A 71,583-nucleotide genomic window follows, 5' to 3' on the forward strand; every position below is an offset into this window, starting at 1 on the left:
GTGAATTTCTGATCGAAGAATCCGGCTACGAAAATAATTTATCCAATATCACTATTCACAACCAAAATTGGTTACTGGTTTTCATTTTTGTTTTAAGTCGTTTTTTAGTTATATGGCAAGTATATAGAAAAATATAATACCATTTTTAACACAAAACAAAAGTACTTCAAAAATATTTTTGATGGTTTATTAATGAAACTAGTTTACTATTATAGATATTAACTACTATGTTTTTTTATAAACTTGCTTAAATTTAAAGAACTTTAATTTGGATATGTGCCACTTATTTCTGTCCCTTTGAACTAGCATGTCTTAAGAGACATATTTACGGGTGTGTCCGTGTGTGTGATACGTGTACCTGTGCGTCTGCCATATGATTAAAAAAATGATTTATGACAAGTCTAAAACACCTTACATGAAAGAGAGACTACATAGTTTCTCACCGTGTAAATGGAGTTCAGGATTGAACTTTCGTGGACTGAAATAGGCTATTTTAAATAAACCTTTTTTTTAAAACAGCAAATAAGCTACTACAGTAGAAGGAGGGCAAGAATGTTGACATCCTCGGAGAAACTAGAATCCATTTCCTATAATCAAATCGCCAAATATTCTGTCTGACCCGAGATGAGAATTGGGTTCTGGCCCAGAAATAACTTTATTGTTGTCTACTTAGCACATGGTGAATAATGTTAACCTCATCTTTACTTTGAAGAAAAAAGCATACATAAATCTCATCTCCATACATGTTGTCATGTGAACAACAAATATAATATTATTCAAACAAAATTATAATGTTGTATGTCTAGCGTAATACATTAAAATAATCTATTTTCCACTCCCATTTTCCAGCATGCGTGAGAAAATAAGTCCCGATCTTGGCCTCAGCCTGAGATCTTCAGTCTGTCCTGGATAATTGCAGTCACTGCAAAATGATCGATGCCAATTTCGAAAATTAGTAGATGTAATTAACCATAAACCATCACATCTATATGCATGTATCAAAGAAAGAAACCATAATCTTAGTTAATCCATCGAAGCTTGCAGATTACACATTCATAGTACCTCTCAGTCCAGTTGATCCGACAGTGCCGTCCAGATTGTTTCTAGCAACATTTCTGCAGGTAGATATCTTTGTTTTTTCAGTAAAAACCATTGTAGAAGAAGCACAATATTATCTGATAAATGCAATTTAATTTATCGGGTAGAACTAAAATTACTCACATCTCAGTCAAATTCCCGACAAGGACAAGGGAGAGGACTTCCAACGGCAGCGTCCCCGTCAGAGAATTCCCGTTCAGCCGCCTGTGGACAAAATACAAAAACTACTGTCATTTTTTTTACTGCAGCAACCCATTTTTACTATGATTATTCGACAGGTTTGCGTCTATACTGTAGACCTTACAAAAGATAAAATTCGGTTTACAAATATAGGGTTCCAAGACTTTTTGATGGTCAGGGTTTCAAAATTTCAGAGTACTGAGATTCTAGGAGATTTCTGCAGAAACTTGTGGTTTTACTTGTGCAAATAGAAGGTATAGTTATATCTCTGTAACTTTGAGAAGCATAATTTTTTTTTCTTTCGGCACATTTAGGAAGTATCACGTACAAGAACTTCAATGTTTTGATGTTGCCAAGAGAAGCAGGGATGGTGCCACTCAGTGAATTCTTCTGAAGCTCCAACCTGACAAGGTTCGTCAGGTTGCCGAAGGATTGTGGTATGGTGCCAGTCAGGTTGTTGCCATGCAAGTTTCTGCAGAAATATATTTTTGCAAGTTTAAAAAGAAATAGAAAGCAGATAGATGTCAAAACAATCTTTAAACAAACGGTATCAGAAAACACATGGTTGATAGTTTTTGGGATAATGGTTCAGAAAGTTGCGAGTCATACAAGTACTGAAGGTTACTCAGTCCTCCCAGCTGTGGAATCAGAGAGCCTGATAGACCTGCCGATCCCAAATCCCTGCATAAGAAACAGATATTCACAAGATTTATAGAAGTACTATCATTCAGTAGTGTATAAAAACACAAGGAGTCTAGTTTACAGCAAGACGCAGCTATAAAAAAAAAATACTTCCTCCGTCCCAAAATATAAGCAGTTTTGGATCCTGACACGGTTTACGAGATGCTACTTTGACCAATAATATATATAAAAGTAAGATGTTTTAAATAGAAAGAGTTGTATATTATGATAGTTTATTTAATGATAAATTTAGTAACATCAATTTTGCATGATTGATCTGTTTTATTTTTTGTTATTAATGGTCAAAGTTAAAAATATTTGACTTGTCACTATGCTAAAAATGCTTAAATTTTGGATTCTAATTAAGTTCTGAATCTTGAATGGAATGAACAATTCTGAATTTTTAGCTTCCATCCATGTGAAGTACTAGTACCTGAGGAGCTATTCTACTCTTTCCTAGATGAAAATTATCGTAGAGAAAAGCAAATCACAGCTCCTGATGGTTTGAAGTTTAGACCTACTGAGAATTTCTTTTTCATCTTCAGAACAAGGAAGAACAAGAGGAAAGAGCAAAGTGGCATACACACGGATGACAGAGTTGCTATTGTCGCAGGTGACGTGGACCTAAGTGCAGGGATTGACAAGGGTCGGATCCCAGCTCGCCAGCACATTGTTGATGTCCTTCAATTCCTGCCTTTGCGCGTACAGAATGTCACCTTCATATTCAGACCACAACATTGTATAGTAGCAAACATCTTCAGACAAAAAAATCAGTTAATATGTGTGATTCTAAGACAGCAAATCTAGCTGCCTGTACCTTCAGTGTTGCAGCTCACAAGTGTAGCAAAAGCAAGAAGGGCAGTGAACAGAGCTGCCGCTGCAGAATGAGCCCCCATTGCTGCAAGACCTGAGTAGTTCTTGGCACAATGAAATGGTACAGAGGCAAAGGCTCTTATATATATAGTACAATTGCAACGCAAAACCTGGAATTCTTTTCCACCAGAGACTTTGAAGTTTCTAGGTTTGGTGAAGTTTCTCTGAATTGAGATATTTTACTGTTCTTCTCAAGGTATAATTATACCTTATATTTACTCTCTGAATTGAGATATTTTACTGTTCTTATAGCCACATGAGTCCTGGAGCAGATCTATTATTCTGACCAAGTAAAACATCCTTAGCTGCAGAACCTGCCATTCAACAAACTGGTAGAAAACTACACAAAACACACGTGAAGATGGATTATTCTGTACTCCTGCGACCTCTCTTCTGTCAGTGTACAAGATCAGAATGTACAAAGTACTAGTCAGTATGTGTATTTTGTGTTTTCTACCAGTTTGTTTGTCCATATATTGGAATCGGAAAATTTGAACGGAGCTCTTCTAACTATAGTTTTGTACTCCGTTCTTAAATAATTGGCAGTGTCACTCTTCAAGTTTAAACTTTGATTGTTTGTCTTTTTTTTACAGAAAAATATAAATACTTGAAAACATATTATATTATCGAAGTATTGTAGTGTCATAAATATAATAATACAATTTTCATCATCATAATATAATCATTAAAATGTACAAAATTGCGGTCAAAGTAAGAAAGTCATAGTGTCAACAATGACAGTTATTTGAGAACGAAGGAATATGAGGTATAATTATCTTACTGCAAAAAGAGAGAGTAAGGTATAGCTATCAAATGAATCGACAGCCTTGTAAATTTATGACTTAAATGTGACAGGATGGCTGAAGTACAGTATAATTTGAAACCTCCATCATTTGGTCTTCAACTTATCAGCCATAGCTAAATTTGAATTTTAAAACTTAATCTTAGAGTTGATTTTGATGTTTTTTCATCATAGTTTATTTTCCAGCATTGGTTTTTAAGTCGCTAAGAACACATATATGAAATTTTTACCCACAAATTATTTGTTATCACTAATAAGTATTGTGGCTTATAACCAGTTGTTAGACTTAGCTTCCTTCATTTCAGTTGTTCAGTTATCATGTAGCGATTTCATCGATCCAGACATTATTAAGGTCAATTGTGAATGTAACGAACTCCCTTAGTTTCCTAAAAAAACTCCCTAAGTGGAGGAGAATAAATAGAAGGAAGAAAACAGAAAAGCTGCAATCAAACGAACAAGTTCTCTGCTATGCTCTGGAAACTCTGTTCTTCAGTATACTGTAGCAGATCCGAAATCTGTTCTTCAGTCTACTATAGCTGATCCGAAAAAGTTCAGAATTTGTGTTTGTGTTACTACCAATTCAATGGGTGAGGGTGAGCGAGTGATTTCTCTCGACATAAGACATATCTCCAACACAAGTTGTTGAAGTAAATGTAATAGGTCTGTATAATCCAGTATCCACGTAAGAGCTCTCTTTTCTAACGCAATCGTTTGCAACATCAATCAATTCAGGTAGTTAGTTATAACTTAATCACCTATATTGACCATTGTGATACCTAGGATTAATACCTCTCCTATCCTAAATGGCGTGTGTCAGTTTCTTTTGAGTGTATTTTAGGGAAATACAATTGTGAGTGCATGCATAGTGGTGTGTGTCTGCATGTTCCATGCTATCATAAAATAAAATAATCCCAGTGATTTATTCAATTTTTGGATATGATACCGCTGTTAAACAATCTTATGAGTGTGTCCACAAAGATATACGCGTTATACACTAAATTATAAGTTTTCAGATTTTTTTTTCGTAACAGTTTATATATAATAGTGTGAACAGTGTTTAACTGTGGATGAAATAAAAATTAGTATATAATATCATGCACCAACAAACAATAAACCAAAGAAATAACTAATTTTCTATGTTAGATAAGAAAAACTAGTGAATTTCCAATTGAAGAATCCAACAACCAAATTAATCTCTCTACTATCACAATTCAAAACCGAAATCGTGCTCTGTCGATCCTAACTCCTTGCTTCGGAATGCAATTAACTCTATGTTTCTCAATGTATTAATGGAGTTTCTATAACTTTTTAGGTTGCATTTTAGGAGTGCAATAATGTAAGAGGACATCCTTGTACAGATTAGTGTCCATTTGTATAACCAAATCCCCAAGTATTCTCTCTCCGGCCCAAGCCTTCCCCATTAATAGAGCTGGGTTCAGGCCAGAAAATCACTTCCACTGTTGTCTCCATAGCACATGGTGAATGATGCCAAGCTCATCTTTATTTTCAGAAATATATACACACATCTCATCTCCATAAATGGGAGTTGCCACAAAGGGGCAGAACAAATTTTATTCAAATAAAAAATACACTACTATATGTCTAGAATGAAGCATCAAATAATTGTTTCCCAACTCCCATCTCCCAAGGTGTGTGGTAAAACAAATCCTGACTCCTGATATTTGCCTCAGCCTGAGGTCTTCAGATTGTCCTGAATGATGGTAGTCACTGCAAAATGATACCAATTACTCAATTAAACTTGTAATTAACCGTAAACATCACATCTATGCTTGCATCAAAGCTGCAGATTTACATACCTCTCCACCCAGTTGATCCGACAGTGCCGTCCAAATTGTTTCCAGCAACATTTCTGCAGGTACATATTCTTTTTGCGTCAGTGTAAATAATTGTAAAAAAGAGAAATATACATAATATCTGATTAATTTAGTTTAATTGATTAAAGAAACAGTATTACGCACAGCTCAGTCAAGTTGCCGACAAGGACAAGGGAGAGGACTTCCATTGGCACTGTGCCGGTAAGTGAATTTTTGTTCAGTCGCCTGTAAAAACGAAACAGAACTAGTGTCATTTCATAATGCACCCACCAATCCTTTTTTTTATAATCAACATGTTCGCACATATGCTGCAAACTTTACCAAAAAGAAAGCAATTCAATGATTATACATTTCACAATTATATGATTCCTAGAAATTTTTTATGGCCCAAGCTTCCAATTATCAAATCACTGGGACTCTGGGAGGTATTTGCAGAAACTTGTGGCTTTGCTTGTCCAAATGTTGTAGTTATATCTAGTAAATTAGAGAAAACTTAGAATTTGCACTTTCGAGTTATCTTTCGGCAAATTTAGGAAAATTCACGTACAACAACTCCAATGTCTTGATGTTGCCGAGAGAAGCAGGGATGGTGCCACTCAATGAATTCTTCTGAAGCTCCAATTTGACAAGGCTCGTCAGGCTGCCCAAAGATTGTGGTATGGTGCCAGTCAGGTTGTTCCCATACAACCTCCTGCAGAACACAAAATTTTCAAATCCAAACAACAGACAAATTTCACCATAATCTTTGGAAAAACTTGTATCTGGCAACATCTGGACATAAACTACATACAGATTTCGCAGGGTGCTAATGGCGCCTAGCGAATCCGGTATCGCGCCAGTGAGCAGGTTGCCCTGGAGATCAAGGCTGACAAGACTGCTCAGGTTGCCCAGTGCTGCTGGTATTGATCCATTCAGCTCATTCCCATACAGTTCACTGCAGAAATCCAAATCCATTTTCAGTGACATGGCTTGTGAGCTGTACAGAAAGTTTAGTTCAAGTTCTTACAGGTACTGAAGGTAACTCAGTCCTCCCAGCTGTGGAATCAGAGGACCTGATAGACCTGCTAACCCCAAATCCCTGCACAAGAAACAAATATTCAGTACTGTAAATTCAAGAAATCTAATTCATATGGTAAGTTGGTAAGATCCGGCTTTCAATAGTTGGCACTATAAGTTTTGAATCTAGAAGGGATGAAAAAGAAAATCAGAATTTTAATTTTCATTCATGTGAAGTACTACTATCATAGGAACTACTAAAGCTTAGAAGAAAACTATCGTATACTCCGCATGGTTTGAAGCTTAGACCTATCAAGAATTTTGATCTTGAGAACAAGGAGAACAAGGAAGAACAAGGAAAGAGCAAGTGGCATACACGCGGACCACAGAGTTGTTATTGTTGCAGGTGACATGGAACCAGGTGCAGGGATTTACAAGGGTTGGATCCCAACTCTGCAGCACATTGAAGGGGTCCTTCCATGCCAGCCTTTGTGCGTACAGAATGTCACCTTCATATTTTTCAGACCACACAACAATTGCGAATTAGCATACATATTCAGAAAACAATTCACTTACTATGTTTTCATGATGATAACAAAAGTAGTTCATCTAACTGTCTGTACCTTCAGTGTTGCAGCTCACAAGTGTAGCCAAGGCAAGAAAGCCAGTGAACAGAGCTGCTGCTGCTGCTGAAGAATGAGCCCCCATTACTGAAAAACCTGAGTAGTTCCTTGGCAGTTGGCACAATGAATTGTTGCAGAGGGAAGGCTCTTTATATACAATTTGTGCAGATAAACCTGGGAATGATTTTTCTGACCAGAAACTCTGACGTTTTTTTGGTCTGGTAAAGATTTTCCGAATTGACCTGATATTTTATTCTTGCTCTAGAATAACCTACCACATGAGTACAGGAGCAGATCGATTATTTTGACCAAATAAACGTCCTTTCATGCAGAACATGCCATTGGACAATTTACTCTTAACACTGCTACATACCTCTCCTATGTCAAAGCTTACAAGTTAAGAATGTGCACAATCCTAGTCAGAATGTTTGAACGGAGATCTTCTAATTATAGTCCTATTATTACTGAAGTAGGCAAGGATTAGTCTTGATCTAGAATGGATTCCTACTGTTTAATCTGACTTCTCTTATTGAATTTCTAGCTTGTCATTATGAGTTAATGGCAACCAAAGTCCTATCTAGAAATGATGTCAGACCGTTGGTTTTGATCATGGATTGGAAAACTAATTGACAATAATACTGGGTTACCTTGTGCATTTGCATGGGCTATTGATGTTTTGCATAATGCAAATCAAGTACAATCATCTAGAACTTTAATGGCAAATACATATTTGACTTCTAAGTTTATGTAGAGAAACCATCCTAATATATCTTTCTCACTTCAAAGATAGTTCTTAGCTTGGAATCAGGATTTTTTTTGTTCAATAAAATAATTCCATAATTCTGAATTATGATTACTACGTGTGCATGACATGAATCCTTTTTTCTTAATTAAAAAAATTCAGAAATTAAAAATTCATAATACCATGTAGAAGTTGTATCTGACAGGTGTTGCAAGAACAACACAACCCCACTCTTTCCTTTTTAAGTTTCCAAATACTCCCTCCATTTCTAAATATTTGACACCGTTAACTTTTTAGCATATGTTTGACCATTCGTCTTATTCAAAAACTTTTGTGAAATATGTAAAACTATATGTATACATATAAGTATATAGTTAACAATGAATTAAATGATAGGAAAATAATTAATAATTACTTAAATTTTTTGAGCAAGACGAACGGGCAAACATATTTAAAAAAAGTCAACGGCGTCAAATATTTAGAAACGGAGGGAGTATTCACTTCTAAACAGAAATTTTCACTAGCCTGTAATTTTTATCCTTCTTTTTTACTTTCCCCCCATGTTTTGATAATAGTAACCACAATTCATCCGCTTGAAGTAGAATTAGGAGTTTGTTGCCAATCACTTTTACTCACCTTTAGACAAAATTTTAGTCACTTTTATAAATATAATTCCTTATTTGCCCATGTTAAATAAATGTTATCTCCCACACACACAAATAAACACTTTTCCTTTCCCAATATAGTATGAATGAACGACAACTAAGTTATTCAATTTGTTTCAAATACGTGTGAACAAATCTAAAATAACTTATATTTGAAAAAAAAAAACTTTTTCTCGTGCATGGTGTGTGTGTGCATGTTTTGCGCGCGCACGGGGGGGGGGGGGGGGGGGGTGGGGGCTTGTTTTAAACTTGACATCAAAGAGAGTATGTACAGTATGAGGATGACAAAATTTAGTGATCTACTCCTGCCGCTGAAATATCTAAAGCGTATCTCCTGCGTGTCCAAAAATATATATATGACTACTTTGTTTGGTTAAGACAAAGCATCGATGGACAATTGCTTTACTAATATACTATATGTTATATATGTGATACATAAGTAATTTTGAATATGAATATAATAACATCAATTTTATGTTGGCAAAAGATTTGTTTGAACAAAAAAATACGCACTATATTTTTCAATGGAGTGCTTATGCAGATCCATGCACTTTGGGGGGGAGAGAGAGACAGAGGAGATACTGAGTCACCAAAGGAGGCTGATCACACCATGCACATGAGGGGGTGCCTTCTTTTTTTTCAGAAAACTAGGGTGCCCAATATCTAGTCCCCTCTGATAATTAAATTTGTGATGTTGCTAATTGTTGACAGAATACAGTAATGTACTAGTATTTGCCACAAAGAATTTGGACATCGGTTTGAAAGTGGGAAATGTTGACCAACTCAGCAAAGGTTCTAGCAAGCATTATCAAGTCTGAAAAGTTTCCTCCATCAATAAATGCACCAGCATGTAGCGGTTTACGTGAAGGAATCGTATAACCACACCCACTGCAGCCATTGAACGAGCATGGATATACGGAAAAATATGAATTGCAAACCGGAAAGTTAACGTAGAATCGAAAAATAAACATCTGATATTTTTCGGGAGTAAAAATTTTACTTAAGATGATGTGAACAACTCTCAAACATCATTATATTTTTCCGATCATACGTACTTTCTAAGTTTTCAATACATATTTCCCTGGAGACTAGATGTCCTGGATCGTTCGCTCGCTCACGCTGATCAACAACCGTGATCTAGAACAGAAATCAAGTTCTGTTGGTACTTGTACTACAAGTCTACAACTGCACAATAGGGATCCCAAACAATATGATGTTAAGGATATTAAGGTCATTTTGAATTTTTCACAACACTTGTACACATGTTATGTACCCATTTGGTCTAATACAATGGAACAAGCTTAATCCCCAAATTTCTATCTTCTCCCCTAAAATTGACATGTGAATCATCGGTATTTTGATCCGATGGTCGACATCTGCTGATACAAGATATGTAAAAATAATAATCTTTTGCTACGGTAAATGGTAAATTCAGATCCAGATCAGAACAGGAACAATGACACAGAGAGAGCCCTTGGGCTGCAAAATTTGCCGTTCCTCTCCTTGGCTACTTTACATGAGGATTGGGGCTCTCTCCATGCGAAAAACAGAGGACTAGAAACAGGGGAACAAAAACAACAGCATGTGACCAAAATATACGCCGGAAATCCCAACTTTTTATTGACCGTGGTGGAAACCCCACCCTACTTGAAAACCTGTATAAACCATGAAATAAAATCTTCCAAAAAATTGACATTTTTTTCATGGTTTGCACGATTTTTCACCTAAGTTGGGGTTTACACCGTATATCCATGTTTTCCTCTACATGGATATGTTTCTCCCTTTCTTGGACAGGTGGGCCACAGATTCGAGCTGCAGCTGTTTTGTAACAAAAACGGGTCCAAAGTGATTAAATTTTGTAAAACTCTCATTCAGACTAAATATGGGTAACAAAGCTAGTCTGAAGTGAAATCTACTATTTAATTTGAAACCATAATAATTCTCAGTTTCACCGCATAGATGAATTTTTAGGAAATACATGATTAGTAAGTTTTGGAATAGAGGCACATGATCAGTAAAACACACAACTACTCCCTCCATTACATATTACAAGATGTTTTGGTCTCTCTATCTCTAGTCAAGATTCACTAACATTCATATGAATTTGAACACATAAATGAAGTACATACATGTATCGATGCATGAATCTATTAAAGCCCAAAATAATTTATAATGTGAAACAGAGAAAGTATATATTAGCACCATAATTTCCATTGCGCTCCTAGTCAACATTAAAATGCTAGGAGATATATGTTCAGTAATAGTACTTCAGTGAGCACAGGAGGGACCATTATTTTTTTTATTTATCCCATTTTCCAAAATGTGCCTGAAATACAAAATCTTGAACTTGGATTCCTGGATTCAACTTGCAGTTTTCGGCATGTCCTGGATAATGGTAGTAACTGCAAGAATATTGTCGATCGGTAGTTCATGTAATCAACACAACTGATTTTTTTACACGTATATAAAGAAAAAGTCAAAAGCTTCAAAATGTTTTTTTTATAAAAAATGGATTAAAACCCGGCCTCTATATTCAACATGGATGTACGCAGCCAAAAGAGCTTCAAATGATACATACCTCTCGTTCCAGATTCTCTGTCTGTGCCATCCAGATTATTATTCGCAACATTTCTGTACGAAATATTTAGTCTTGTCAGTATGAGTTAATCAGGACTGTTTCTCTGGAATTTAACTAATCAATACATGAAAAACAAGCATGTAAAACTCACAATTCAACTAGGTTGGAGACAAGAAGAGAGAGGATTTCCAACGGCACAGTGCCAGTCAGCATATTACCATTCAACCGCCTGCAAACAAATTTAAAAAGTATATATATAGTTCTGTTGATTTGAGAAGAATAACATATCAAAGTTGTATGCTTCTAGTTGAAGGTCTTCAATACTGGTTTGTAAGCTTTCATCCCCTGAATTTTTATATCACAGATTTGTGCAAAACCTAGTATATGACTATTTCCTCTAGTAAAATATTTTTTTTTAAAAAGGAAAATTTATAATCTTTTCTTATTACTTTTGGGGTGGAGGATGTAGTTTATGTAAACAAAAACTACTATTATAAGTTAAAAGTATCTTGGAGGTTCCCAATTTGGTGAAAAAATATCTCGTAATTTCTCTGTTGGCAAATTTAGGAATGAGCATATACAAGTAATTCAATGTTTTGATATTGCCCAGAGAAGCCGGAATAGAGCCACTCAATGCATTCTTGTGAAGCTCCAAATCCTCAAGGCTCATCAGATTGCCCAGTGATGGGGGTATTGCCCCTCTCAGTTTGTTCTGAGATAACCTCCTGCATATAACCATAATTCATTTTGGCAGTTCAAACAATATCCAGAAGTTTCACCGTAATCTTTCACTATTCGGTATTATAAAATTATTGTGAAATTATCATACAGATATCGCAAACGGCTCATGGCACCAAGCGAAGTTGGTATCGTGCCAGTGAGCAGGTTGCTATAAAGATCAAGGCTGACTAGATGTTCCATCTTGCCCAGTGCTGCTGGAATTGATCCATTCAGGCGATTCCCGTACAACTCACTGCAGACATGAGTTATCAATATTTTTCCAGTAATTCATCATCTGAATGCAAACTGTCATGTTCGAAGCAGAGCGAGTTATGAAGTTCTTACAGGTACTGGAGATTTTTCAGTCCACCCAATTGAGGAATCAGAGGTCCTGAGATGTCTGCATCCCCCAAATCCCTGCACAAAAGAAATCGAACAATTATGCGCACTTTGAATTGAACTGCACAAGATTTTCAGATGATAACAACTTGCTTTTTGTTATGGTATATTAAGATTTATACGGTTCTATGAACGTTTCATGAACAAAGTTCTGAAACTCAGATGAAATGTACAAACGCAACTGAACATGCTACTGATGGTGATAGCTTGTGTTTTTATATAATTTTCAGTTTTCAGAACAAGGGGGGGAAGAGAAAAGAAGGCTTTACACACGAATGACGGTGTTATCACTGTTGCACATGACGCGCATCCAACTGCAGGGATTGTGAAGGGTTGGATCCCAGGTCTGCAGCACATTGTGGGGGTCCTCCCAAGCTACCCTTTGCTTGTACAGTATGTCACCTTCAAATTTTGCCATTGAAAAATGAAAATATAGAATGCAAATTTCACAAATCAATTTCACCAAGTCGCACTTTGTAACGGTGTGTGCCTATGTGATTACACATCATATATCTTCAATTTTTGCAATTGAAAAATACATAATGCAAATTTCACAAATCAATTTCACCAAGTCGCATTTTGTAACGGTGCGGGCCTATGTGATTACACATCATATAGTTTGTGTTTACCTTCAGTGTTGCAGTTGACAAGTGTTGCAAGAGCAACAAGGCCAGTGAGGAGAACAACTGATATTTTTGCTCCTGCAAACTGAGACCCCATTGCTATGGCTAATTGAAAATGTGTTGAAACTTGAAAGCTGCTTGTAATACACTGAAATGCATTGAGAGGGAAGGCTCTTTATACAACTAGAGGAAGCAGCTAAGAAAATGGTTTCTAACCTAAATTTCAAGTCTTTTTGACCTGAAAAATCCTTTTTCTTCCACTCAGCTATGAACTTTTTTAAAGGTGGTCAAAGAAGAAACTCCATTTACTATTTTCAGCAATGTGATGAACCTTTTGGCATTTATTATTTTCATCAATTATGTTGAACCCATTGGCATCTTTTGTTTTTGGCATTGTGATGATCCTTTCTCATACTTTCAGCTTTACGCTTCGACTCTCTAATAATTATGTCTGTATGCATCTCACAAAGAACAAGCCAGTATATTCCTAGTATCAAACCCAGAAAGAAAAAAAAAGAGAGGAAAAACCAGTTTGAAGATAGCAAACAAATTTTCGATGGTATAGGCTAAGAATATAGATTATTTTCTAGGAATGTCAAAGGGTATGTCCGTATGTTCACGGAAAACAAACAACTATTTTTAAGGACAGGGTTTCCCAAACCACCGGGGTCGGGGTTACCATGCAGTAACCGTGGCAAACCGTACGAAACCGTGTAAAATTTATAAAAAATTCAAATTATTTTTTAAATTTATTTGAATTTAAGGAGATTACTGCGGTTTTGCTTTTACCGTACCCTGCGGTAAACGCGGTAACCGCTCGGTTACCGGCTGTTTTGCAAACCCTTTTTAAGGGAAGTAAAAATATGTATATTTAATTATAGAGTGATAAAATATAGAGGGGGATCTTGTTGACAATACCAAAAGAGTAAGGGTTAAAAAGATCATGCTATTTTGCACTATAATCCCTCTGGTTTTAAATATTTGATATTGTTCACTTCTGGATATATGTTTAACCATTTTGTCTTATTAAAAATTATGTAATTATCATTTATTTGGTCATGATATGTTTGATTAATCTAAGCATGAATTATATTTTTCATATTTTTCAAAAAATTTTTGAATAAGACAAATAAACGAACATATGTCCAAAACTCAACAACGTCAAACATTAAAACCAGAGGGAGTATATATACGTGAATTTAAGTATCAAATGCATGGGTTATGGCAAAATAGTCATAATTTTAAATATATATGCAAAAATGAAACTCTTAAGATATATATACGAATCTCTTAACAAACATATATATGAAGCTATTAACAAAATATATATGAAAAAAGTATACATCTACTTTCAACTGTGCACCACTTGACTAACTGCAAACATCCATGTACTGTCATTTCATATTCTATTTCAGAAGTTGTTAAAGTTTCAAATACTCCAATACCAAGCCATAGAAGGAAACCATGGAACAATTCTTTCTCCTACTACCCATTGGATTGACTCTCGACCATAAATGCTTATCTTTTGTTAGGTTAACTTCAATGGTAAAAGAAGAAGCCGGTCAGATGAACATAAACCCTCTGTCCAAAAATATAAAGCTTATTTTATCTCGTAGGATAAAACTTTGACCAACAATTACTCTACATCACTTGTGTGCTACAAAAGCATAATCATAAATACTTTTGAATATGAATCTATGGCATCAATTTTATGTTGTATGAATTATATCATATTAGAGTAATTATTGGTCAAAGTTTATTCTAGAAATACGTTTTATATTTTTGGATGGAGGAAGTACTTGTCATCTAAGCAATCAGAAAGTTTTCTATAGAAGCTTCCAATGACACATATGTCCAAGTCTTGCAGTCAATGGAGCTTTCTGGCCATTTTTTCCTGCAGGAATTTTATATTTCAAGTAGAAAAAAGGGGTTTTTTTTTTATCTATACCTAGGCACATTTATTTTGTAGATTGTTCATCGTGTATGCTTCTGTTATACTGCCGAGTACACAGTACATTGGCATTAATTAAGTAAAACTAACTTATCAAACATACTAGGCTGCGTTCATTGCTCTGACCGGGAACTTTCCCCCTTCCGCATGAAAAACAAAGCAACTCATTAGATGATTAATTAAGTATTAGCTAAAACTAACTTTAAAAATAAATTAATATGGTATTATCAAGCGACTTTCCTATAGAAATTTTTTGCAATTTTTTGCAAAAAAAAACACACTATTTAGCAGTTTGAAAAACATGTGCATGAAAAACGAGGGTATATGTTGGGAAAGCTCACTACCGAATGCAGCCTAGTATATGTCTGTTAGACAACCTTTCTTTCCTATTGTTGTCGATTTTGTTTATAATCAGTGAAAAATACTTTCAACTACACGGGAGGTACAGATTCAGATTTCTTTTGGATTGAGAATTTTGATGTGACTACAAGTACTAATGCTACTTTTAATAGAATAAGCGAGCAGAAAATCACATTGTAATAGGCATGTGTCTTACGGTAATGAATTTTGATTTTGTTTTTATATCTATTATGTCTGTTTGTACTCATACTTATTTTTATCCATTTACTTTGAAAAACATACAATGCGTTGTGAAAGGTGTCCTTCAGTTTCATTAAGTACCTTATTATTTTCTAGAAATATAGGTATCATGCAACGTTGTTATGCTACTTGCTTTGATTTTTTTTATTTAACTTGTAAGAGATCTTTTCATGTGAAGATTTCGAACAACTGTAGCAAATCCATTGTTTTTTGGTAAACAATAAAATTTATTACTTATTTCCTTTTTTTTCTTTCATTTTTCTAATTTTTCATTTTCCCCCTAGTTGGTTCGATTGCTATATATACACGTGAGTAGATGTTTCAGTAAATGATATTTTTTGGATATTAATGGTTGTAATTCTCATTACCATGCACTTCATTTTAACCCTCAACATATTTTACCACAATCTAAAATTGTACCTGATCATTTACATAAAGCATATAACGTTTGTGTTACTACAATGGAGTAGATTTCTATGGTTTTTTCAGTCATTTTCTTCGTTTTTTAGGAAGTTCGGTTTTTGAGAAATTGTCGGAAAAAAAAGAGCTTTAAAAGCCAAACTATTCCAGGCCAGGTCGGTTTCTTCGGTTCTTGGGTTAAACCGAGTGAGGGCGGAAGGGCTATGGAGGGGAGTGTGCGAGCGATTGATCGCAAGAGCTTGGTTGACAGGGGCAACTGCACGGAACATGGAGGGGTATAGCCTACTTCGGTTTATGTGATAACATCAGTTTTCTACCTTTGAACACCGAGCCAAAAGCGAAATCCTGAGCTATGCAAGAAAAAAATGGCTACCTAAATACTGCCGCATGCCAAACATAACTATAGTATAATTGTAATGTAATTAAGAGACATTTTTTGTTTGGGGGGAGGGGTGATCTTTGATCCTCTCCGGTGTAAATATTTGTTTTCTTCTTCTTAATGAAATGAATCGCAGTTCTACTGGGTTTTGAAGAACAAATTGTAATATAATTAAATTGTAACTTTTATATAACTTGTATATAACTATTAAAAATGCACATAACTTAAATAACATGTATATAGAAGTTATAATGTAGTTACGGTGTAAATACACTACAATCATATAATAGTTACAATATAGTCAAGGAAAATTTGCTACAGGGCATCGAAAAAACGTGTAATTAGCTTGTGGACACCGCAAGAACGAGAATTTGCTGTCGGGCATAAAAAAAAGGTGTAATTAGCTGGTGGACACTCGTGGCCTTATTTTATTATTTCCGATGGATTTGGAGAGAGAAACACTAGTGAGAGTACGATTTTGCCCCTGCCATCGTTTTGCTTACAGTAGACTGTGTCTGGTTCGAACCAAGACCCAGTCCAGTCTCACTCCCCCGTAGCCGTCGTGCACGGCGAGGTGATGTTGCTCTGCCTGGACTTGTACCTTGTTCAAGAGGTGACGAGCACAGAGGAGAGCAGAGTCTTCGCGAGCAGTCGCCGAAGCCACCGAATCTGACCCCAACTTGATGTCCGCGCTCGCACTGGCGGGCTGATCTGCCAAGGAGCGGGCTTTGTAGATATCCCGATTCCGACCATGTGTCGCCACCAGAGGCAGTGGTGGTAGGTGACACCAGGTTCGTGCCGCCGACGCCGCAGCTGGAGAGCGCCTAGAGAAGGGACGACAACAGGATGGTGGTGGCCTGGCTTGCGCTGTGCGCGCCTGCGAGCATGATGAGGTCGCGGGGGTGAGGTGGGCACGCCGCCTTGCGACTGGCGAGGGAGAGTGCCCGGAGTAGAAACGACGGAAACATGCTTGTACGGTACGGCGACCGGCAGCGATCGAGTCGGAGATGAAGTGGGGGGATCAGCGTCTAAGGTTTGCGGGGATGAATCGAATCCAATCCACCACGCGGTGCTCGCCTTCTCGCTCCCTCGTTGTAAGTGGAACAATGACAGGGGCAAAATCGTACTCTCACCAGTGTTTCTCTCTCCAAATCCACCGGAAATAATAAAATAAGCCCGCGAGTGTCCACCAGCTAATTACACGTTTTTTTATGCCTGACAGTAAATTCTCATTCTTGCGATGTCCACTAGCCAATTACACGTTTTTTATGCCATGTAGCAAATTTTGCCTATAGTCAAAATGTAATTACACTGCAATAATACTATAGTTACATTTGAAAATTTTTTGCCTAAAGAACTTGACAATTTTTAGCAATTCACAAAATCAAAACTCAAGAAGAAACTAACAACAACAGGAAAATGCTCTTTCGGTTTGGTTCGGTTCAAATTGCAGCTAGAGTATTAATTAGTAACAACTGCATTTGTCCGAGGTGAAAGTTTCCCTTTCATCTGAAGCATAAATTAAACTAGACATGTTTATGTGAACTAGATGTATTCATGTTTTCTCTGATTTACTTTAGAATTATTAGGAAGTTGTAGAAATGATTGATGCAGGTATGGAATAGAATAATGGAATAACCTGATCAGTAAACACAAAGTTTGAATTCCAACCTATTGCAAACTAAAGTGAACATTAAGCTAGGACATGTTCAGCACTTCAGTGAGCACATAGGGTGTCGGTTCTCTCGCTCGATTTTTCAACTCACGCACGAGCTCGAACTCCAGAGCACAATGAACAACACGAGTGATCGCGGTGCTGCTGTTTTGCTGCAGCTTTTCTGTTCTATCTCATTGCCAATTTATGGAAAAAATAAGAGGAGCCCATAGCCACGAGCTCCTGCATACATGCCATGATTGGTTCACGACGAGTGTCATCCCACACGTTCCGATCTCGGGTACACGATGTAACTTGAGGCGCGCAGCCTTGCTTCTGCGTAGAGTGCAGGCATATGCTCCACAGGGGAAACACAAAATGCCAAGGAAAAAAAAAACTCTTCAGCATATGGTAATGCGATATTATTTTATTCCTTCATTTCCAAAAATATGCCTGAAATAGTACAGAATCATGTCCCTGGACTCAGTTTGAAGTTTTCGGCATGTCATGGACTACGGTAGTAACTGCAAGAATGACAATTAGAAGTTTATGTAAGCACACATTTGGCATGTATGTATAAAGAAAATGCAAAATCTTAGAATGATACATATATACCTCTGGTTACAGATTTCCTGGTTGTGCCGTACAAATCATTGTGTGCAACGTTCCTGTATGGAAATTTAGTTTTGTCTCAGTATGTTTTTTTTTCTCTCGCGAACATGTCTCGGCATGAATTATGCCGGACACAGATGCTCTGGAATGTAATAACTCAATATGTTAATAACATGTATGCAACTCACAGTTCATCCAAGGTGGTGACAAGACGAGAAAGGATTTCCAATGGCACGGTGCCAGTCAGCATATTGTCATTCAAATCTCTGGACATAAATATAAAACATATCGTTCAGTTTATTTGAGAACAATTACACATCAAAGCTGTATACTTCAAGGTTTTTAATACAGAATTGTAACTTTATAAGCTTTCGTTCGCTTCTTAGTTCTTATACCGGAGTCTCCTCTAGTAGCATTTCTATCAACATTTATGCAACTTTATAATCTCTTTAAAGTTTTATTAGTTTTTCATTCAAACGAATATTATTTCAAGTTAAAAACATCTTGCAAGTTCTTTTTTTTTTGAGGAGGAGATATATTATAACTTATCAATGAGGAATTTAGAAATGAGCACATACAAGTAATTCAATGTTTCAATATCGCCGAGAGAAGCTGGAATAGAGCCACTCAGTGCATTATTGCCAAGCTCCAAGATCTCAAGGCTCTTCAGATTGCCCAATGATGGGGTATAGCCCCTGTCAGGTTGTTCCCAGATAACCTCCTGCATATAACCAGCATTCATTTTGGCACTTCAAACAATATCCGGATTTTACTTCAATTTCTTCACCATTCGGCATATAAAATTGTTGTAAAAAAATAGCATACAGAATTAGCAAATTGCTGATGGCGCCAAGCGAAGGTGGTATCGCGCCAGTGAGCAGGTTGTTCGAAAGATCAAGGCTCACAAGATGTTTCAGCTTCCCCAGTGTTGCTGGTATTGATCCATTTAGGCGACTCCCATACAACTGACTGCAAACATGATCTGTTAGTATTTTTCCAGCAACTCAGCATCTGAGTTCAAGCTGTCATGTCCTAAGCAAAGTGTGTTATGAAATTGTTACAGGTACTGGAGATTTTTCAGTCCTCCCAATTGAGGAATCAGAGGCCCTGAGATGAGTACATTCAACAAATCCCTGCACAAAAGAAATCGAACAATTATGTTCACTTTGAACTGCACAAGATTTACAGATAAAGTATCTCTTGGCTTTTTTTATGGCGTATTAAATTTCAGTGGTTGTATGAACATTTCATGATAAAAGCTCTGAATCTTCAACGAAAATGTACAGACGCAATTGTGCATGTGCGTGCACATGCTACTGATGCCTTCCCTTGTATTCCCTCCGTTTCAAAATGTTTGACACTGTTGACTTTTTAGCACATGTTTGACCGTTCGTCTTATTCATTTTTTTTTAAAATATGTAAAACTATATGTGTACATGAAAGTATATTTAACAATGAATCAAATGATATGAAAAAAATAAATAATTACTTAAATTTTTTGAATAAGACGAATGGTCAAACACGTACTAAAAAGTCAACGGTATCAAATATTTTGAAACGGAGGGAGTATTTCTTATCTCTTCACATTTTGACATTTATTTCAATTTTTAGAAGAGAAAGGAAGGCCTTACACACGGATAACGGAGTTATCATTGTTGCAGGTAATATGCATCTAGGTGCAGGGATTGTGAAGGGTTGGATCCCATGTTTGCAGCACATTTTCAGGGTCCTCCCAAGCTACCTTTTGCTTATACAGTATGTCACCTTCAATTTTCACCATTGAAAATAAAGAACGGAAATTTCAGAAGTTTAATACTATGTGAGCACACATCATTTAGTATGTGTGTATATATATGTACCTTCAGTGTTGCAGCTGACAAGTGTTGCAAGAGCAACAAGGCCAGTGAGGACAACAGCTGATACTTTTGCTTCTGCAAACTTAGCCCCCATTACCGTGGTTGATTGAGAATGTTTTGAAACTTTGAGAGCTGCTTGTACTACATTGAAGTGCATTGAGAGGGAAGGCTTTTATACAACTGCAAGGAACTAAGAATATGGTTTCTAACCAATATTTCAAGTCTTTTTGACCTGGTAAAGCTTTTTCTTCCACTCAAGGATAAACTTTTTCAAAGGTAGTCAACGAATAAACTATGTTTATCGCTTTCAACAATGCGATGAACCTTGTGAGATAAATATTATTTTCGGCAATTATGCTGAATCTTGTGAAACCTTTTATTTATGAGGTGTTTTACAGTGCTCTCTACTGGTGGTAGAACCAATCTAGACCATTTATGTTTTTCTAATTCAATTGATCATATCTATTTATACTACCACATCAACTCCCGATAATAGAATTTGTTTTGTTGAAAGTAGAACTCATAAATCAATGGCTGACACTACTTCTAGTTCCATAATACTGGTAAGAGAAAACTAATAGTAGAGACCACTGTAAAGGACCTCTTTATTTTTAGAATTGTGGTGATCCTTTGTGATACTTTCAGCTTTACACTCTGACGCTCCAGTGCATCTGATGAATAACAAGCCATTTTACATTCAAAATGCTCATTTGGGTCACTAATATATATGAGTTAAGTGAGTCATGTGCTCATCTAACTATCCATGTGAGCATACCGGCTATACACAAGGCCTGCCCTGCCATCTTGGATTGAAAAAAAACTCTTCTGAAAATTTTCATACCTAGCAATACAATTGAGTGGAACAAAAATATGGTAAAAATGAAAGCTGCTAGGGTTTGATAGCAACTGAGAGAGGATTGAGAACTAGAACTCATCAAAACTGGCACATGTGAAATGATTTGGTTTCACTAATTTCGTGTATTTGTCAATTGGTATGCTATGAGAAAGGGAAAATACAATGAGAGTTTCCTACACGTTTATAGATGCATTTTTTAATCCTATTTGGCATATGCCATATGTACAACGTATGCTTGTATGGATAGTTAGATTGGCAAATAACTCACTTAACTCACATTAGTGACCCAAATGTGTATTTTCATATTAGAGTAACATATATGACACATCTAAACAAGTTGGATGACCATTCATGCATTTTACACATAATCCTAGTATCAAAGAAACAAAAAGGAAAAACATGTTTAAATACGTAGGTTATGGAAGGATTTATTTTCTAGGATTAATGTCAAAACGTAGGTTAAAATAAACAACCGTTTTTAAGGGATGTAAATAATAATAATTTAATTATATAATGATAAATATAAAAGAAAAACTTGTTGAGAATACCAAAAGGGTAAGGGTTAAAAAGGCGTTGTAGATACACACTCCCTTCGGTATAGTAGTAGTAGGCATTTAGGATAAGATTAATTCGAACTTATAAAATTCCAGCCATTGAAAATTGCTCAAATGTTTAAGTTAAAAATAAAAAGAAATGGTATGCGTGGATTTGACTAAAAACTTATTAAATTTTATAAACTTATTATAATATAAAATTGATGTTTGTAATTTTAAAAGTTTGACCAAATCTTATCCTAAACATCAAATATTTATGATTGGAGGGAGTGCGAATTCAAATACATGGGTTATGCCATAAGAGAAATTAATCATAATTTTAAATTAAAAAAATATAATAAAATATAAAACTCTTAAGAAAATTATGTGTCAACTTTCAACTGCACGTCACCTGACTAAAGGTGTGTTTAGTTCACGTTAAAATTAAAAATTTGGTTGAAATTGGAACGATGTGACGGAAAAATTAAAAGTTTGTGTGTAGAAAAGTTTTGATGTGATGGAAAAGTTGAAAGTTTGAAGAAAAAGTTTAGAACTAAACTCGGCCTAACTGCAAACATGCTTGCACTATCCTTGATGGTGTAAAGTTTCAAACACAATCCAAACCATGGCTGAAAACCATTAAACAATTCTGCCTCCTACCACCCATTGGACTTGACTCTAGGGCAGTCAATGCTTATCCTTAGTTAGGTTAACTTCAATGGTAAAACAAGAAGCCGGCCAGAAGAACGTTCTTGCCATCCAAGCAATCACAAAGTTTTCTACGTAAGCTTCCAACGGCACGTGTGTCCAAGTCTCGCAGTCAATGGAGGAGCATTGTGGCAAATTTTTTTCTAGCAGAAATTTTATATTTCAAGTAGAAAAAAAGTATTTTTGTTTATCTAGACCTAGACTTTTCTCATCTATATTGTCAAAAGAACCTTTTATAATAGTTAATGATGTTCCTTAGGCTAAGCAGGAGAGATTGTTCATGATGGATTCGTCTGTTATACTACAGACTACGACAGTAGAATGGCATTGTAGTTAAGTAAAATTAACTAATCAAACATATTGTACTCCCTTCTTTTTTTAATGTTGAACACTGTTGACTTCTATACACATGCTTTGATCATCCTATTTAAAAAGTTTGTGCAAATATGTACAAATATAAGTCATGCTTAAAGTATTTATAATGTTAAAACAAATTACAACAAAAATAAATTATAATTACGTTTTTTTTTTGAAAAGATGAATGATAAAACTAATGTCTAAAAGTTAACGACATCAAATATTAAATACTGTAGGCTTGAGGGAGTATATCTGTTATAGCAGCAAGAAGATGAAAAATAAGAAACACCCTTCTTTCCTATTATTGTTGATTCTGTTTATAATCAGTGATAGATACTTTCAACTACACAGAAGGTACATATTCTGATTTCTTTTTGGCTCAATGCCATATGCTGAATCCAAACACTTCTGAATTGAGCATTCCGATGTCTTTGCTAGTACTAATGCTACTTTTCATGGTACAATGAAATGAAGCGTTTTGGATGTCTGAAGTATCATTTTGTTTCCACTTCGTCTTCATCATCCAGATGCTCCTTGAGGCTCTGAATCTGAGGCTGGCTATCAACATTATCCCAGATTGAATCAGTGCTAGGCAGTTCATACCCTTCGGGTCTCAGCGACAGCGCAAATTCCGGTAGATCTGGTAAGGATTGAAGTGCACTGCTCCAGGAAATAAGAGTTTGAGTATGATCATAATAAAGATGAGGAACAGATTGTTCAAGCATGTTCTTGAGCCAAATCCAAAGAAAATTATCATATCAACAAACACGAAAAAGCATTTCGCTTCAATTTCCAGCTTTTGAATCATTTTCATGGAATTTCTCTTGAGATCAGAGTATTACCTGTTATTGTCTTGTTCAAAAAGATATCCATACATTTGGAATCTCTTGCACGCAGCATCTGGGATTTTCTTGTGCATATTCCTCATGATACCCCAAGGAGGAGGTACCCTGAATTCAGTTCAGAAACAAAATTCCTATCACCGCATATTCCGATTAACATCACACATAAAAATAAATTCTTCTTAGAGAAAATTCAGACCTTGTGATGGGGTTGGCCAAACAGAAGCTCAAACAAGCCCTCTTGCTATCTGCAACTAGATCATCAGCTGCAGAGAGGCAGCACACTGCACTGATGTGGCTGCTGGCTTCATTGCCCTTGTCAAGAACAAGGCCATGGTAGTAGTACGCTACTGCCTGGTGACAAGATGCAACATTTGAGTTAAATATGAGAATTCAATGTCTTTTGTTGCAGACTTCATGGAGCTGTGTCTGTTTGTTTTGTTCAGGCAACCTTGGCTTCCATGCATTTCCACTTCAGAAACAGCAGGAGCTTCTTCCCGAACGAGTCACTCGTGTCGCATCCCGATAAGCAATAGTGAGCCTGAAAATAGTGAGATATATCAGAAAATTCACAGACAATGTTCAGTATGCATGATCAGATATAGTTCTGAAATAAAAAAGTTGCATTACCTGTGAGAAATAACTGACTAGCTCACAGGCTAGCCTCCTCTTTACTGACAGAGTTGCCTTCTCACACTCTGAAGCCAATCCAAGCTGTATTTCTACACACTGTTTTCATAGTGGAGATAAACATAAAGAAATGCATGCCTCGAAATTTAATTATAGTTTCTTCAAAATAAAATTTTATTCATAGGATTTATATAAAGGAGACATTTTACTACCTGAGCCAATGCTTGAATTGAAATGGCCTCAAGCATACCTTCCTGAAAATAACTAGGAAAACTTTTCCTGCAATAGTACAAATCCATAAAGGGATTGATAAAAGGTGATATATAGTCAAGGATTTGTGTATTTCAGGTTTCAGGCATACTTGACTTGTGCTGGTATCTGTACAAGTATACGGTGCACGCAGTAATCTAAACATCCTGATGCCCTGAGCAATGAATCGACGACATCCTTCTTTGCATCTACAGAAATAAATCAGTCAATGTTTCATTTTTCATCAATATCACTAAATTTAGTAAGTAATGTATTCTTCAAGTGATAGAATTTTCTTGTATAGATATCAAAATGCATTCTATAATATTGTTCAGACAATTCAACTATGTTACATTTAAGATTAAAAACTAAGCACATATCACCAATGTATGAATATTCATAAAAATTATAGAGATATTTACAGCAAAAAGATGAACAGACCTTCTGATACCTTCCTTTCACCTCCAACTTGACCGTTCTTCGGAATAAGTATCAGGTTGGCTTCAAACAATGCAAGCATCGCCATCATGTGGATGACTGACAGAACTTCATACCATGCACTTGAAAGACAACACTCCTGAATTCAAAATATCATCTTTCAATAAAGCAATGAAAAGCATCAGACCACTGGAATTACAGTTGGCGCTTATCCAGAATACTCACTTGGTCATCATCCAAGGTCCTCCATCTGAATTCCACCGATGATTCAAGACGGCTTTCTGTTGAAATCATAACAATTTCACTGTCAACATCAAGCTTGATCCTGAAATTAACACAAATTTTAGGAAGCAAAAGACCAGACCTTTCATTGTTAAGCCAAGAACAACTGGCAAGTACTCCTCAAGGGCATGCTGTAACTCTGAAACATCCGAAACATCCGCGCAATCTTCATATGTAGTCAGCAACCGAACACAACAAAATCAAAGAAAAATTGTCAGTATCCTAGCATTACAAAATGTTCAGAATCCAGTAGCCAGAGAGGCAGTGACATACAGATATCTTCAGAGAGCGCGACAACGCGGTCTCTGAACTTTGAGAGGCGGTCGACGAGCTCCTTGGATACTAGTCCTTTGAGTGGATGGGCAACATCACTGTCCACCGGAATGCGAATTGTCGGCACGAATACGGCAACCTCCTGTATGACGCTCCGGCGCTTCTTCCCCTTCCCTCCTACCTTGCATTTCTTAGGGATTGATGCACCACACCCCATCTCTGTAAGTGATGAAGATGGTTGGATCACCAATCATCCTTTTGCAGAGAAAAAGCAGAGATCAGATATCATAGCAGCTTGCAATTTACTTGTAGAAAATAAAAATTGGTTGTTCATCTCTGGCAAGAGATTTACCAGACAAAATATCTAGAAGCAACATATGAAACTAGTAACTAACACTAACATTAATGTGCAGATAACTGGATCAATGAAGTGAAAGCTATTGGCCTCTGAATCAGAGATCCAAGAAGTGATCAACAAATGCTGGATCTTGACACTAGCAGAGGGGAACCAGAACATAACACACCAAAAAAAAAAACCCAAGAATGTGAGCATTTGGCATACTAGTTTTTTGTTCTAACTAAATTAATGATACAAATTTAACCATCTGATTAGTTATCCAGATGGGGCATCAGCATGCTCTGAATCTCCACACATACATACACGCAACTCTGAAGCTCTGAAACCAATAATGCATCAACTCAACAGATGCAGGCAACAGTACACACACACACACAGATGGGCATACAGATCAGCAAACCAATAATCAACACATCCAAGAACCACCAAGAACTCAACCAATCATACTAATCCCCACACACTTACAATCTGAGCAAGGCTGGAGCCCCACACAGAGGCAGCAGAAGCAAAGCAGCCAGGAGACCTGAAACCTGAAGAAGAGACAGATGTGTGTGTGTGTGTGTTTGTTTTGACCCTGCACATCGAAACAAAAAGGGTCACTGGACCAGGCTTTATACTTGGCGAAACAAGCGGCAAAGCGAGGAGGAGACGCAACGCAAGATGGCACTGAAAACTGAAGCTTTTGTTCAGATCACACTGCAACTCTCCAAGAAAGAGAGAGAGAGAGAGATCTTGGCGTGTAGATACCGAGGAGGAGGAGGAGGAGGAGGAGGGGGCGAGGATCACATGGCGAGGAGCACATCACAAGTGGAAGATTAAGAGGGGTGTACTGACAGGAACTAAAGTATGATGGTCACCGTCGTGGGTGCATGGGTGCCAGTGCAATTAACTGCTGATATTATTTTATGCTCAGGAATCATGCTCGGATGAAGAAAAATATACTCCCTGGAGTAACAGAAAAGAGTGATCGATCTCTGAAAGTTTCCCTGGAGTTTAGGGTTGACGTGGAGTTCTACCTGACACAAGAATTCAGCATGGTTAAATATATAGGTTTGTTCGTTTTAGTGTGAGACATGCATGGTTAGTTTATTCGTGGTTAATTCTCAAAAAATAAATATTCATGGTTAAATAGGTTTTACTCATTTCACGCTTCGTCAAAGACGTGTTTCTCACTATCTTCGTCAAAGATGGTTAAATAGGCACATTGGCACGTTTGGTGTGAAAAAGAGAAATTGTGTTATCTGTTGCAAGGCAGTAAATAAAATTGGAGTATTCATTTACAGGAAAGAAAATTGTAATTTCAGCCATCAAACTGTCTACAGTATTCATTTGGATATAATAAATTATTTTTTTTAAAAAAAAAAGATATAGCCTTCGGTCTCTTTACCAACTAAGGATGCACACGACCAACAACAGGATTTGAATCATAGTAGATGGAGTCAATGGTGCTTTGTGATATACTCCATAATTAAATGGTAGTTGTAGTACTTCCATTTCAAATTATTGTAGAAATATTATAATTATGCAATGCTTTCTGGAATACATTATTTGTTTTGAGGACATAGTACTCAATGTTTCTTGAAATTAGTCCTAGATAAAATCTGTTTTGGAAACCACACCCTTGCACCAAATCTTGATCAAAGGAGTATAAATTCTTCAGTACACAACTTTTGATCAAAAAAGGAAGAAAAGAATAATACATAAATGCACCCAAGTGAAAATGTTGTCGGAAATCCCACATGAATCCCACGTGTCCGCCTCATTTTCCTTTATGCCTTGTCAAGGGAGATGTTTAATTTTACTTGTCATGCCATAAATCGGGTTAAAAATCCAAAAGAGTTAATCTAATTAACCTAAGATCCATGCAAGCAATTGTTGTACATTGAATTTGATATACATTATTTTTCGAAACACAGTGTAGACGCGGATGCTCATATAAACACATGTGCACCTTACCCCTATAAGTATCTCGAAGACTGGGGAGACCGTCATATATATGTCTTAAGATTCAAAAATAAAAATCATCACAGGCGCCTTGTTGATCATATCGCTTATCACTAAAATAATACTAATTAGTCATAAATGCAAGCACCTATGTCAATTTAGAACTTAACTAATCTGGGTAGACAGGTTCCAATGTAATCAATCAGTTGAATGTTAAGCTCACTTCGTAATTTAATTAGTAGCAATTAATTTTCTTATGTGTAAAGCTATTATATATATCTATATATATGCGTGGGTGGTAGGCTGGTAGCTATATATCTTGCGTCTGGCATAAAAGTAGTGAGAAGATGTGGCATGAAACACTTGTGTTGTCAGGGCCTTTTTTTGGGACAATATTTTACACATGGGGTTGTGAATGAACGAAAGTGTAAAGTGAAAAGGCATATGTGCATGACCAATGGGGTTTATAAGGATTCCATTCACGGGTGGAGAAACCATCTTTGGTTGGTCCATCAGATTTCACAATAGTCCCGGTTGTATTAAAAACCAGGACTAAAAATATCTTTAGTCCTGATTTAAAAGCTCCAGGGTACTTTTCAATCTTTACTACCGATTGGTAAGATGTTACCAACCGGGAGTAAAAGATCTATTTGTAGTCCCAGTTGATAACACCAACCGGAAAAAAAGATCGCCATATGCTTTACTCCTGGTTGGTGTTACCAACCGGGACTAAAGATCTATTTGTAGTCCCGGTCGGTAACACCAACCGGGAAAAAAAGATCGACGCGAGATTGGAGAGGCGTGCGCGATCGGATCGAGGTATCTTCTCTTCTCCGTTAACTCCTCTCCTCCTCTTCTCAACCTTATCTCCTCCTCTCCTTTAACTCCTCTCCTCCTCTCCTCAACCTTATCTATTCCTCTCCTTATCTATTCCTCTCCTTCTCCTCTCTAGTGCAGCGGCAGGGCGCGGAGGGCCGGCAGCTGGCGGCCTCGCGGTGGCGGGGCGTGGAGGGCTGGCCGGCCGGCACGGCGCACGGCGAGGCGGCGGCCTGCGCCAACGTTTTTTTCTTTCTTTTTTTTTGGGAGAACTTGTGATTCGGATCTGAGATTGGTGTGTGATGTATTTGATTTGTGTGTGATGTGAATATGTGATGAATTTTGTAGAAGTTGTGATGTAATTTTTTTTAAGATTTTGTGATGTATTTGAGATGATCGATTTGTGGATTTGGAGGCAATTTGAGGATGATTGATTTGGGATTTTGGGGATGGGATGGGGTGAAATCAATATATTAAAAACAATGAAGAAAATAAAAGAATAAAGAAGCAACCGGATCTAGTCTCTTTAGTCGGGACTAAAAATGCTTTATCGTTACCAACCGGGACTAAAAATGTATTTTTACTCCCGGTTATTTCACCCGGTACTAAAGATAGCGATCTTTAATCCCGGCTTCGTAGTCCCGGTTAGAAAGCCGAGACTATATAGGGGTTACAAACCGGGAGTAAAAAGCACTTCTCCACCAGTGATATGTACATATTCCCAATAGAAAAGGGTGGAAATTATCCAAAAAGATAGAAAATGTTGGATGTTGACAAACAAGATCAACAATATGATACCATGCATATTGTTTACAAATCTCCTAGTCCAGTTGAAAACCACTTGGAGAAAAGCTATCTTTCCAAAACATAGAAAACAAGAGCAACACGGTTACACAAACGTTTGCTCATGACATGCATCCATGTGCATGCCCCAACTAGGGTCATTATTTGAAAGTACACTGCTCTTTGGTTCTTTCAGGAGAAATTAAAGATATTATCTTTGACCTAGTTCCTCCTGATTAACCAGAAACAACTATGACTAGGTCCTATTCAGGGTGTTAGCAATATTTATTTAAGATTTTGTTTCATTCCTGTATGAATGCAGCATTCACACATTATATCAGCCGTTGGATGTGTGGCATTAAACGATTAGGACCACACTTTTTCCATTGAAGTTTCTACCACTTTTTTAAAGGAAAATTAAAGTGATTTCTTCTGCCAATGGAAGGTGGTTGGCAAGTGGATCACACATGCAAAACTATCACCAGATAGCTTAGCTAACTACTCCCCATGATGCAACCATCAGTAGATCAGATATGTGGGGCTACTAGCTTAGATATGCAACTTGCATAGTGCAGTTACAGCTTTACTTGTCTAGAAGCCAGCCATGAACATGAACTGTACTAGTATATGCTCTACTTGCTTGCATATATAGAAAAAATACAATAAAATAAAACCTGGCTTCCTTATGTAATTAAGGACCACTGCCACATGACTGATCATGTATGCTTGCAGGCTTGGTGGTCAGTAAAATATTAACAATTTAGAGTTTTAGAATGTACCCAAAAAAAATAGGAACCATTATTGTGAACATTCATCAGGCTGAATGGCTGATCATTGCTGATACTCCTACAAACTGATGTGCTTAATGCTCCAAGAAATCACTCTTCCTATATAACTCTGCCAATAATTGTGCTTTGCGCGTTTCTGATGACGCAGCAGTAGTCGAGTTATCCATTAATTATCTAGAAAAAAACTCTGCTTGATTAGCATCCAGTATGGAAGGATGAAGAAATTAATCTATATATATGGTACTTTAAAATAAACAGTAGTGGGGCGATGGTAAATCTGCCACCATGCACCCCTAACTAGCTCCCTACTTTTGTGAATTAAAGAACGTAGAATATGAGTTCAAAGTGCCCACTTATCAGTTGAGAGGATATGAATGAATTAAGAGAAGATATATATAGAAAGTGGTAAAAAATGGGTTAAAATTTTCTGTTAAATATCCGTTTTAATGTATGGGCAATATGCTAGTATGCAGAAAATTAAAAATTCCAGTGCAAGGATGGAGAGAGGTGAGATAGATCAGCAGCGTAAGTTCTAAGTCAGGGTAGATATACAATTACTAGTATATATTATATAGCACTTGTTAATTAATCAGTTGCTGCATTTTCTGAAGCAAGCATGCATGCATCCATTCCACAGAGGAATGTAGGTTCCCAAGCCGTTCTTGCATCGATCGGCTTAATAGCGTGATATCACTGCGTGCATCACAATTCGATATGATCTTAATTCTTTAATTACGTCCTCAAGTTGACATCAACATATATTATTAAAACTTAGCAACAAAGTTGCAGTGATAAATATTTATATTTTTGCGTGCATGGATGCATCATATATACATGCATTATGTACCCCATGTTGAGATTATAGGCATATAATGATTTAATCTATTCCATAAATAAATCATGACATTACAGATGAAAACTAGCATGAACGCATCATTAGATCTACACATGTAAACTACACAGTATAACATGAACAGATCAAATATGCGCAACATATTGAACACGTACCGAGGTGACGGAAAGACCGGCTGCTTGGTCGAAACTTTTCGCAGGCGTCTACGAAGGCACGAAACACGCGAGCGAAGAGGAAGACGAGCCGTCGCGAACGAACAGGGAGCAGTCGCGCGAAGCGCTTCCCAAAAACCTTATTGCCGTCTTCTCCCGGTGCAGGACGTCGAAGACAGAGGTTCCGGAGACCTGCTCTCTCGATCGCCGGTGCACGCCGGCGAGCGAGATGGAGTAGTCTACGAGCGACGGCGCAGTACAGAGTAGGAGGCAAACCCTAGATTGATTTCGCGTGTGTTGCGTGAAGACAGCGGGTCGATTTATATAGAGAAGGGTCGCTTGATCAGGGCGCCCGCACGATCTCTACTGCGCGTAACCGAACCGGATAAGTCGTGCGTAACTTATCCGGACTCCATGCCGTTTGCACGCACCGGATTTTTCGGAACGTTTCCAAAACAAAAACGAATCCGAATTTGCAGCAAAACAAAACTGCAAAAGGAGGCTGCATCTGCGCAAGGGTGAGGAGCCAATTTTTCGAACCATTCGACGCGTACGTCGTGCACGCGCGCCGCCGGCCCGGCGAGGCGAGGCGAGCGAGCGCGCGCGTGTGTTTCCCCTCTTCTCTCCACCACACATGCTTCAAATGGCTAGGAAGGCATCCTCCCTTTTAAGGAGGTCCCCTTCTCCTAGAATAAGCAAGGTGGTACTAAACTCCACATGCATGCCATCCCATGAGGTGGGCTTTTGTGATTTTCCAAAGAATTAATCTTCGAGTGGGCTAAGGCCCATTCATTAATTCCAACAATCCCCCACCAAATCTCAAAATCCCACTGAGATTTGCCTTTTCCAATATACTGTTTATATACCAACGATTCGATGGAGACCGATTAAGGTTGAACATCCACCTAGAACTCCAAGCTACACTTACTCACAACTTGAACAATGGACTACGCCTTGAATTGCAAGTCTTGTGCAAGCAAGTTTCACTCAAAGTCTTATCTGGTACTAGACCGTCTGTAGACTACCCCTCGGTTGGAGCGTATAAGTCATACTCCTAGGTCTTTAGTAAGCTTCCTAGAAGATTCACCCAAAATCTTCATAGACTGCGACCAACAGTCAAGCTCACAAAGGTGAGTTCTTTCAAGAATGTTCTGCAGGACAACATCTTCGCTAATTAAAGCCAACAGAACTCATTAAGGCATAGCCAACCTGCCTTGCAGCTCACGAGAGTACATGCATCTTCACTTGGAGAAGGTATATATTGGTACTCTCCTCTAGTTTACTAATGATTTGTTCTTCCCAGGATCTAATTCACGGGATCTCCGATCACATAGACTGGGTTACCACCATAGTATAACTCACATAGGTCTCAAACCCATCTCCTTCGATGCATTGTCTATCACAATTCGTGATAGTCCCTTCGTGAAGGGATCTGCCAGGTTTCTCGCTGTTTGGATGTAATCCAACGTTATAACTCCGGAGTTTCTTAATTTCCTGACAGATTTCAATCGTCTTTTCACATGTCTAGACGATTTCATATTATCCTTAGAACTATTCACTTTGACAATTACCGTTTGATTGTCACAGTTCATAAGGATAGCCGGCACCGGTTTTTCAACAATAGGCAGATCCATTAGTAGATCACGCAGCCATTCTGCCTCAACAGTAGCAGTATCTAGTGCCGTCAGCTCTGCTTCCATGGTTGACCTCGTCAAAATGGTCTGTTTGCAAGACCTCCATGAAACAGCACCACCACCTAGTGTGAAGATATATCCACTAGTGGCTTTGATCTCATCCACATCAGAGATCCAGTTAGAATCACTATAACCCTCCAGTACCGCAGGATACCCATTATAGTGAAGTCCCAATTCCACAGTACCTTTCAGATAGCGCATTACTCGCTCAAGCGCACGCCAGTGATCATCTCCCGGATTAGAGGTAAATCGGCTCAACTTGCTCACAGCAAAGGAGATATCAGGCCTAGTTGCACTAGCTAGGTACATCAACGAGCCAATAATTTGGGAGTATTCCAGTTGATTCCTAGCAATTCTCTTGTTCTTGCGAAGCAACAAGCTAGGATCATAAGGTGTTGGAGAAGGCTTACTATCAATATAGCCAAAGCGATTCAAAATCTTCTCCACATAATGGGACTGCAAGAGTGTAATCCCATTCTCACCTCTAATTAGCTTAATGTTTAAGATAACATCAGCTACTCCCAAATCCTTCATATCAAAATTTTGAGACAAGAATGATTTAACCTCATTTATCACATCAAGGTTTGTCCCAAATATCAGTATGTCGTCAACATACAAGCACAAAATAACTCCCTCACCCCCACCATGGCGATAGTACACACATTTATCTGCCTCATTGACTGCAAAGCCTGCAGATGTCAATGTTTTGTCAAATTTCTCGTGCCATTGTTTAGGAGCTTGTTTCAGACCATACAAAGACTTCAACAATTTGCACACTTTGCCTTCTTGACCTTCAACTACAAACCCATCAGGTTGATCCATATAGATCTCCTCATCCAGCTCTCCATTAAGAAAAGCTGTCTTAACGTCCATTTGATGAACGAGAAGACCATGTGAGGCTGCTAGGGAAAGTAGCACACGAATTGTGGTCAATCTAGCAACAGGTGAGTAAGTGTCAAAGAAATCTTCGCCTTCTTTCTGAGTATAGCCCTTAGCAACAAGCCGAGCCTTGTACTTTTCAATAGTACCGTCAGGCCTAAGCTTCTTCTTGAACACCCACTTGCACCCCACAGGTTTACACCCATAGGGTCGCTCTGTCACCTCCCAAGTCCCGTTAGCGATAATGGAATCCATTTCACTACGGACAGCCTCCTTCCAGTAGTCTGCATCAGGAGATGCATATGCTTCTGAAATTGACTTAGGAGTGTCATCCACGAGGTACACAGTGAAATCATCACCAAAAGACTTAGCCGTCCTTTGTCTCTTACTCCTTCGAGGAGCTTCACTGACATCCTCCTCAGAGACATGTTCATGTGTATGTTCAGTTTGTTCTGGTGGTGTGATTGAACTGGGAATTATTTCAGAGGGTTGGTTCGAACCACTATATGTATCCTTCATTGGGAAAGAGCTCTCAAAGAAGGTAGCATCACGAGACTCCATATTGTACCAACATGCATGTCCTGTACCTCGGATTTAACTATTAAAAATCTATAGGCAATGCTATGATGAGCATATCCCAGAAAGACACAGTCCACAGTCTTAGGTCCAAGTTTGCGCTTCTTCGTTATTGGTACATTGACTTTCGCCAAGCACCCCCATGTGCGCAAATAAGAAAGTGATGGTTTTCTCCCAATCCATATCTCATATGGTGTTTTGTCCTTATTTCTGTTAGGAACTCTGTTTAACACATGATTTGAGGTCAACAATGCCTCCCCCCACCATGCCTTAGGCAGTCCCGCGGTGTCCAACATGGCATTCACCAAGTCAGTCAGTGTGCGGTTCTTCCTTTCAGCAATCCCATTAGACTCGGGAGAATAGGGAGGCGTCCTCTCATGTATGATGCCATGTTCCTCACAGAATAAGTCAAACTCGTTCGAGAAAAACTCTCCACCACGATCAGACCTAAGCCTTTTTATCTTTCTGTCAAGTTGATTTTCAACTTCTGCCTTATAAGTTTTAAAATAGTCTAGAGCCTCGTCTTTCGTTTTCAACAAGTACACATAGCAAAATCTAGTAGCATCATCAATCAACGTCATGAAATATCGTTTTCCACCCTTCGTCAACACCCCATTCATTTCACAAAGATCTGAATGTAGGAGTTCTAGTGGTGCCAAGTTTCTCTCCTCGGCAGCCTTGTGAGGCTTGCGAGGTTGCTTTGATTGCACACAACTATGGCACTTAGAACCTTTGACAACGGAAAACTTAGGAATTAAACACATGCTGGAAAGCCGAGACATCAAGCCAAAATTAATATGACATAAACGTGAGTGCCAAACATTAGCCTCATCATCCACACTGCCACAAATATGGTTCACAGACTTAGTGCAGAAATCAGAAAGGGAAAAGCGGAACAGGCCTCCGCACTCATAACCTTTACCAATAAAATATCCATGTTTAGACACGACTACTTTATTAGACTCAAAAACCAACTTAAATCCATCTCTAGTCAGACGGGAGCCACTAACAAGATTCCTGTCGATAGAAGGGACATGCTGCACGTTCTTCAGCTGCACGATCTTTCCCGAAGTAAACTTCAGATCTACCGTGCCAACACCATGAACAGAAGCATGTGACCCATTCCCCATTAGGACGGTGGAACCCCGTGCGACCTGATAAGAAGAAAACAATGAGATGTCAGCACAAACATGTACATTGGCCCCAGTGTCAACCCACCAATTAGTAGACTGATTAACTGAAAAAACAGTAGGTAAATTACCATACCCGCTTCCATCTCCAGTGTTGCCAATAGTCACATTAGCAGACTTAGAAGTCTGCCCTGCAGGTGCCTTCATCCCCTTGCGCTGTGGACACTTCCTAGCCAGATGACCAACTTGACCACACACAAAGCAAGTCCTCTCATCCTGATTAGGATTGTTGTTGTTCTTCTTCTGCTTCTTGAAGTTGGTGGTCTGCTGAGCTTTGTATTTCCCCTTGCTCTTGTTCTGGGCCTTGTGCACAACATTGGCACTAGACTGCCCACCATCGCCCTTAGACGCGGCATCCTTTTCCCGAGCTTTCTCCTCAACATCAAGAGATGCTATCAACCCCTCAACAGAGTATTCCTGTCTCTTGTGTTTGAGTGCAGTACCGAAACTTCTCCAAGATGGAGGTAATTTCGCAATAATGCACCCGGCCACAAATTTGTCGGGTAAGACACACTTAAGGAGTTCGAGTTCCTTAGCCATGGTTTGTATCTCATGAGCCTGTTCGACTACAGAACGGTTGTCAGCCATCTTGTAGTCATGAAACTGCTCCATGATATATAGATCATTGCTAGCATCAGTAGCACCGAATTTAGTATTCAGTGCATCCCACAACTCCTTAGCGTCGGTCATATGCATATACACCTCGACCAGACGATCGCCAAGAACGCTAAGAATGCATCCCACAAAGAGAGTAGTGGCTTCCTCGAATTGCTTCTGCTGTTCAGCAGTAAGAATTCCTTCAGGTTTGCCAGTACTCACCCAGAAGCATTTCATAGCTGTCAGCCACAGAGTGACCCTGATCTGCCATCTCTTAAAATGCACACCGGTGAATTTATCCGGCCTCAGTGCATCGGCAAAACCAGCCATAGTAAAATCACAGTGCCTATAATAAGGTTTTTGGATTGTTGAGATTATAGGCATATAATGATTTAATCTATTCCATAAATAAATCATGACATTACAGATGAAAACTAGCATGAACGCATCATTAGATCTACACATGTAAACTACACAGTATAACATGAACAGATCAAATATGCGCAACATATTGAACACGTACCGAGGTGACGGAAAGACCGGCTGCTTGGTCGAAACTTTTCGCAGGCGTCTACGAAGGCACGAAACACGCGAGCGAAGAGGAAGACGAGCCGTCGCGAACGAACAGGGAGCAGTCGCGCGAAGCGCTTCCCAAAAACCTTATTGCCGTCTTCTCCCGGTGCAGGACGTCGAAGACAGAGGTTCCGGAGACCTGCTCTCTCGATCGCCGGTGCACGCCGGCGAGCGAGATGGAGTAGTCTACGAGCGACGGCGTAGTACAGAGTAGGAGGCAAACCCTAGATTGATTTCGCGTGTGTTGCGTGAAGACAGCGGGTCGATTTATATAGAGAAGGGTCGCTTAATCAGGGCGCCCGCACGATCTCTACTGCGCGTAACCGAACCTCCGGACTCCATGCCGTTTGCACGCACCGGATTTTTCGGAACGTTTCCAAAACAAAAACGAATCCGAATTTGCAGCAAAACAAAACTGCAAAAGGAGGCTGCATCTGCGCAAGGGTGAGGAGCCAATTTTTCGAACCATTCGACGCGTACGTCGTGCACGCGCGCCGCCTGCCCGGCCCGGCGAGGCGAGCGAGCGCGCGCGTGTGTTTCCCCTCTTCTCTCCACCACACATGCTTCAAATGGTTAGGAAGGCATCCTCCCTTTTAAGGAGGTCCCCTTCTCCTAGAATAAGCAAGGTGGTACTAAACTCCACATGCATGCCATCCCATGAGGTGGGCTTTTGTGATTTTCCAAAGAATTAATCTTCGAGTGGGCTAAGGCCCATTCATTAATTCCAACACCCCAAGTGTGTACTGCTTAAGTTAATTAGAAGCTCAGCTGATTGACATGAAGATCAATTGCATTGTAAGAAACATGGATTATGAGAGATACATATGAATAATTTCAAGCAACCGCCTAGGTATATATGTTGGTTTGAAAAACTTGATCTAGATTGAATGAATGTATAATAGATATATAATATCAGGACATATAGTACATAGCCTTTGACGCAAAGAAGGAGCTGACTAAGCTAAATATATAAAAAAAAAGTTTAAAATTAAGCATAAAAGGTTGCTTCTCCGTTCCATATTACAAGGCATTTTGAGTTTGTTCTAAGTCAAACTTCTTTGAATTTGTTCAAAAAAACTTCTCCGAGATAACTTTATAGAATAATATAGGAATATTTTCAACATAAAACAAAAATATACCATAAAATATATTCAATGGTGGATTTAATGGTACTAATTTTGTGCTGCAGATGTTGCTATGTTCTTCTTATAAATTTGGTTAAAGTTAAAAAACTTTGACTGATTTAGACAATCAAAAATGCTACATATATAATATGGAACAATATGGAACAGAGGAAGTACAAAACATATTGGTTTCAAAACAAACAAAACATCTGAGAAGGTTGTGAGTTGTGTCAAACTAGAAAAATGCATGGATTCCAACTATTTAAGCACTACATAAGAGTACTAATTGTGCCGTAACATCTGCAGTGGCTTGTTTATTTTCGAAAAGAAATTAAGTCCATTTTTTTGGAAAGTTCTACTTCTATTCCAAATTTGCATTTTTATATTATAGACTGTGTGGAAATTGTGCACAAATCATGTAGCTATTGCTTCAGGGAAGAAGTTAAATATTCGTCCTAAAGCCCAAGCTATCGAAGCCCAATTTCAGTCCACGCTCGAACAAGAGGAACTTGGGCTAAGATTCACCCATCACGAGCTAGACCATCTAGCACTACTAGAGTTGTCTTTCCCAATTACATAGTACTACACAATATATCATACTATTTATTAAGCTATTATTTTGTGAGGACATATTATTAAGCTCTTAATTCCTTTAAAATTACCCATAAGGATAATTAAAATAGTTGAGTCTGTTAATTAAAGTAGTATATATAGTTGAGATAGTGCCAATCTCTTTTTTTTTTTTATTGCGGGGAGCCAATCTCTAAAAATTAATTCATCAAATTATTATTATTTTTTATTTACCTTTCATCTTCGCTAATCACATACAAGTATACAACAAAATTCACCGTATGTAGCTGGTGTCGAAGATTGATGACAAGTCAAAAAGGTTAATATATATTTTTCTCCCCTCACCCTCTCTTTTCCTTCCACATCAACAAATTTGTCTACTAGCACAGCAGGTAGTTTTGTGGGTCAGATATTAATTACTATTGCATACTCCTTCCGTCCCACAAAGATGTTTTATAAAGTCAAATGCATATCACAAAGAGCCAAGAGACAAACATACCCTTCATTACTGAATAGAGAAACTAAGGGGAAAAAAACGAGGAGGAAAGATACAATTAATAGTGCAGTGACAAGAGGTGTGTAGTAATCCCAATATCCCATGTTCAATCATATGCTCATAATTTGTTCTTTAAAAAAAAATTGGAGGGACGTCTTTTCCTCCAAATGTTTTTTTTAAAACGAGGAGGAGAAGGGAGTCTAATGGTTGCATAGCAAAATTGGAAAGAAAATTGTAAATTTCACCGATCCACATGTATTATAATCTAAGATACACAAAACCTTGGGGTTTTTAGTACGTGGCATATGATTTTAGGTATTATGGCTATAAAATTTCACAGAACCACCAAAGTAGATCAAAGTCAAAATGAACAATAGTGTGGTTATGTGATATCATACTTTGATCATAGAAATTACATCATACTTTGGAATTCTACAATTACATCTCAAAATTATAAGCTCTTTGTTCATCATAGAAATGTTATATTCATATAAGTATATAAGTATAGCTTTAAAATTTTGATACAGTAGTATATCAATTTGATTAACGGTATGGTTTTATGAAACTTTAAGATCATAATACCTAAGGTTATGTGACGCACCAAAATCAATGTGGTTTTGTGCAACTTAGACCATAATAGGTAGGGTTTCATAAAATGTACCCAAAAGAAACAGTGATATTAAGAAATAGAGTAGACCCCACTGATAAAAATATGTTTTTTTTGGAAAACCTAAAAATTAAAAAGGATCTTTTTCATGCAGAGAGTATGCTTTAAGCTAGCTGTCATAAATCCTGTAAATCAGCTGTAAAATAGAGAATTTTCTTAAAATACAATAATTGAACTAAATCCAATGAAAACATTGAAAATTTGTGCGTTCCGAACGATCGAGTCATTATTGGAGCTTACGATCGAGTTCCATCCATGAACTTGCACTGTTTAGCTATATTATCTAAGGGCTAGTTTAGTTCCCAAAATTTTTTTTCTCAAAAAATCACATCGAATCTTTGCACATATGCATGGAGCATTAAATATAGATAAAAACAAAAATTAATTGCACAGTTAACATGAAAATTGTGAGACGAATCTTTTGAACTTAGCCATAAGTGCTATAGTAACTCACATGTGCTAATGACGGCTTAATTAGGCTCAAAAGATTCGTCTCGTGGTTTTCAGGCAAGTTATGAAATTAGTTTTTTCATTCCTGTCAAAAAAAACCCTTTCTAACATCCAGTCAAGTATCCGATGTGACATCTAAAAATTTTCTTTCCGCAAAATAAACACACTCGTGGACAGCCTTCTACAACAGTGATTCAACTTTGCAAAAAGGAAAACACAAAGGACAGGACAGTTGCAGGGAGTAGCTAGAAAGACTTCCATAGTGGAAAAGCGAGATTAGTGAGGTCAAACAAAGCACGCAGCAGCAGCATCTTTAACACTAAACAGAAGAGCCCTTTCTCCAGAAAGCTGTCAATGTCCTGGATTCACTGTGGCCGTTATAAATAGCCGGAAAAATTTTTAATTGTCTCTGATCCACCTCTACGGCCGTGCATGAAGTTAATAACACTAAACAGTGACTTAGTGCGTTGAGCCCTTCACCATGGACATAATAACAGTTTGATTTCACTGTGGCTTGTCTCACAATTTAGCCAAGCATTGTGTCGGTAAGTTTGAAACACAGTGGTTTCAAAATTCAGATAGGAGTAGTCCAATTCTGGTGGAAGCATGACAAATTGACAATTGACAAATGCTAATTTGAACAACAGTCCGGCTCCAATTAATTATACTCGATTATACAAGAAATAGGGCAAAAAAATATGAACAAACCAATATTGGTTTGTCCCAATTTCATCAAAGCATGAAAAAAAAAGCTAAATAGGTAATAATAAAAATAATAATAAACTGTACATAGGGATGGAAAATACTAAGATATTCACTCTGAGAGATGTTTTGCTCCTCTTATGGCTCAAGTTTTGGCATCTCCATTAATTTTCGTGTCCAAGAGTATTGTCCATAATTCCTTTTGCCGGAAAACTCTCTGTGATTCCTCTCCTTTCACTAAGAAATAGGGAAAGTCAAGATTTTATTTGAAAATATTCTAAGATTCTTTTGTGCCGGAATTTTATTAAAGCAAAACTATCGGTTAATTAAAAAAAGGAAAACATGTTGGCGGCACGAAAATGTCACATGTGTGGATTTGTCAAGGAAAAATAATTCAGATCGAATTTCTCGAGGAAAATAAATTCAGCAGTCCGTACTTCACTGTTTCGTCATTCCAATAAGTGAAGCCTGTTTGTTTTCTCTAGCACATATTTTATTTATTTTTGTTAGGACAAAAGCGTTGTAATTGCTTGTTTGAAGTATATTTTTACCGTGGGGATTGTGTTAATTATATAATCATACCTTTTCAAAGAAAATAGAAAAAACTTCTCATAGTTCCCTATTCCTATCGGTTGTAAAAAAGAATAAGCCAAAGTAAAGATTTTAATTTTAAAACATAATTTTAAATTTGATTTTAAGATAGTTGTAAAAATAATTTTTTCGGCGATACTAACTTTTAAGTTAAAATTTTTCGTACCTAATACTCCCTCCGTTTCATAATATAAAGAATTTTGACCTTTTACTTGCACTGTTTGATTATTCGTCTTATTAAAAAATATTAAAATTATTATTTATTTTATTTGTGACTTACTTTATTATCCAAAGTACGTTAATCATAACTTTTCTTTTTTATATTTACATAAATTTTTTGAATAAGACGTCGTCAAACAGTGTAAGCAACATATTTTTATCGCTAGTATACCGTTACGGTTTACAATTAATTTTCGGGCGACACACGATGCCCTTAACATTACAGGTCCGGAGGTCCCCTTGGGCGCAGAGGATCCGGGGTCCGTCCGCCGCTCAAGGCACACGCAGGGCCGTTGCCGATCAGGCCGACAGCTCAGCTAGTGCTGCTGCCTGCAAATGCAACTGCAATGCTGCGTGTGCGTCGGTGCAAGGTCATTTGTAAATTTACCACCGATTTTTTTAATATTATAACGATGTCATTCGAATGATAGTGTTAGTGGTATTTTTATAATTTTTTAGTAGCAATCTTGTGATAACAATTTAAAGTAGTGGTAAATTTGTAATTGCCAAAAAAAAAAACAGTGTTAAGCACCATTACCGTCCCAGGCTTAGGAGCTAATGATACTGACTCCCAATCCAGTGTTAAGCCTGCCTTTGCTAATTAATCACCTCATGCCTGAAACTCTCAACTTGGCAAGGAGACCGAAGGTTAAAGTTAAATATTACTCCATCTGTTGCAAGATATAGGTTGCGTTCGGCTAGGCTAGCTAGCACTGCGGCTGCGACAGCAACTGCCTATGGTATGTGTATTTACAAATCTACTTCCTCCGTTTCACAATGTAAGTCATTTTAGTATTTTCCATATTCATATTAATGTCAATAAATCTAGATAGATATATATATCTAGATTCATTGACATTAATATGAATATGAAAAATGCTAGAATGACTTATATTGTGAAACGGAGGGAGTAGATAAGTATACTACAAGTGATTATTTTTATATAAAGAGAGTGATATTTAGTCGATCACATCGTGTAAGAAGAAAAGGTTTAGGTTACGATGAAACCTAGTCCCCTAGGAGCTCTCCTTACCATATTCACAGGGACTCTTCACTATCCTTTTTTTTCTCGTTGTTTTTGAGTCTGGTTGTCTTCATTAGTTAGCCAGTGTGCTTTTTTTCTCAAACGCGTAAAAGGATTGCACGTCAATATATTAGAGGAATAGAATGTTTGTTACGCGACGCAATCAGTCAGACCGACCTATGCCAAAAAAAAGAGAAAAAAAAACCAAATTAAAGAAGAGACGAACGACTACTGTGACACTAGCCCGTTAGCCTAGTGTGCCATTCCCCCTCTATGTAATCCTCCATGACATGCGTCAGCTGGTTGCAATTAATTGGTAAAACTATTTTTCCTTGCTAATATATCAATGCTCAGGGTAAAAGGCTTTTGCCCGTTCAGAAAAAAAAAAAAATCAGCAAACGAGCCGTAATGGATGATGAGGCCATAATGATGATGTGCATGAAGAGATGAGAGATGCATGATGGTTCATCACAAGGCGACAACAGTGGCGATCAGAGGGATCAGTTTTCATCAGAGGAAGGTTCAGGGCACTCACTCCAGAAAAAACTAACCAGCATCAGAACATGGCATGCCCCCTCTCTGGGAAAACCATTTTCCTGACACTGTTCAGCATTTTTGGATCACAGCAATACACATTTTTGGATCACAGCAATACACATGACATGAGCCTCCTCCTACCATTGCCCACCAACTATACCCACCAGGTGTCCATGAGTTGTGGCCATGTGGCTGGCTGTGCATCCTGTGCATCCATGCATGCATCTTGGACTGAAGAAGAAGAATGTTGCATCTCAACAGAATGCCATAGCTACCAGTATCATGGACAGTGTGATATGATTGATGATTCTTGCATGATTGCACAATGTGTACTTCCTCCGCCTCGAAATAAATCAATTCCTGGCTATGAATATATCCCAAAATAAACCAAATACTAGCTATGAATTACATTCGTAGATATGAATTGTTTGTTTCTTTGGCCCTGTTTAGTTCCAAAGTTTTTTTTTCCAAACTTCCAACTTTCCACCACATCAAACCTTTCATACACACATTTTTTCTATTACATCGTATCAATTTCAACCAAACTTCCAAACTTTAGTGTGAACTAAACATAACCTTTATGGATGTATGTGAGTGTATATGCATGGATGTTACTAGTAAACCTTTGGTGTAGTGCTCATCATCTCCAATCTGAGTCAGTCTGGTCCAGAAGAAAAAAAAGGTTACCTAACCCAGCATGCCCCCATGTAGTCACATTTAAGCTTGCTCATTAATGTGCCAGAGTGGTAGATTTGCTGCACCAGTTGACCCCATCCCCATGTGAGTTTGAGTTGAGTCCATAGGCAGTTTACCATTGACCAACAACACAGGGTGGTTTTTAACATTTCAACATTTCACTAGCTCTGCACATATTGTTTTACAGACTTCTACTGATGAACTATGAAGACAGAACAAATGTGAATTAAATCATGCAATTGAAACCAGCAAACATATCTGTTGGACCTTAGCGAGTGAAACAACTAGATCAGGTAACATCTTACTGAAAATAACTCAAATTTGGAGTTTGGATCTAGCTTCAGCTTATAAACCCATCAGTAATCCTCCAGTTAAAAATGAAGCTAGGATCAACATCTCCTAATTACCAATTACTCTACAAAAGAACAAGGATTACTACATAAACTTTAACAAAAATTAAGCTTAAGTAACAGTTGACAGTTAACCATTTTACTGGTGGTCATACAGTCAGGAAAGAAAAAGACACGACTGGATGGGTATTGCAGAATCGTACACTCATTTCTCTGTTCGAAGTTATTGTAGGCCTTGCCCAACTTGTACCAAAATGTACCAAAGCTGATCCCTCATCTTAAAAGAGGAACCATCTCTATTCTACACATTGAATTATGACTTATGAGCAAATGAGCCACTCAGACCTATTGTACCCTCATTAGCAACCAGTTCATAATCAAAGAGAACATTTGGTGAAGTAATTCAGGAGAACAATAATGTAGAACAAAAGTTAATAATTGAGGAGAACAATGCCATACTTGCTTCGGACAAGAAAATGTTAACCAAAACTGTTAGCCACTAGTTCTCATGAATAATGATGCAATTGTCGGTGTTGTATCCATTTCAACCAATACAATTATAGTACCTATGAAATGACATTAGATGCATAATTGCATATACCCTGAAGAAAAACAAAACCATCAGGCCAAATGAACAACACAAGATAATTTGACAAGCAACAGTAATGCGCATCGGCAAACGAAGCTCAATTTCTTCAGATCAAAGATTAAATTACAAGATCTTTTTCCATGTTCTTATTTGATCACACTAAAAACCACGCATCATCTAGCACTCTAAAAGCTATGGAACAGAAAGGTTCAAGCAGCCTGTACAAAGTTTCATCAGAAGCATTGATATCATATTTTTTGATACAGAGAGCAAAAGCAGGATGTAAAAATTCAGGTTGGTTAAAAAGCACATACATACAGCTCAAAGATTTGATCTTCACAAGGGCTCTGAAATTCTTCACCGATCGGTGGCAATGGCGGCAGCCGTGTCATGACCGTGGGAACACGCCGAGCATCTTGCCCCTGGCGAGGCAGTCGGCGAGCTTCTTGGCACCGTCGACCTCCGCGGCGAGGAGGGCCTGCAGGAAGCCGCACGCGCCGGCGGCCACCATCTGCTTCCGGCACCGCCGGGACGGCGAGACGGCGAGCAGCACGGACACCGGGAACCGCGCGTCGACGCCGCCGCGGGCGGTGCTCGGGTCGAGCAGCTGGACGACATTGACGATGCCCTGCTCCTCCTTCTTGAACAGCTTCCTGTAGCCGCTCGCCGCGACGAGCGCGGCGAGCGCCCTCGCCGCGGCGTCCCTCTCGGCGGCGGGCTTGGCCTCGAGCATCCAGATGAGGCGCGGGATGGCGTCGCCGACGTCCCTGCGCGTCTTGCCGTGGCTGGTGACGTTGCAGAGCTCGGCGAGCGCCATGGCGGCCTCCGTGCGCGTGGCGGCCTTGTCGCTGCCCAGCGCGGCGAGGACGTGGTCGACGAAGCTGGCCGAGACGGCTATCTCGGCGATGTAGCGGAAGGATGCCATGTTGCGGAGGAGGCCGAACGCCGGGGCGAGGCCCGGCTCGTCGCCGACGCAGGACTCGAGGAAGTCCTTGACGCAGCCGAGCGCGCCGTCCTGGAACGCCTCGACCTTGAGGCGCTGGCACTCGTCGCCGTCGCCGGAGGTGAGGTTCTGGAGGCAGCCCAGGGCGAGCTCCTGCGCGCGCGGGGTGCCGAGGGAGACGAGCTGGATGAGCGACGGGAGCGCGCCCTCCTCGCGGAACGTCGGGAGGAGGTCCGGGAACGCGGCGAGGTTGCGGAGCACGCCCGCGGCCGCGGCCTGCGCCGCGGGGGTGCCCGCGGCGCACGCGCCGAGGAGCGCCGCCACCCCGCCGCGCGCCGCCACGGCCGCCGCGGCGTCCCGCGAGTCCGCGGTGAGAGGGCGCAGCGCCACGCACGCCTGCTCGGCGCGGGCGCCGCCGGACTCCAGCGCGCGGCAGAGGTGGGGCACCACGGCCCCCGCCTCCTGCGCCAGGAGCCGGCACGTGGCGTCCGAGGACGCGAACGCGGCGAGCACGGACACGGCCTTCTCGCGCGACGCCGGCAGGATCTCCCCCGAGTCGAGCATCGCGGCCACGGCGGACACCGCCACCGCCGCCGCCGACGGCGGCAGCGACCCGACGGAGTCAACGAGCGCGTCCAGCGCCGCCGCGCGGGAAGCCGCGGACCCGAGGCGGAGTCGCGGGATCAGCCCATCCACCCCCGCCGCCACCCCCTCACCCCCACCATTCCCCGGCGACACGAGCAGCCGCGCGTCGGCGGCGAGCTGGGACAGCTCGGCAGCCGACGACGACAGCAGCGACACGGTGTGGAGGTGCCCGAGGCTGCTCGCGGCGCCGTTCCCGGCGACGGACACGAGCGCGGAGAGCGCGGAGGCGAGGGGCGCCAGGAGGCGCGGCGCGGAGGGCGGGAACGCGGGGTGGGACAGCGACGCCGAGAGCGAGGCGAGCGACGCCGAGATGGATGGCCAGTGGCGGCGGAAGGCCGGGGAGGCCGCCGCGGCGGCCGGGAGCGCGTCAAGAAGCCGGAGGCACTCCGCCTTCTGCAGGACGTCGTCCCCGGCTGGCTCGCCGGACTCCGGCGGCGGCGGCGGCATCGCGTGGCGCGGCGTGGCGTGGCGTGGCGAGGCGCGGCGCGGCGGGGAGCGGGAATGGGTTGGCGGGGGAAACTGCGAAACCGCGATGAATCTGCGCGCCACGAGAAAGGGGAAGCAAAGCCAACAACTCGAATTAATACACTACACTAGGCAGTAGGAGGAGCAACTACTACTAGCAAGTGTATAATACTTGCTTCTCAAAAATTAAAGAGTGTATAATACTTTATATGGAAATGATTTTGCCTTGTTTCAGAATAATAATAATTTACATGAGAATTAAAGGGAAAAAAGGGTTTTGTGCTATTAAGAACAGAGTGATTTTAGGGGATTTTTTAGGATTTAGTTAAAGCCTTTGAAATTTTCGTGAAATTTTTGAATTATGAAGAGGAGCTTAACATGTAAGGCACTTCCAACAAATTATGTTTCTCGACTATTTTGTTCAAGAGGAAAAATTGAGCCATTTACACAACATTTTTGTTCGAAGTATAGAAAAAAAAAAGGGATTTTTTTAACACAGTGCATTGGCATGCACTTATATAAATACACGCATACTAATCCCTACGAAAATTTGCTCGCAAACCCTAACAACCATGTCAAAGTTAGATTCACAAATTAACCGTTCCTCCATAACCATATTACAGAGCAAATTTGTTTTGTTATATACATTTGGGTGTTAGCTATATCAATTTTCGTGTTATGACTTTCTAGTCTTCAAAATCCAAGTGGCATGATACTGCTAGTAATATTTTACAAGCTATTTCAACCACTTTAATTTCCCAGTCCTCCAGCAGATACATTATTTATTACTACATAGATTTAGCGATGGAAATGTATAGGATGGGTCGAACAGTTTGTTTTCTCTTATTAATTAATTTGTCCCTTATATTTTATTACAGTATTTTTTATAGCTACCAAGAATATAATTTATGACAATCCATACTCAAAATTTAATCTGAAACTTTTCAAATTAAACTTGTCTTAAAAAAATAGCGAATGAAATATAGTAGTAGTATATCAAACTAGCACTGTCACTGTTTTTCTTCTGACGCAATAGCTGCCTGCCTTCTTGCAATTACTATCTGCCACTGTCACTAGCTTGCCAGTTTGGATCCGGAAATAGCTCTCCAAAATCTTGCTATTTAGCATTATTAAACGTAGATTACTGACAAAACTTATTCCATAACCCCTAGACTATTTTGCGAAACGAATCTAACGAGGTATATTAATCCATAATTTGCTACAATAATGCTACAGTAATCATCTACTAATCATGGATTAATATACATCATTAGATTCGTCTCGCAAAATAGCCTAGGGGTTATGGAATCGATTTTGTCGGTAATCTATGTTTAATACTTCTAAATAGCAAGATTCTATAGGGCTATTTAATAGCCCGGAGGAATATCAAACTAGCACTGTCACAGTATCATACCAGTATATAGTATTCCGCCAGTAGAGCTGCCTTTTTTTTTCTCTTATTAATTTGGCTCTTATAGTTTTATTACACAATGGCTGTGTTTAGTTCCTTCCAAAGTTAGAAGTTTGGGTTGAAATTGGTACGATATGACTGAAAAGCTGTGTGTGTATGACAGGTTGATGTGATGGAAAAGTTGGAAGTTTGGATCTAAACACAGCCAATATTATTTTTATGGCTACAAAGAATGCAATTTATGACAAATCCATAGTCAAAATTTAATCTGAAAATTTTAATACTAAATTTGTCTGAAAAAAATTAACGAATAAAATATCTCAAATAAATATTCCCTCTATAAAAAAATATAATTTCTAGCTTAAAAATTACTAGTTCTTTTTTCACAAAGAAGGGAGTAACAATGCCTCCATGCAATTACTACCTGCTACTAGCTAGTATATCAAACTAGCACTGTCACTGTATTCTACTTCCTTTATATAGTATTCTGACAGTAGAGTTGCCTGTATTTTTTTTGTCCCTGGGGTCCACATCTTGTTTTAATTAATTAATTTGTTTTTTTTTTTACAGGCAGTCATGTGGATCACACATAAGGGGGGTAGGCCAACTGTTTGCAGTGGAAATGGAAAGATGGTGAGGGGTGAGATAAGAGGAAAGACAAGTGAGAGTTGGAAAGTGGCTGCACTCACATGGAACCCAATTCTACATGTTATGCGGTTTTGGTCCTAGAGGTTGTTGGGGTTCATGCCTGCAGGCACCTGTCTAACAAATATAATGCATGCTGCTAGCCAGCTACACTGTGTGGAATACTATCAAATTAATGAGAAACCTAGATTACTTATATATATCACACTTTAATTATACAGTTCAGTTTGGAATTAATGAAGGAAATTTAGAGAAATTTAATGGGAGACGAAGGAAGTTTCTGGCAGAAGGATTTTCTAGAGATCATGTTGATTGTTGGCTAACATGTTTCTTAAGGTATGATGAAGATGGAGAGTTTCTGAAGGTTGCATGTCATAAGCTTAAGACGGCGGCCATGCAATATTTTGCCAACTATGGGTGGAGATTTACAAATAGACTTAAATAATTGTGTGCTTTTTATCTTGGTTTGGTCACTTTTATTTCTGTTTGAGTATGTTTTATTTTATTTGAACTACACTCTTTGTTTGAGTGTATTTTTTAATAATTGGCTATAACTCTATTAAGCAAAGGCTGATATGTTATCTATTCCATTATCTTAAAAAAAACATGTTTGGAAAGCAGCAAAATTATTGGCAGAATTTTTCAGGATAGTGGTTCTAAGGTTTCAAGCATAAGATTCACCTGCACATGCAATTGGTTTTCTATAAATTACTAGAGAAATTTAGTATAAAATGAACTAATTCATATGAAAATTCTATAAAAGTTCTTGTGTTTCGCGAAAGCTATAAATTGCAGGGTGGGGTGGCCTCCATTAGTTAGAACGCCAGCTAGTAATTTTTTCCCCTGATCTTCCGCAAGAGCAAAATGGATTGTTTTAGAAACCCTTTAAATGAATAATTAAACAACAATTTAATCATGGAGAGCCGTGGGTATAGACGACGTAAACCGTGACGACTGCCAAAGATGATGTGTTAGATCCAAAATTAATTTTCACATGAGAGGTGAGAAGAACATATATTATTTCTATTCGTCAAGTCACGACGTTTTTCGTTAGTTTACTTCCATAATGACTTTGACGACCTACTGATTGTCTTAATTACGTAGCGTGATCAGCAATCCTCACAAGTCACAACGTTCCATAAAATTTTTTATTTATACTATAGTACAGGTCATCGCATTTCAGTTAATGGATAATTTGAGAGCCACTTGTGAGTACGGGTTGGTAGTGTCCTTGATAGTAGACATTATTGGCATTATTAATTCGTGGTCAGACGATTAGTTGCACTGCTGACCAAAGCAGCAAACGCAATGCACATAGTAGTAGAAATTAAGTTCAAATATAAAATAAGTAGATGTCTCTTATTTAACTCAAGGATGCTTCATTAATTTTACTAATTAGTGCATAGTCCGTTTTAGAAAAGAAATTGGACATTTTGCCACTACTAAAAGAGGGTTTCGCCTAAATGACATTCCGCCAATTGGATTCATTAAAATGCCACGCCCAAGCAATGCCAAACATTTCTTTTACCATATTCGCTAATTCTCTCCATTTCCACCAAATTTCGCACCCGGGCTGACGAAAATACCCCTACAAGCTGCTTCTTTTAGCTTGGCCACTCGTGGAGCAGAGGAAAGGGGATCCAGATCCAGGCGCTCCCATCATCGCCGCAGCCGCCACCACCACTGCCGCTCCCGTCATCGCCATCACCGCCACCGCCACTGCCGCTAGCGTCGAGGCCACCATGTCGAGTGGCAACCTAGCACCTGGTGCACAAAACCGTCAGTGCCAAATGGTGCTAGCTTGGGCGCAGGATGGCATCGACAAAGCGCACCTGGCATGAGCTACTGATGGGGTAAGAACTTCAACTTCTTTTTGGTTTTCAAATCGATTCTGCATGTATTTGTGCTTGCGAGTGGTGCAATCAGTTAGAGAGGACTCTAACATTCGTCCACCTTTTTTGTTCCTTCAAGCTCGAGGAGGAGCCTGCGCTTAGCTTAATTAGCTATGTTAGAACCTAATATCGTGGTAGCTGGACCTGAATTTGGTGACGATTTTGTTTTTCTCATTGCGACCGATGGGGTAATGGACTAGTTTCAGTCCCTATTGTTGATGCCCCATATGTTCCTACCGATATTGTGGATTGGGATAGGCTAGAGGTTCTTGCCCCCAAATGATGATGAAGGGTGGCTAGATATCATTGGGGATGAAAAATTCTACAAGTTGCTGGGTTTGGGGGCTGAGGATGAGCAAGCCGAGATGTCTAAACAGGTTGTTAGTGGTGACGGAGCTTATGCTGCTGCAGATGGTGTGGGTGCTGCAGATGCTGCTACCAGTGCAGATGGTGGTGCTGAAGACACCAAAGGAGCTGCAATACCTGTCATGAAGTGCCTGGAGAGTTGGTGATGCCCCCACGACCCTGATAATCCTTGCATGAAGGCTAGAATTAAGTATGGAGTTTAGATTGTCTATGTGGCAATTTGCCATAAACAAGGAATTTGAGCTACATGTGCTAAAAACTGATCTTGAACGATCTATAGGTGGCTGTAAAGTGGAAAGTTTCCCTTGGCATACTGTTGGGCATAAGCAACCTAATCAGCAGAGAGTGATGGTATATATTTGTTGTTTCGATGATAATTGTATGTTGTCTCATAATGATTGTATATTGAAGGTTTCTTCCATTTGATTTGCAGGTGACAGTGGTAAAAGACTATCATACATGTACTTCTAGCAGCAGAAGAAGAACTACCACACCAAAAGAAAAAAGTCAAACGACTTATAATATGAAATAGAGAGAGTATTAAGGAATGTTAAAAATGCACAATAGCTATGCATCCTTCTTCCTCAGTCTAATTGCGACTATTTTTTCTTTCTTGTTTATGCTTCTTGTCAACTTCCTCCTCCTTGATCGTCTTCTTGTGTTTACGACAATTGTACTTGATGTGGTTGAACTCCACACTCAAAGCACTGAACTAGTCAACCTCGCTTCATGTCCTTCGAATTTTTCAAAGCTCAAGAGAACTTGTTAGTAATCAAAACCAAGGTTTCCTCACCTAGTTGCTCAAATTGATCATCATACATGGCACTCAAAACTCGTAAAAACCGATGAAGAAGAAGCATCAATGGAAGCTCGAAGAAGGAACCAAAGGAGTAGATTTCAAATCAGTCTTGAGGTAACTAATATTCATTTTATGAGTTTTCAGTTTAGTGTAAAGAGAATTCAAAACTCAAATAAGACATATCACCAGACTTTTGAATCAAAGTGACTTTCATCTCCCAAATTTACATATCAACACTTTTCAAAAGATATTGAGCAATTTCAAATTAAGAATTGTTAATATCAAAAGACTCATCAATAAATCGAAGATTGCTCAAAACTTTGTTAAAAGGTGCAAAATAGTCATCTAAAGCTTCTCCAGATTTCATCTCAAATTTTATGTAATTCTTTTTAAAAACTTCTTTGCGTAATTCCTTGGTATTGGAAGTACCTTAATGAAAATCAAATAAAGACATCCAAATCTCATGCGCAGTGTCAAGACGCGAAACCCGATCGAAATTCGAACAAGAAATTCCATTAACAAGAATATTGCAAGCTTTACAATTATTTTCAAAATCAACTTTGAGAACAACACTAAATCTCGTAGGGGTTATCAACTTTTTGCCAAATATCATAACTTTGAGATAATAAAAGATTCATCTTTTTGCACCAATAAGGAAAATCAACTCCATAAAAAAATAAGGCTTGGTCGAAAACTTTTCAGTCATGACAAAAACTCAAAGATCGATAAAGATCCAAATAGCAAACAGAGTTGTGATACCACTTTGTAATATCGAATACTATCAGAGGAGGGAATGGTAGGACCACAAAAACCAAATCATTTTATGGAACTAAAAGGACCCTTAAATCTGATGGAGTGCACCGGTCAGACCACTAGATCAACATTGGTCAAACAACTGCTTTTCACCGATCAGACCACTGCCTTACCGATTAGTCAGACCTACAGTCGCTCTCCTCGTCTACTTGTTGCCACCATCGCCGCCACTGCCGGCTTGACTGCTCCTTTGCCATCGGTTAGACCGTTGGGATCTAGAGAAAATCAAACTAAATATGATCTTGAATATAGATCAAATTTATTGCATCAAGGTATTTATAATGTGCATCCAAAGCACTCCTCTCTTAAGTCATGAACTATAATCGAAGCCTAGAAGCAAACCCTAATATTTCTCTCCTAAAAGTTGATATACTTCTAGCCTCAACCACTCTTCTATTTATACCCAAAACATGGCTACACCTATCCACGAATCCAAATATAATTAGGACTCCTAATCACATAAGAAACCCCTCAAACTAGGGAAACAACATCCCTTTACAACTTCACACTCCAATATTCCTAAACTTGAACTCCAATCCAAATTTGACTCCTTTTTCCACATGCGCACAACACCACGTAATGTCATAGAAATCTTCACCTTCACATGCATCGTTCTCTAGCCTTAGTATCACGCATGATCTCCTTAACCGTCTGGATCTCAACTTCTCCCAAGCCTTGTCCAGATCCATCACCACAATACTCCATTGGTTTCAAGCAACACCCGCACATGAATAACAAAGAAACTCCATATCCGAGTAAAAGTTTGTACCAACGACTTGACTCACATCAGCACACAATAATATCACATACGTATAGAAACCATCTAGAAGTCATCAATATGAAGCAATCTAGAAAATCCACCCAAACACCTCAAACCGACTCCCTCCTAGAGTCGTCGGTCTGCCCGATCAAACCGCTCGGACACTTCCGATCTGCTCGGAAGGCCCTGCTCGATCTGATCAGCCTCTAGTGCCAAGCACACTATTCACCACTCAAAAATACTATTCACTACAATTTCACAAAACACTTACTTTTGACAATTGCTTATCACATGATTTCACAATTTCTCCATGACAAAAATCTATTTTATAATTTGGAAATTTCACTGAATTATAAAATTAAGTCATGAACTCTATCAAATCGTACATCGTTTTGAACTTTTGAAACTATTCCCTTTACCCCAAATGGGCCTAAATTTATAGCGGTTATATCATACGTGGGGTTAACATGATAATCTAGTCAATGATAAAACAATATCCCCACATATATACCATCTTAATATCTACATAATCGACAATAAAGAAGGTGGCAATAATATGCAATCTATATAATACATTTTTTTATAAGGAACACAGCAGGGAGGCCCCCGCCGTTAAAATTTATTATTAATAATAAATGGAAAATATAAAAGATTACCACAATCTAATCCAGTTCAAGACTATAGTTTTCACATTCATTCAGTCTAAATAAAAAAAAAAGGAGATCACCCTTAAGGAGTGTTCTCCAATAAACCAAGGAAGGAAGAGTATTCTCAAAGATGAAACTATTCATTTGCTTCCAAATATTCCAGGCCCATACAAAAATTTCTCCATAAAACACCGATCATGATATCTATGCCTATCTATATAATACGTACACATGGCGGACACAGCATGGGACATGTGCTATACTTATACCTCAAAATTTTCTTAAATACCCTTAGATTTGTTAGGTATTATATATGTGTAAAATGATTTGTTGACTAAACTATAGTTGATTCCAAAATTGCAAAATAACCCCAAACAATTCAAACAAAAAAAATCCACTACTACAAAAACAATTTTTCTATGCGGGCCGAAACCTATTTTCGCGTGCGGAAGCCCAACCCGTCTGCACCAAAAGGTATGCGAAAATCTGATTTTAATATGAGGGTGGCGCACCCGCACGCGAAAATCGCATGCGGTTGCTTATGTCGCCCGCATGGAAAAAATTAAAATTCGAAAAAACAAAAACCCTAGAATCCAGCGGATCTTCTCCCGGCCGCCGCCTCCTCCTCCTTGTCGGCGGCGAGGGCGGCGCAGATCCGCCCAGCGCGCGTGCGCGTGGGGCTAGCGGCGTCGCTCCCGGCTGCCGCCTCCTCCTCCTCGTCATCGTCGGGGGGCACGGATCCGGCCGTGGTGGAGCCAAGGATGCCATTCCCGGCCACCTCTTCTTCCTCCTCGTCGGCAGTGGCCACCGCGCCGCCCGCCGCTAGATCCATGCGGGGGAGGGCAGGGGAGAGCCCCGCCGGCCTCCCGCTCGAGCCTGCCGCCGGAGCTGCGCGGGGGAGAGCGAGGGATCCACCGCCTTCCGTCCCTCGTTGACTGTCGCCCATCGCAAGGCCGGCAGAGGCGGATCCGCCGGCCACCGAGCCGGTCGCTTCCGCCGTCTGCGTTCGCCGCCCACCGCCGTACGCGCCGCCGCCGTCGTCAACCGCGTCGCCCACACATGACCGCGAGAGGACAGTGAGGGAGGAGACAGAGTGAGAGAGTGTGAGAGGAGAGGAGAGGATAAGGATGAGTGGATAAGGATGAAATTTTGAAGTGTTGAGCAGGGAAAAGAGGAGGGAGGATAGACTTGTAGGCGGGCATTTAAGAGGCCCGCACACGAAAATCGTGTGGCCCCTTAAGAGATCCGCCTGCAAAAATAGGCTTATTTTTACGTGCCCACCTGCGAAAATCGATTTTCGCTCTTGCGGTACTCTTAACGGTCTGCACGCGAAAATGGGAGGATTTTTTTGCAGACGCGACCAATTACGGTCCGTTTGCAATCAAAAGAGCTCCTTATACAGGAAAATCGTTTTTATAGTGAGCTACTATTTATATCTTTTTACATAGTTTAGTTTTTTTCCTCTAGTAAAAAAACTTTTAAGTTTTTCCATATGTTAATTGATGTTTCTTTTCAAGTTTGTACCCCCCATCTTTTGTAATCCTGCGTCCGTACCTCCTTCCCGATTTCCTGTCAATTTTATGCACGAAATTGAGGAGTCAAAGTCATGCACCCGGACCAAGCCTAGGTGTACTACCAAAAGCGACGTGAAAGAAACAACAAGAAGCTAGGGAGCAAAAGAGTAAAACCCAGATTAATTATTGGATTAAGATAATGACACTGTACGTACGTACGATATGATGATAATATATCCATGCAAGAGCTAGCTGACAAATTTTCGCTCAAAATATAAAAGTAGAGAGAGCTTTGCTGACAGCGGCAAATCAAAGCCTTTGCATTTGGCATCTCATCAATTAAGTTTAATTAGCTTTGCTAACAACAAGAGAGATTGGATCGCTTTCTTAAGCGGAAGGTGTAACAGAAAGCTGCTGGCTTGTAGTTTGTAGGCCGTAGCTGCTGGGTACTCCTGTGTCATCATAATCATATATAATCGAATTAATTGTAATTAATTAGTGCCATATTGCATGAATGCATATGGGATTAGAGGACCATGCATATATAGGGAGCTACTGCCTACTAGCAACTGTGAGAAAGTAACAGTGCACTTGCCACATATAGTACATACACATATATGTGCTAGATTTGAGTAATTTATAGTTTGTTAATTGTTTGCTGAATATTCCTTTTGTAAAAATATTGGAAAGCCAGGCATTTTTTTTGGAAAGTATTATCTTCATGTGACACGTGTACATGCTAGTTGAGACACCCTGTTGTTGAAGCAAGTAATGCCAGTGTGTGCACGAATCAGTATGACAATTTTGCAGCTATAGCTCCAATAGACAGTGAAAAACTACAGCAATATATATGCCTAAATAATCATATCACTATAGGAAACATCCTATGGACATAAGCTTATCCTGCACATTCTAGAAAAAATAAACACATTCTAGAGAAAATGAACACACTCCTATGAGTGAAATCTTATTTAAAAGTTCATTATATATTTTTTAGCCGTAACAAAAAGACAAAATTTTGATATATTTTAACTCTTAAAACTGCCAGATTTTTCACATTTTTGTTACGGCTAAAATATAATGAATTTGAATATGAGACTTTACGGATATGTGTAATACTATTGGAAGTATGTGTCCAATTTTTTCTAGAATTTTCTAGGATATTTGCTAATTGGTATGCATATAGTGTACACAGGAAGCTTGTGTGTATTGGATATTTTCTCTTCACTATTAACAAGGGAATTTTTTTTTCTCAAGAGCACATTATTAATTAGTTGTTATTTCCTTTCTGGCAAATCAGTAAACTGCCTAGGGATGTGATCAATCGACCTAACAAAGCACATGCACGATGCAGGAGAAGGCCGGCCAAAGCAAAAGAGGCTCATCACTAATCCCACACGTAAGACAAAGTTAAGAAAACACCAAGAAGATGATATAGGTAATTAATTATTGTTGGAATCACCAATCAAAGCAAGCATACAAGAGATAAACACACATATACTGATCCTCTCTAGCTAGCTAGCTACCTCCAATTCCAGTAGGGTTGGGCCCTGGTAGTACTATATATACACACATATACAATCACAATAACCAGACAAACCAATGAATCAAACGAGTGGTGTTTTAGTAAGTAATTGGTTACCAAGAAAACATTAATTCCATGCTAAATGGCCAACACATCACAATTCATGAATACTAAGTATAGATGGCGTGTACGCGTTAATATATACAATCACAATATATAAGCAGAGACAATTAAGCGTATACACATGTCTTTGCTAGAGAAAGGCCGGCTGATGGGCAGGCACAAATTAAGAAGATAGTTGTAGGACAGATAGATTAATACAGGTAGTATAATAGAAAATTATATATAATCCATTCACTAATTAATTACAGGTAGGGCCTGCAGAGATCAAGCTGCATATGTATATCACTGCTATACGCGTACAAGACATCTTTTCTTAGCCTTTCTGTCACTATTCTTCGCTGGCTACCACAAAATTCCAGCATATGCATACATGATCAAAAAAAGCGAAAGGAAAGAAAAACACTGACGAAAGCACATGGGCCTGATCCATGCTGTGGCCACATTCTAATTTTGTCAATTAATCCCTACCCATCATTTCCGAGATGATGACTACGGCATCACATATGTTTTAGTAACTTAATTAAGTAACACAATTGCACATTTGCAATTAATCCTACTCATTTCCTACATGATGACTAGTGTACTGCATCACATGTGTTTTAACTTAAAAGCTAGCAAGTTTAATAGTAGAGCTCGATCGCTTTTCCTTGCAGAGCTCACATGTACATGTCTATAAGGTTAGCTCTATTTGTTTTCCTTCTCTCTCTTACTATAAATTTATTAAGAGCAAGTATAATAGACAGTTTAAACTGGTGGTATAATGTCACTATAAGAAAAATACTTTGTAGAGATATTTTTCTAGTACTGTAGAGACACTTTTCAAATACCTTTACAATACTGTAGAGGCATTTTTAAAAAGTCTAATAAGTGTCTTATGATGATTTGTCTCTACATACGAAGATACATTTTATAAAATGCATGTTAGATGGTTGAGTCATTTTCTAGAGACATTAAATTGTACCACAAATGTATTAAACTAGTCAAAAAAAGGAATTTAATTGTACCAAACATATGAAACTAGTCCAAAAAAGGAATTAAATTGTACCACAAACATATGAAACTAGTCAAAAAAAAAAGGAGAATAAAATAGTATGAAACTAGTAAAAAAAAGGAATTAAATTGTACCAAACATATGAAACTAGTCCAAAAGAGGAGAATAAAATAGTTTCCTTGCTTTAGTTAGGCTTTGAACTCAAGATCTCTTGATGCATTAACCAACTCAACTCCATGTCATTACTCGTATGTTTATGCCTTTAATTATTTATATTTAGTCCTTTAGTACACATTATCATTCTAAAAAGTGTCTCTACATAGTCTAAAATGTCTCAAGAAAATGCCTTTACATATCAGGCACATTTTAACGTGCCGAAAGAATGCATCAAGATAAAATCAAATAAACTGAGCTGAAAATGTTTCTAGAGTAAAAGTTTTCGAGGCAATTTTTAAAGTGCCTCTATAAATTGTCTCTACAGTATAAAACTTCTGATCTTAGAAGTAATTTACAAAACGCCTCTATAAAAGTGCCTCTGTATATGAGGTTTTTGCTGTAGTGTGCATGCATGCAGAAGTGATGAACTGGAAGATGAATAATAAGTTGGAGAGAGTATGTGAGCGGGCGATTAATTTGCTGTGGCTCCAAACACATTCCTAGGTGAGACAGGCAGCACCAAGCCACCAACTAGTAAAAATACGGTTGTGGGGTCCACGTAAGAGCATATGTGTGTGAAAGTTAAATTAAAAAAAATGGATCAATCTATTAGAGTTCGTGTCAATAGCCAGCTGCTAAACATACGGTCTCTTGATCACTCCAATCTGAAGTGGCACTTTTAATCGTCGGCGGTTATGTATACTCTATTAAACCTTCTATAATACGTATTTTTGGAGCATGTATAGAGCTAAACTCTTATACGTGAGAGCCAATACTACTCATGTTTTTTTGTCTTTTTCACGTAAGTGTATAGCTCATTATTATCATTGCTCAATCGCACATTAAGGTGGATTGAGAAAATAAATGAACCGAGGGGCCGGCCAGGAGAAAGAAACCCTAATCCCAAATTGTCGGCTGCTTTTGCGCTGTGTATTCAGCATGCATGAGTGAGTGATGGCAACTACCCAACCGACTACACCGTCAACTTAACCTTATGTGCATGTAACAACCACCCATACAAAGATCCGGCAGCCATGCATGCCATGCCAGCCAGGTAGGTTAGAAGCTATGGTCGATCCATCTTGTCAATCCTATGATCCTACTATGTTGTCTAAGGGCGTGCACTAGTGCAGTGGTAGGTTAAATGCATATGTAAACGTCTGCCCTCTCAACATCATTGATGCATACTCCCTCTATTTACAAATGATCGTCATAATAAGATTTCGATGTTTTTCATAAATGATCGGCACATATATTTGGTACTCCACTCATGGTTTATTCGTTTCTGTATATGAAGTGAATGGATCTGTGCTTGTATGCGCATGGGACTGTTAATTTGTATGTAGGGAATCACTGCATCTCTTCACATTCACGCAGTGAATGAAACATCCACCAAATTAAGCAATAATTTTCTTTCTTCGATGCACTAATTACATGGATTATAGATTAATATATGCTGCTCAAGTCTAAATATGGAGGGAGTACATAGCTAGCTTTAGTTAATTTGTTCTTATTAATTTGAGGTTTATTCTTCTAAATGTTAGACGTGTGCCACATTTTATTAGGCAGTTGTTTAGTTCATGTCGCAGCTGTAGCATTCCATCTTTTTTTACATAAAGATAAACAAGGGTTGCCTGACTGGTGTGGTCACGGTTTAATTTGTTGGTTACACTTTACGTGGATCGTCAGATCTTTGCTTAGTGTTAGCCTGGTAGATGTCGCAAATTATGCAAAGTTAGCCGTTGATCGAGTCGTGTTAGAGTAGGAGAAGTGCCGAGTATAAAATTAATTGTAGGCAAAATGTATGAATATCTGACCTTACGATTTGTTATATGATTAAGTTATGTCTTCGTCTCCAGTGAACTCCTGAGTGGTTAGGTTTTAGGGGAAGATGGGGTTGTTCCCTAGCTTAGAATAGTGGTGGGGCTGTGGCCGCCGTGGTGGGGTGGACGAAGGTGGTGCCTCCTTGGCCGCACAAGATCAAGGAGAGCGATGGGTTGTTCTTGGTAGTAGAGGAATCTCGCCGTTCGATCTGTTAGGGAGCTGTGGGAGCTGGTGGCATGAGCTACCAGAGACAGTGTAGGATGGTGATAGGAGGTATTGGAGCCAATGAAGATGGAGGAGAAGTGATGTGATCTAGCGGCAAAGACAGTGGAAGAATTACACTATAATGAAGCCGGAAGAAAGTTAAAGAGTAAATTCCACAAAATTAAACGCAGGTTTTGGGGGCTTGTGTAACTCACAAACCCATGTATTGATTTTTGTTCCAAGGAACCCATGTTTTGAGGTAAAATGTTTCGAGAACCCTATTTTTAAACTTATATTATCTATTTGACTAATATATTTATATATAATAATTGTAAAAAAATGTTATGTGATATTTTTCAAGTATATATACACATTAGCCCCATTTTTTACACTTGTAAATTATCAAAAGTATAAACCATTTTGTATGTATGTAACCAGTTAATCTGTCATTAACGGTGAGGATTGTGTTGAGTGTTTGTGCAATCATAGAGCGCGAGGGTGAGGAAGAATATAATTTAGACATGAGTAATATATGGGCATTTTGCGCCTATTATATTTGTGAATGTATATTAAGAAAGCATATATAACAATGAAAATGAGTGTGTTTTATATAATTTTGGGGCTCCTTGAAACATTTTGTCTCTCAAAATATGAACTTCCTCTAAATAAAATATAATAGTTGGGGTTTTTCATTAACGAAATTTGCTCAAAGTTAAATGCGCCAAATGACACACACGTAGAAAGTTCCAAAGTTCGATTGTACGTTTCCACTAACGAGAATGCATGCACGTGTCGCTTTCGACGCACTATGTAGAGTTGCATGATTGGTCCGGCGGCAAGCTGCTCTCCGCAATATCGGATCGCACTGATTATGCTGATTCATCGTTCTTCCATGCATACAGCAGTACTATAGTACTATAGGATCGAATGACAAGAACTAAACCAACTAGAGGGAGGTGAATGGTTGGTATACCCAAAAACCGAAAACTTTTAGCGGAAATAAAAGTTACCCTCGAAATCGACGGAGATCGGTATGACCGAGATTGATCTGCCGGTCTGACCGAGTGAATGCCGTCGATCTGACCGGTGTTGAATCTCCGGTCTGACCGCCAAAGTCGCCTGCCGCGCCTGTCGCCGCCGCCGGTCTGACCGCCGTGCTCCCGCCGGTCTGACCGCCCGTAGATCACCGGTTAGACCGCCGAAACCCGGTGAAACACAAATCGAAGAACTCTTAAAGTAGATGACGACTTTATCGATTCTCTCTGTGTTTACAAAGTGCACCAACAGCACTCCTTACAAAAATTTCGACTAAACTCGAAACCCTAACTCAAAACTCAACTCAATTGCTCTCTAAAGCGATACCGGGAAGCCTCACGCTCCCCCTCTATTTATACATAAGGTAGGCAGCCTAAAGCCACGAACCAAACTCATACTAGGAATCCTAAACATCTTACAAAATCCTCTAGTACAAGAAAGAAACTTTACATAACCAATCGTACCAAATTTGGACTCCTTCCAAATTCGACTCCGCATCTCATACGCACACAATAACTCTATCGTATGCCATATGGAATCTCCATCAACCACGTGCATCAACTCTAGCCTAAGTATCCTGCATGATCTCTGACCACCACGGACGTCGTCTTATCCCCAAGCCGACTCCCGGTCCATCACCGCAAATACTCTCCCGAGACATCGAGTCACCTACACATGGAACAAACAAAGAAACCATATTCCGAGACCAAGCTATCTCCAACTTGACTCATTAGCAGCAAACAATAGTATTACATACGTGTAGTATCCATCTAGAAGTCATAATCATGAAATAAACTCAGATATCCAAATAAACAACCCGAAACCGAAACCGACACAGTGTCGGCCGGTCAGACCGCGGGCTGCGCCGGTCTGACCGGTCACATAAAATGATGAATCCTGCGATCACCTATAAAATCCAATCATCTCCAAAACCACTTCGTGAATAAATTCCAAATAACAAAACCAATAATCTCCAATGCCCAATTGTTCATTACAAAATAATAATCAAAAACACCTTTGATTTTACAAGTATGTCGTCCTCCATCTCCTACGGCCCTACTCCCTCGCTCCCTAAATATTTAGCATTTTGATTGAATATGACGTATGCTAGTAATATAAATATAGATAAGAAACATGTCTAGATTCATAATACTAGTATTATGATACCCTGTATAGATTTATAGTACAGTATACGTTACATCCAACTAAAATCCCAATATTTTAGAATGGAGGAAGTATCTACTATCATGATTTTAAAATAAATCAATCTTTATAACAAATATAGCATATATAAGTATAATGAATCTGGATATTTTTTGTGTTTGAATTCATCATATTAGAATGTGTCATATTCTATATAAGATTGATTTATTTTTGAACCAATGAAATAGCTATATATATAACGAATTTTTTTTCCCAAAAACGTCACATCGAATCTTTGGACACATGCATGGAGCATTAAACACGAATCTTTTGAGCCTAATTAGTCTATGATTAGCCATAAGTACTACAGTAACCCACATATGCTAATGACAGATTAATTAGGCTTAATAAATTCATCTCGTGGTTTCCAGACGAGTTATGAAATTAGTTTTTTTTTTCGTGTCCGAAAACCCCTTCCAACATCTGGTCAAACATCCTATATGACACCAAAAATTTTCTTTTGGCGAACTAAACACCCTTAATCAGATGGTGTGTCCAGTGTCCCCTGTGTATCATATGCAAGCAAGCAAAGCGGATGGAAATAATTATAAGCCCATTCCCAACCCAATGACCAGGATAGAGTCCATAGCATTAAATAAGCTGCTACCTAGAATAAAAAATGATGTGGCAAGTGAATAAATGAGGAAAGAGAAGGAAACCATGTCTTGCATAAGACATGGTTTTTACACAACATCCAAGACATCATGTGAGATAAGTAGTATTAAATTTAAGTATAGAATAGTGATGTTTGTATTGGAAGAGTAGTGTCTAGTACTAGTTTCATGATGATGTAAAGTTTATCAAAACTATGTCTAGTGTCTTAGGTTGGGAATGGCCGAATCCCGATAGATCTCAGTCAACTCACTCAACGTATTTATAGTCTTGCTGGCAGTACTAATTAGGTCCCGTTCTAGACAATAACTCCAAACTATAAACTTTTTTGTTTTTGTTTAACACGTTTTTTTAACCGCTAAACGATATTTTTATTAAAACTGATATATAATAAAAATAAAAAATCAAATAAATATATTTTCAAATTTATAATAATTAATACTTGATTAATTATGTTTGAATGGTTTATCTCGTTTTATGTGTAAAAAAAAATCTATCTGCTACTAATGCAGGAACATGGCCTTACTAGATGTTGTACTAGCAGCGTACTTTTATTTACTTGTTTGTAAGATCAAAGTCAATAAAAAAACTTACTGCTTACTCCGATTTTTATATATAGCTAGGCCGAGTTTAGTTCTTTTTTTCAAACTTTCATTTTTTTTCTATCACATCAAAACTTTCCTACACACGTAAACTTCCAACTTTTTTCTTCAAACTTTCAATTTTAGCGTAGAACTAAATACAGCCCTAGTCGAAGAGTTGATGTATAAGACCCTATTTAGATGGTACTAACTATCACATCGGATGTTTGAACACTAATTATAAATATTAAACGTAGACAATTAATAAAACCTATCCATAATCTTGGACTAATTCGCGAGATGAATCTATTGAACCTAATTAATCCATGATTAGCCTATGTTATGCTACAGTAAACATTCTCTAATTATAGATTAATTAGGCTTAAAAAATTTGTCTCGCAAATTAGCTTTCATTTATGTAATTAGTTTTGTAAGTGGTCTATATTTAATACTCTAAATTAGTGTCTAAATATAGAAACTAAAGTTAAGTCCCTGGATCCAAACACCACCTAAAGCTCTACGAGGCTATATACACATGATACATTTAATGGATGAAAAGTCTCACCTGAGCCCACGAAAAACGTGTCCAGATTCTAAGAAGCTATAGCTGTAGAATCCAAAAAATAAATTCAAAGCCAGGAGTTAGAAACCTAACTTTTTTATATTCTTCCAACCAACTTCTCATAAACAACCCTAAGCCATGCTCCCTCCAGCCATGCTCCCTCCATGCATGCTACATTGCTACTGCTCCCTTCATTCTAAAATAAGTGCAGTTTTGTACTATTCATATCCAATGTTTGACCGTTCGTCCTATTTGAAAATTTCTTGTGATTACTATTTTTGTGTTATCAGATGATAAAACATGAATAGTACTTTATGGGCGACTATTTTTTTTAATTTTTTCATAAATTTTTTAAATAAAATAAACGGTCAAACACTGGACACGGTTATTCACGACTGCACTTATTTTGGGACGGAGATAGTACTATGGATCCCACTGGTTGCATAGGTACCCGTGCAAGCGACTGCTCATGTAAAGTGCCGGCCTGACTATCTCTCCTCGCATCTCTCTCCTCCACGTCACATTATACAGAACGAATATCAAATATTTGCTGGCTTGTCAATAGTATTTGTTTGATTTTCTCATTACTAATTTATCTAAGAATTGCTAGGAATCAATATGGGACAGAATGAGTATCAAATATTTATGAAGTTCAGTTCATAAAGAACGTGTCACTATTTCCAGTACACTTGTATCATTGTTATGTATTTTCTCTGTTCCAGAAAAAACGAATTGTTACATTCTAATACAATGAATTTAGATAAATGTATGATCACATTCGTAGTGCTATGTTGATTTTTTAATGGGACGGAGGTAGTACTTGTGTATGATTTGACATAAATCAATCAAAACATTTGGGGAGAAATTTAGTGTAATTTATCACCCTTCGATGAGTATTTTTTTTTCTACTGTACTTGTACTGGATATCTCGGTTCTCACTGCCATACTGCCATTCGTACCTGATAAGGTCAAATGTCAGGAATTGCGTCAACGACTCACGAAAAAAAAAGAAGAAGTGTGTTGATTCTTTGAGAAAAAAACTAATTAAAGAAACAAAAATATAATGTTAATTACAGAGTCATCGAACAGTAGCATGCGTGCATGTGACCCATACGCAGCGCCGACACATAAGCATAGGCATACATGTCGATGAGATCCTGATTTTTATGATTTAATTCTCACCGTTCAATCTGTCTCCCCTCTCCCTCTCCATCGTATATATATCACGTTCGCAGAAACTTCTCTACATTAATTTTCAGAGCAATGGGGCTCTCCCATCACATGATGACACAGACCCATACTGTCCTACACACGTCGCTGCATGCTCATACTCATTCTTTTCCTACCATCACGTTGTTTTCACCTTTAGTTCCCAAAACAAAAATCTTCACGCTGTCACGTCGAATATTTACATATACATGAAGTATTAAATGTAAGAAAAAACAATTACACAGATTACGTGTAAATTGCGAGATGAATCTTTTAAATCTAATTACGCAATGATTTGACAATGTGGTGTTGCAGTAAACATTTGCTAATAACGGATTAAATAGGCTCAATAAATTCACCAAGCAGTTTACAGGAGGAATCTATAATTTATTGTGTTATTAGATTACATTTAATACTTCAAATGTATGTCTGTATATCCGATGTGACAATCAAATATAAAAATTTTCCCCAACTAAACAAGTGCTTAATTTACCCTCATAAACATCTTAATTGCCTCGAAGCAATTATAACCAAACATTTTGGAATTTGGACTCCAATTGATGTAGTACTAATGATCAAACAGCAAGCGATGATGGTGGTCAATTAAAGCTTGCTAAACCGTGCAGGAATAGGCATGTTGTGTGATGGCCATGATGATGATATCAAACTGTGAGCAACACCAGTACACCCCCACGCTACAACTGACAGCGAGATGACTGACTTCCAAGCCACCCTGTCTTGCAGCGACATGGACATTGGATTGCGACATCAGAAAGAAAAATTTCAGAGTATTTGAAGGTAAACAGGATGGGGATCTACTCAAATTCTCAACTTGTAAATCACAGATTAGTCTTGACCAGTGCTGAAATGCTGCCACAAATTGGAGGGTCCAACTACTGAATCAGCTGTTCATCAGGCTTAACTGATCATATCTTTCGACTCAGAAAAGTAACAATTTGGCACTTCAAATTTCCCAGACATTACATGAGAGCATCGATATGAAATCGTATATACATGAAGATGAACCACGCATATGACTTGCTAGAATTATGGTATTACGACAAGGCTTAGATGTTACCATGATGTGTAATCAATCTGCCAAGTTAACCATAACTATAGAGTTTCAATTTTGGAGATTAATCATAAGTGTAGCACTGCTGGAAGATAATGACATAGCAGAGGTGATAGCAAAGGAATTTACACACAAAAAAATAATCCTATAAGAACCCTTTGACCATGATAGCAAAGGAATTTACACAAAATAATCCTAGAAGATCCCTTCGACCGTGAAGATAGATAGATCTTTAGAACATGTAGATCAACTCGACGTAGCAGAGTCTGATATAAACAAAAGGTGGTTGTCGAAGAACAAACCTTCAACTTCAAAAATATATGGATTTAGAACGTTGAGATGAATTCAGGCGCATCACCCCTCGGTCCAGCAACTGTCCTGTAAATATACAACTTCTTCACCTTCTTTGCATCATTAGCATTGTCTGCCTCATTGATACTTGCTGCTCTATTCATGACCTCGATGTTGAGGTTTGCCATGCTTGCTGCCAGAGACTTGCAACCCCCCAGGGTGACATTACACGACGACAACCAGAGTGAGCGCATTGCCTCGTACTGATGCATGCCTGCAAGAAGCGCGCTGTCACCAAAAGGACTGTCCCTGATTTCCAACTTCTTGAGATTTTTGCAGCCATTGAGCACGTAGGTCATGCCATCGTCGGTATCTCCTGCAAATGCTACAGAAAGCATCTCCAGCCTCTCAGCATACATGCCAATGTAGAGGAACACTGTGTCTGTGAGAAGTCCAGACAAACATAGCCGTCTAAGGCCTTTGCATGACTGTACGATTGCCCCAAAACCCTCATCCAATGGCTGCCCTGTCACAGCGTCTGCTGATCCTGGATCAAGAACACACAGTCTGAAGGACGTGAATCGTGGGCAGTTCTTTGCGACAGTAATCAGTGCAGAGTTTGTCATCCGTTGGCAAAAATAGAGCACAGACTGTAACTTGTTACAGCCTGCAGATATGGCAACTAGCCCTTCCTCTGTCACAGTGCTTGCTCTGGCATTTGCATTCGCAGGAAATACTCTCAACTCTTGGAGCTGTATACAGGATGAGGCTACAATTTTCAATCCTTCATCACCAATGTGATCTAACACCTGAAACCAAGGATAAGGCCTAGGTAACCAAAACACATTTATGAAGAAACAACCAACAACTGCATCACAAATAGAAGAAACATAGGGATAGCAAAGTTAACTGTAACCATCCATTTATCATGACATTCTACCGCAGTTAGTAAGCTTTAACTTCTATTCAAATAGTTGTTAACACAACCCACATACAAAGCTTATCTAACCTGAGTATAACACCCCAATTATTATTATACTTGATTTATTGTGTCATTATGTGCACTAATCACACAGTGAACTGATTAGGTCACATTGATACTCTTGTCCAACAAATATTTGGCATTATTCCCTTTTTCCCTGGTATGAAGTGGATCCAGACTAGTTTTATCAAGTTATCAATTAACAATCTTCCAATATCAAGGAATCAGTACCATGTTGACACAAACGTTGAACTGTATATGATGCGACCAAAACACAAATCAGAACATTAAAACCATGGTAGCATTACTAAAGATACAGGAAAATTCAAAATGTTGTTATTTCAAAATTCTAGAACATTTGTAAATCTATCTCACCATCTAGATATTTTAGTAACATTTGCACAAACAGATCAACATTCGCACAAACAAATTTGTGGTTTTTTATTTAACTCAGAGGGGTGCAATTCACCTCTGCTAAACAGTGAGTTACAAGAAAGTGGACTAAAATGAATTTTGGTTTGTTTAAGTATATGAAATTCTTGCCTACTAAGCATGTAACTAAAACCATAAGCTGATTGAAGTAGGATATGATTGCCAAAACAGAAGTTCCAAATAAGAAAATGATATCCCATCTACACTGTCATTCCATATACTTCCAGTGCAATGGTCTTGTAAACAGGGAAACAGTATAATCAACCTCACAAGTCACAACAAATGCACCTATCGACTGCAGGAACGTTAACAGTGTACTTAACCTCGCAAAAAAACACCTATATTTTTTCCCATTCGCCAGCAACCCCTATAAATTTTGTAAGTTGAAAATATAAACAACCAACACAGTATCACACTTCATAACTAGATTACTTAAATAAATCCCTAGCAAATCATTTGCATTACTTCTAGTAAGTCTTACCCACAATTGTTGGAGTTTCTTGCATTGACAAATAAATTCAATAAGATAAGCACTCCTGACCATTGGAGCAGAGCTAAGGTTCAAGCACATTAGATTCTTGCAAACAGGAGCAATCACTGGAATAAACAAGCTTGTAGCATCCCAAAACCCAGATAAACTCTTCAGCAAACTGCAATGTTGAAAACTATTGAATAGCCCAGCATATGCACCAACAATATTGCCTCGTACAAAAGATCCTGTACATAAATCCACCAGCCTAGGTCTGCGACAAAGAATTCTGGCCAAAACATCAAGTGGAACTGAACGGTTCAATCTCAAGCTTCTAAGATTTGGACTCCTTGCAACCAGTATTTCCAATGCAGGACTATTCACCTCCCCGGTCAAGCAAGAAAAATTCAAGGATTCTAGTAATGTAGAAGGCTTGGGAAAACATCCAAGCCAACGAGAGTCTCGATCCTCCACCAGACTCTCTTGTAAGTCCAGTTCCTTCATAAATCTAAGAGCGAAGAGTTATAAATAAAATTCATAAGATGCATTGCGTCAGCCAAAATACTTCTGCAGAAAAACTAGAGACAGTAGAGGTGAAAATAAATCTAAAGTTAGCTTTATGTAACAGAACAGAAGTATGAGATCACAAATTTAAAGTTGTCCAAATTGTTGCCAGCTACTATGATTAAATGACTATCAAGGTAATCAAGCCGATGAAATATGCTTAGCACTGGTGCCTCTTGAGCACTGACCACCAGTTCCACCAAAGACAAACAGGTAGCGCACAAAATACTGGATGGTGAACACCCTTAAAGATGATATCATCCAAATAAACCAAACAACTTATCATAATTCAATTTGGAGTAAAAGGTCAATAGATGTTATTAAAAAAACATGAGACGGCTTATAAATGAAACTGTGAAACTGAGAAATGCAAAAGCTATTAGATAGGAAAAAGTAAAACAGTGAATAGTTTAAATTTCTTTAGTCCTTTAGGATGGATTTAGGAAGTATAATTTTTGTTGATCTCCAGTTCTCCACCCTCCAGCACTGTTTCTTGGTTATTAGTCAAAACATTTCCCAAACATGTGTAAGTATACAATGAAGTGTTTCCAGTGCTCCTTAAAATTGCAATAACAATATACTAGTAGCAGTGACTTGCTCAATTTTCCAACATTACATGGTTGTTCTTGGTGTTTCCACCTTGCTATATGGAGTTCACATAAACATTGAGAACTATGGATAAAGGAATCTTGAAGTATTTCAGTTAAGTGCTCATGGAAAAATGAATATGTGATATTTTCGTGATTTCAATAATTATCTTCTGACATAAGTCACACAAAATCCCAATAAATAGACAAGCAAATCATATCACACGATTTGATATGAATAAAAGAGTGTTAACTAATAACAACTAATGCAAAAAAATAGTGTAAGTATTTAACTGGAGATTCAAACTAAATTATGCAAAACTTAGATTGCCCCTAAATTTTGTGAGGAGCTTGTGCATTGTGTTTGACAGTTTTAGTTACGCAATTATGATCTCTAAACCTGTAATAGATAGATATAGCCTAAACTGAAACGAAGTACACAAGGACGAATGAGGTTCCATGATGTGAACTAGACTTGAGCATTGCCATAAACTGAACATCAAGAAGGTTGAAAACCTGAGTACCTAACAATAGGTAAAGCATAGCTAATTAAAATGGCTATGCAAGATTAACTTAAACAGTCAGAGCCAACAAAGTCAATATCTAATGGAGGACTCCTAAATTCAGATCATTACGACACAAAATCTAGAAGCTTGCATTAGTCTCACCTGCAATTGGTAGCGACAGTAGCAAGCCCATCAGTGCTGAACCCCTGACAGCCAACAAGGACGAGCGACTTCAAATTGGGGAATGAGCAAGCGAGCAGCTTGAGGCACCCATCAGTGACAACCATCCGCTTCAGCCGGAGCTCCTCGAGGCCAGGGCACGCGGCGACGCACGCGGCCACCCATGGCCGCGCCGCGGCACCCCACCCTGCGGGGACAAAGCGCGGCCTCCCCTTCACGCTCAGCGAGCGCAGGCCGGGGAAGCGCGCGTGCACGCGCTCCGGGCGCGCCGCGTAGCAGTTGCACACGAGCACCGAGCGGCGGCTGAGGCGCTCGACGCGGTACCACTCCCGGCACACCAGCGACACCGCGTTGCGGTCGCGGTGCGACGCTAGAAACCCAAGGATGTGCTCCACCACCTCCTCCGGGAAGAACACCATATGCCGCCGCCGCCTCCAAGAATCCTAATAATTCCCCATAGCTCATACGATCTTCTCAATTTGGGACATGTTCACAGCAGTGGCAACGAGGGTTCAGCTGAGCCCCAAATTATTTTGCAAAAAAAAATAAAAACAAAATTGCAATTAGTACTGCAGCACGCACCACGGATCATATAAATGAAATCGGGACGAAATAGGATCGGCTAATTGGACGCAAATAGGCCAATCTAACACCGATCTAATCGATCCCCAGTTACGAGAGAGAAGAGCCCAATACCTTTCAGTTCGATTCGAAGGCCGATCGCGCCGCCGCTGGGATCCACACCCGCTCACCGGCGGCGCACGCAAGGACACTCGCCGGCGGCGAGGCAGGGGGTGGAGAGGGTCGCCGTGGCTCCGGCGAGGGGGGGAGTGGAGGTGAGGGTTTTTCTTCTGTTGGCGAGTAGCGAAGGGGAGAGGAAAAAGGGGAATGGACATGGATGG

The 71,583-nt window shown here is 38.9% G+C and overlaps 5 protein-coding genes and 2 pseudogenes across 7 annotated transcripts in view; all 7 read right to left on the reverse strand.

The window, feature by feature from the left end:
• Positions 1-812: 812 nt before the first annotated feature.
• On the reverse strand, positions 813-2,855 carry LOC127754945 (leucine-rich repeat protein 1-like; annotated as a pseudogene).
• Positions 2,856-5,117: 2,262 nt separating this feature from the next.
• Positions 5,118-7,219, reverse strand: LOC127754944 (leucine-rich repeat protein 2-like). Its single transcript, XM_052280553.1, has 8 exons — positions 7,089-7,219; positions 6,842-6,974; positions 6,476-6,547; positions 6,260-6,403; positions 6,017-6,160; positions 5,614-5,694; positions 5,452-5,504; positions 5,118-5,362 (listed from the first exon to the last, which is right to left on the reverse strand). The coding sequence occupies exons 1-8, from the start codon at positions 7,171-7,173 to the stop codon at positions 5,322-5,324; spliced, it is 753 nt and encodes a 250-aa protein (XP_052136513.1). The 5' UTR covers positions 7,174-7,219; the 3' UTR covers positions 5,118-5,321.
• A 3,284-nt stretch (positions 7,220-10,503) lies between these two features.
• Positions 10,504-12,941, reverse strand: LOC127755030 (leucine-rich repeat protein 1-like). 2 transcript variants are annotated; one of them, XM_052280666.1, is made up of 8 exons: positions 12,822-12,941; positions 12,462-12,594; positions 12,139-12,210; positions 11,903-12,046; positions 11,655-11,798; positions 11,225-11,302; positions 11,074-11,126; positions 10,504-10,897 (listed from the first exon to the last, which is right to left on the reverse strand). In XM_052280666.1, the coding sequence occupies exons 1-8, from the start codon at positions 12,910-12,912 to the stop codon at positions 10,857-10,859; spliced, it is 756 nt and encodes a 251-aa protein (XP_052136626.1). In that variant the 5' UTR covers positions 12,913-12,941; the 3' UTR covers positions 10,504-10,856. The 2 variants fall into 2 exon arrangements, with proteins under 2 accessions (XP_052136626.1, XP_052136625.1); XM_052280665.1 differs by lacking the exon at positions 10,504-10,897 and having other exon boundaries at positions 10,912-11,126.
• A 5,361-nt stretch (positions 12,942-18,302) lies between these two features.
• Positions 18,303-20,381, reverse strand: LOC127755031 (leucine-rich repeat protein 1-like; annotated as a pseudogene).
• Positions 20,382-23,018: 2,637 nt separating this feature from the next.
• LOC127755047 (uncharacterized) lies at positions 23,019-26,644 on the reverse strand. Of its 2 annotated transcripts, XM_052280680.1 has the most exons (13): positions 26,561-26,644; positions 26,279-26,387; positions 25,456-25,710; positions 25,265-25,348; positions 25,126-25,181; positions 24,904-25,039; positions 24,575-24,671; positions 24,426-24,492; positions 24,214-24,312; positions 24,035-24,124; positions 23,783-23,937; positions 23,584-23,691; positions 23,019-23,401 (listed from the first exon to the last, which is right to left on the reverse strand). In XM_052280680.1, exons 3-13 carry the CDS (start codon positions 25,670-25,672, stop codon positions 23,236-23,238), a joined length of 1,275 nt encoding a protein of 424 aa, XP_052136640.1. In that variant the 5' UTR covers positions 25,673-25,710; positions 26,279-26,387; positions 26,561-26,644; the 3' UTR covers positions 23,019-23,235. The 2 variants fall into 2 exon arrangements, with proteins under 2 accessions (XP_052136640.1, XP_052136639.1); XM_052280679.1 differs by lacking the exon at positions 26,561-26,644 and having other exon boundaries at positions 26,279-26,554.
• Positions 26,645-44,747: 18,103 nt separating this feature from the next.
• LOC127753870 (uncharacterized) lies at positions 44,748-46,880 on the reverse strand. Its single transcript, XM_052279322.1, has one exon. The coding sequence runs from the start codon at positions 46,706-46,708 to the stop codon at positions 45,062-45,064; it is 1,647 nt and encodes a 548-aa protein (XP_052135282.1). The 5' UTR covers positions 46,709-46,880; the 3' UTR covers positions 44,748-45,061.
• Positions 46,881-66,593: 19,713 nt separating this feature from the next.
• LOC127754786 (transport inhibitor response 1-like protein Os11g0515500) overlaps positions 66,594-71,583 on the reverse strand; it is a 5,009-nt gene continuing 19 nt past the window's right edge. The window contains exons 1-4 of the mRNA XM_052280367.1: positions 71,378-71,583; positions 70,664-71,197; positions 68,857-69,352; positions 66,594-67,770 (exon numbers count right to left, since the gene is read on the reverse strand). The exon at positions 71,378-71,583 is cut by the window's right edge and continues 19 nt beyond it. Of these exons, the coding sequence (XP_052136327.1) occupies positions 66,997-67,770; positions 68,857-69,352; positions 70,664-71,100 (1,707 nt within the window). The 5' untranslated portion in view covers positions 71,101-71,197; positions 71,378-71,583 and the 3' untranslated portion in view covers positions 66,594-66,996. The remainder of the gene's footprint in view (positions 67,771-68,856; positions 69,353-70,663; positions 71,198-71,377) is intronic.

This window comes from Oryza glaberrima, chromosome 11 (assembly GCF_000147395.1).
Source record: "Oryza glaberrima chromosome 11, OglaRS2, whole genome shotgun sequence".
Classification (NCBI taxonomy): Eukaryota; Viridiplantae; Streptophyta; class Magnoliopsida; order Poales; family Poaceae; genus Oryza; species Oryza glaberrima.

Bases quoted from the DNA above. Each gene is read 5' to 3' on its own strand.
- LOC127753870 (XM_052279322.1), bottom strand. From the start codon at position 46,708: ATGCCGCCGCCGCCGCCGGAGTCCGGCGAGCCAGCCGGGGACGACGTC.
- LOC127754944 (XM_052280553.1), bottom strand. From the start codon at position 7,173: ATGGGGGCTCATTCTTCAGCAGCAGCAGCAGCTCTGTTCACTGGCTTT. The intron at 6,404-6,475 runs GTAAGAACTTGA...GGATTTCTGCAG, and splicing joins CTGAGTTACCTTCAGTACCT to TGAACTGTATGGGAATGAGC. The intron at 6,161-6,259 runs GTATGTAGTTTA...TGTGTTCTGCAG, and splicing joins ATTAGCACCCTGCGAAATCT to GAGGTTGTATGGGAACAACC.
- LOC127755030 (XM_052280665.1), bottom strand. From the start codon at position 12,912: ATGGGGTCTCAGTTTGCAGGAGCAAAAATATCAGTTGTTCTCCTCACT. The intron at 12,211-12,461 runs GTAAAGCCTTCT...TCTTTTGTGCAG, and splicing joins GATAACACCGTCATTCGTGT to GGATTTGGGGGATGCAGACA. The intron at 12,047-12,138 runs GTAAGAACTTCA...TCATGTCTGCAG, and splicing joins CTGAAAAATCTCCAGTACCT to TGAGTTGTACGGGAATCGCC.
- LOC127755047 (XM_052280680.1), bottom strand. From the start codon at position 25,672: ATGGGGTGTGGTGCATCAATCCCTAAGAAATGCAAGGTAGGAGGGAAG. The intron at 25,349-25,455 runs GTATGTCACTGC...CTACATATGAAG, and splicing joins CGCGCTCTCTGAAGATATCT to ATTGCGCGGATGTTTCGGAT. The intron at 24,313-24,425 runs GTAGTAAAATGT...CTATGAAAACAG, and splicing joins CAATTCAAGCATTGGCTCAG to TGTGTAGAAATACAGCTTGG.